This window comes from Gymnoscopelus braueri, assembly GCF_963280865.1.
Source record: "Gymnoscopelus braueri genome assembly, chromosome: 22".
Classification (NCBI taxonomy): Eukaryota; Metazoa; Chordata; class Actinopteri; order Myctophiformes; family Myctophidae; genus Gymnoscopelus; species Gymnoscopelus braueri.
Window position 1 is genome coordinate 23,357,899 of NC_137624.1, and position 69,997 is coordinate 23,427,895.

Genomic DNA, 69,997 nt, shown 5'->3' on the forward strand with positions numbered 1-69,997 from the left:
TGAGGGTTTCTATAAACGTAACATTTTCATCCTCTAAAGCAGTGCTTCTCAACCTGTGGGTCGGGACCCCCAGGGGTCCCCACATGATTGGGGGGGCGGGGGGTCCCAGATGACAGTGAAGTGACAATTTAAGGACTTTTAATACCAAAAAAAAAGCAAATAAAAAGACCACTATGGCATCAAAGGTAATCAATAAACTAACTGGTCAAACATTGGCCAAATTGTCAAATAATATAAGAAAGAGGCAACATTTTTGAAAATAGCCGATCTGCAAGCACAATGCTTATAACGCCCATAAGCTTGTAGATTGGCTATTTTCACAATACTTATCTTTGGAACTGAGTCAAACTAAATTGAATGTCTCAACTCCTACATTCCAAGTGCTTGTCAGGGTCCCCAGTTCATTATGATTCATTTGGGAGGTCGTGGCCTGAAGAGGTTGAGAACCACTGTTCTAAAGCAAGCTTCTTCTTTTTTAACCAGTTCAAAAACGTTCTATTAAGTTAAGCTATAGCTGATGCTGTCTAAATGGATGGAAATCCAATGAGAGTTCATGGCTACCATGGTTTATCTTATTCATTGATAAAGGTGCATATTAGAGCTTTATTGATTCCACGGAATTCAGTTGCGTTTCTTCTTTTAAATATTTACTCATGGTTTCATAGTATAGCAGATCTATAAGCTCAGTTGCATTGCGAGTTGTGGTGTGCAACACGTTATACTACAGAGTATATTATTATCTAGCCTATATGCTTTATACATTTCTTTGTACCAAACTGCCAGTTAGGCTACTATAGATCAGCTATCATGACAAACGGCTGTCTAAATGAATAATATAATAATAATAATACAATTATTATTACCTCCAACTCTGGACTCTTTTAAGGCTGCCTTGAAAAGACACATATTCTCACAGGCTTATGGCAACTAGTTGTTTGTTGTTTTGTTTGGTTGGTTGTTTGTTGTTCATTGTTTTTGATGTAAAGCGTCCTTGGGTTCATGAAAGGCGCTATACAAAATTCAAGCTAATGTTATTTTTTTATTGCAAATGTTGGAGACTGCACCTTGTAAGTCACTCTGGATAAGAGCATATATTCGTTTCTGGGTCCAAAAAGTGAGATATTGTTATTCTTCTGTCAAAACTTGACAGAAAAGTGAAGATGATTTTTATTTTTTTGCAAGGGTGGATATGAATTCATTGTGAGTGGGTCATTCTCTCATATCGGCAATTGAAAGTGTTGTCATTTTAGTCATTTGCTGATGCAAAGAAATAAGTACTAGGGGTGAAGTGGAGTCTGAAGAGATGGTTTTTCAGGCTGTGGCGGAAGATGGGGAGTGAGGGGGGGTCGTCATTCCACAGCTTGGGGGGAGCCAGGAAGGAGAAGAGTCTATAGGACACTTGGAGCAGGGATGGGAGGGACAGTATAGTATGGATTTATGGCAGCATATGATATGTTTTAGCTTGGCTTTCTGTTATAGTTATAGTTTTTAGCTGTACAATTTTGGTTGTGGAAGGCTCAACATACATTTTGAACCTCTCTTTGACTGACAGTTGCTCTACCATAGTGTTGACTATTATCTTTTAATTTCTGTTCATATTTAAAATCAATTATCTCAAATAAGAGGTTGGTTAGGATGAGAATAAGAGGTTGGTTAGGATGAATATTATCTGTGGGTGTGTTGCAGGTGTCTTAATTCATGTCCAATCAAATTATCGCGATTCCGTGAACATTGGACATTGTGCTCAGTGAACAACTCAAGAACAAATTAATGTCCTTGAGGAGTAGAATTGTCAAAAAAACAACTCAAACAGCCATCCTGAGCAGATTATGTAAAAAGATTTTGGTAGGAAATAGCAAATGCATGTAAGATGTCTGACACTGGTCCTATGGGAAGTATTTCTCAGTGTAAAGTGCAGTTCATAAGCCCAATTCATATTTGCCAAATGAACTACATGGATGGATGTCTTCAAAATGACTGCTGCTTGGACCTGTGGACGTCTTCCCAGGTTCAGCACAGTCATACTTGCAGACTGTGAGTAGACATCTGCCTAGGAGGTCCAAGTGGTGGTCATTTATTGTGTCCTTCCTTGCATACCTGTCTGTGTGACCTGTCCATTAGAAATGTCTATAAAATGGGCCTGGTACACTCTGAGTATGCCTTGTATACACAGCACTATGAAAGGCAAAGGTCTGCAAGACAGTCTGCTGAACTCTCCATCCACGTTCATGTCTGCTCCCTGTTTTAAACAATACAGACACTAAGCACCTTTAAGAAATGGTTCAATGATGTCCGACATCAGCCAAACAGAACCTGGCAGAAAGTGTAATAATAATCTATAGTTGACCTGACCAATTAATGAGCCTTTTATGAAGGAGAAACCATTATGTATTTTAAACCTTCAATATTCCCTGTGCACAACAATTTTGATGGATACAAGTGTATAACCATTGTCACACATAGAATGCATTAAAAAAACATGATGAAATATTAGTTCTTCCAGCTTGACCGATTCATACCAATGTGAAACAGACAAGCAGAACATAAAGTGAGCCAAAATAGCAATGGACAAGCACGCGCCTCGCAATACGCCGGTAGACCTGTGTGCCGTTAATTAGCAAACAACACACCCCACTACTGTACCTCTCCTACCACACTGGCACACGGCAAGTTCCCAAAATAACAAGTGCAGGTGGGGAAAAAACATGACACGTCGCCTCCAAAGATGGTCGATTCATCCATTCACTGTGAAATGGGGCCCTTAGTCTTGTTTAATTTGGTCACACAGGTTATGATCTTGACTAGGCTACTTGGCTAGGGGCTACTTCAGTACTTTAAAACTAACTTGTTGGTTGCTACAAATAGTCTTGTTTTGTTACCACTATTTCTTGCTCTTATTGTTTATTAGACTGAGATTAATTTGGCATATACAGTAGCTCTTTCAATGTTTTGGAATAGATTATATACTACATATTGTGTTATACAAATGCTGACACTGAAAGCATCATCATTCACACACAGTTGGCCGCTAAAATGAAATGGCAATCTCACAAATTGATTTCCTGTCTCGTCCGTGTTTCTATCAACTATTCTGAAAACAATATTTATATCAACAAGCTCATGAATACATGACTCACACAGAGATTGATGGGTTGCAATAAAAGTCGGACTCATATGACTGCGGAGACATTCCTATTACAAGCCTTTTGTGGGTCTTTAAGGTGATTTAAAGTGCTGACATTGAAAGCATTTTTGTGTGGGTGGAGTTGAGAGTTCCGCAGCCACCGGGTAGAATCAGAGAGGGCTGTCCCCTCCGGAGAAGACCTGGTTCTGGGGGTCTGCTCTACTTGGCTCGATTTCACATAAACTAAAACTGATTTGTAGACCACTTCCTGTGATTACATCACCCTATCCAGTATCCACACCAGAAGATATCTTACTCACTTGGACTCTTGATGCGCAACTGAACGTTTTTGTTTTGTTTTGTTTGATGGTCACTTTGTTGTTTGCAGCTGGCCCTAAACTGACAGTTGTAATTCATTACATCATTGGTTCTCAAAGTGGGGTCCGGGGACCCCTAGGGGTCCTTGGTGGGGTTCCAGGGGGTCCCCAGCCAAAAAAAATTAATACAGCATCACAATCATTTTAACCATTTTATGTGTATATCCTGCAGGGTTTAAGTTATATTGTTGTGTTTACTCGTATTTCTTTTACCAAAATTGAATCAAATCAAACGCAAATCTTTGCTTCTGGTTGATCCCTGGCACAAAACATTTAAAGATGGGGGTCCGCGGCCAAATGTATATCAATTTGGGGGTCCTTGACTTGAAAAAGTTTGAGAACCATTGCATTACAGTATATGATATTACATTCTGCGAAAGAAAAAAAAGGGAAAAAACTATTCTTGAAGTTCATTATTTACACCAATGAATATTACAAATTTATAATTTGTTTCAAAATAGCCAAATGCTTTTCTCTTATTAAGTGTGCCTGCCATGTAATGGCAGTGGCACACTTGTTGCATTCCGCCATATTTATTAATCCAAGTTTATTTCACGCCGCAAAAGTTCGTCCGTCCGTACAGGCCGCACGGTTTACACTACCGCAACAATAAATACATCAAAACGTGCGTCCAGGTCGGGAATCGTGTGCTCGGAAGTGAATTTCCGATACGCGTTACCATGGCGACGTTATTAGCCAAAAACTGCGAAACTCCGCCCCTTTTGGCCGCACGTACCACGAAAAAAGTTTCTCCTCCCACACGGTTTACTCGTTAGTGCCAATGTATACATCAAAACGTGCGGGACGACCGGCCCACTTACCGCATTACTTTTTTCACCGTTTCGCGTTACCACGGCGACGTTATAGGCAAAACAACGTAGCCACGCCCCCTTTTCAGTCCAAAATTCAGACTTTTTCTACAAACCTACCCTTCATCATCATCATCCTCATCTAGGATGATGATGTAATGAACCTTTTACATTGAAATGGACCACGATCTCTTCTCCTCTCATCGGCCACATGGCCAACTGCTTATCAATGAGTTTGGCTGTTGGGTCCGGGGACCCCCAACCACGTAGCCACGCCCCCACCCACGTAGCCACGCCCCCTTACAGTCCCCCATTCAAACCCATGTTAACGGTTACAGATCCGGTTCAGAGTGCAGGTTGATGGGTGGACATGTTTGGGGGTTGGGGGTCCGGGGACCCCCAACCACGTAGCCACGCCCCCACCCACGTAGCCACGCCCCCTTACAGTCCCCCATTCAAACCCATGTTAACGGTTACAGATCCGGTTAAGAGTGCAGGTTGATGGGTGGACATATTTTTGGGTGGACCATATTTTTTTTTTCAACTTTTTTTTTTCCGAACTTTTTTTTTTTCTTTTCCAAACTTTTTTTTTCCCAAACTTTTTTTTTTTTTTTTTTTGTTTTTACACCAAAACACTCTCTGAGGGGTATGCAGCTCAATGGTCCAACCGGGAATTGGACCTCTTCACTTCCAGTTTGAAAAGTGCCCGAAATGCTCCGAAACTTCGCCTACCCCCCCTAAATAGGGGTCTGCAAACAAATGTATAATGGTCAGTTTTTGTGTCAGACCTTCAGAAGTGGGTGAAACAAGCACTTGAAACCATTTGAGTAATTGTTTATATATTAAAATAAATTATTAGATTTTTTTCAAACATTGTTTTAGATGCCCATTTTTACCTTACATTTTTCGTTTTTTTAATTTTCCTTTATTGAGTTTCGGTTTATTTTTTATTGATTTTATAATCATTATTTTGCTGGTTTTTTCTTGACTTTTTTGGCCGCCCGGGGGGATCAAAATGCTACTCCTCCCACACGGTTGACACGCCCCTGCCAATGTATACATCAAAACGTGCGCAACGACCGGGCCGACCAGGCTATTACTTTTTTCGCTACCACGGCAACAAAGCCCCTCAGCCAACTCCTCAGCCAACGCAGGCACACTTAAATTTTCGTAGGAAATTTGTTTCTAGTTGAAACTTGATTTCTGCTTCATGGACAGCGATAATATTCTTAACGTATGTTATGAACTCAGTATTCCTTGTCATGCTTTGATGTATCGCCTGAACTTGGGGACTGTAAAAATCTGGTTCAGGATGTAAATCTCAATAAATTAAAGCATAGTTAGAAGGCTGCTTCCCTTGATCCCTTCTGGTTAATAGCTACACTGTATGGTATTTGTTAAATCACCACCAGTTCAAAAAGTATGAAAAACACTGATACTGCACATACTGTACGTGGGTGGAAGGGCCGAGCGACATCAATGGGAGCCAAACACCACCCTCTGGGTCCCACAACCAACCAAATGATCAACTGACTGAGCAATCAACATTGCCATCCTTTGAACCATGCCAATAGGGGGGCTAAACTGTGATGTTTGACCTGAGGGAGGCACTAGAGAACATAGTCATAGGGTAACCAAAATAAAAAATTGCTATTTCTCTGCAGCGCATGAATGTGCTCCACAAATTTCACGACAATCTGCCAATTAGATTATGAGATATTATATTGTGTGCAATGTTTACATTTTGGCCTGAGGGTGGAGAAGGGTCATGTGGTGAAGAAAGGTCACGCGGTGACTTAAATGGTTAGGGTTAATCCTCTGGGGAGCATGAATGTGCTCAACAGGTTTCATGGCAATCCAGTCATTCGATTATGAAATGAAATGTGTGTAAGTGGAAATGTTGGCCTACGGTGGTGCTAGAAGAAATGCCATGAAGTCACCAAAATCAGTTTGGTTCATCCTCAGGCGATCATACAGGACATGCACTCGGCATGTTTCATGGTGAGCCAGCCTTTAGATTTTGAGATAATCTTTTGAGCAAGGTGAACATTTTGGCCGGAGGGTGGCTGTAGAGGAAAGGCCATGGGAAGACCAAAAGCCCCCCCGGGGAGCATGAAGGTGCACAGCAAAATCCATGGCAATCCAGTAGTTTTTGAGATATCTTGTTTGGGACCAAAGTGTTGGACCGACCAACCAACTGTCTGGCCAACAGACATCCTTAGAGGCCTGCCTCTAGCAAAGCTAAAAGACAAAACAAAATAATCATCCATTCAAGACATGGCTACTTCTGAGTGACACACTGTTGCGACTCTAAATTCATATTATTCATAAATTCAGAATTAATATCTAACATAAATAAAATATATAGAAATAGAAATATAGAATAAAGGCGCTCCAATTCATGATCAAATACTCAAAATTGTAAATGGTGCATTTAAAAAGCGCCTTTTTCCAAAGCGCTTTAAATAGCAAATAGTACATTTATATAGCGCCTTTATCCAAGGTGCATTACATTCACCCAATCACACACACATTTATACACCGAGGGCAACCATGCAAAGCACCAACCTGCTCATCGGGGGCAATTAGGGCTTCAGCGTCTTGCTCAAGGACACTTTGACACTAACTCTGGAGGAGCCTGGGATCGAACTGGGAACCTGTTGCTCTATCTCCTGAGCCACTGCCGCCCGCTACAATGTGCATTTCATTCACCTATTCACACACAACCTGCTCAGCGGGGGCAGTTTGGGTTAAGTGTCTTGTTCAAGGACAATCCGACACGTAGCCAGGAAGAACCGGGGATTGAAACGAGAACCTTCTGTTTCCCATGTGGCCCCCCTACCTCCTGAGCTACTGCTTAATATTAGTATAATTCAGATATTAGAGTTCAGAAATTAATCCATTCAATCCGGTAATTTTAGTTTTTTAGCTATAACCATTATTTTATACTTTGGCTATTCAAAAATAGCAGATATACAAGCTCACACTATGAGCGCGGAGCCCTGCTTCTAAATTCCGGCGTTTTTTACATATTTATTTTTTTTCACGCCGTTTGGTGCCCCCCCCCCCCCCAAGGTTGGTGCCCTGTGCTTCAGCACCTCAAGCCCGTTGGATAAGCCACCACTGCTTCTAGGGGTCCCTGGAATTAAATATTTTGAGATGGGGGGGGTCTGCGGCCAACTACATATCATTGTTGTTGCTTGGATGCTATATCAGTGGTGCTCCAACTTTTTCCATGTCAAGGACACCCAAAATTATATGGATTTGGCCGCGGACCCCCATCTCAAAATATCTTATTCCAGGTTGTTGCCTTAATGGATTATTATTAGTATAATTCACATATTAGAGTTCGGAAATTAAGTCTTTGCATCTGGTCTCTGAAGCAAGAGGAAGATGGCCTGTTTGGTGCAGAGACAGACAGAGGCAGCATTGTTACGGAGCGTTCCCAGAGTGGTGACACCAAACTGCGCACTCCCCCCCCCATGGATGTCTGATGGGGACAGAGTGGAGGAGGTAGTGGTCACCAAAAATAGAACCCTTTCAGAGGGTTCTTTTATGCGACAACACAGCACAGACTGAGGGATGGATGGGATGGGGGGACATCATGGGGGTCGTACCTCCCCCAGACGGAATACTCAAGTAACTATATGAAATATTAATTTGTTTGGTGCAGTAACATGAGTAAGCTGAATGAATCACCACCACATGGGGTGTGAGGAAGACGCTAGTCACTGAGACAGAAGAGGCCCTTGTTTCATTAGCTGTGTCACGGCTGGGATGAGCACCTTCATTTTTAATGACAGGCATTCTGCAAGAACTGACTGTGTGTAGAGCAGTAGTTCTCAAACGTTTTCATACCAAGGACCCCCAAATTGATATGTATTTGGCCGTGGACCCCCATCTCAAAATATTTTGTTCCAGAGACCCCCCCCCCAGAAGCAAAGATTTGAGTTACAAATGTTCTCAATTTTTTGTTTTTGTTTGTGTCTGTTTGTCTGTTTGTCTGGGGCTAATCTAGAAAACCACCGAACCAATCAGCAACACATTTCTTTTTCACAGTGTCAGTATAAGAAGTACCTCGACACATTTTTTATTTTACACACCTTTTTTTTTCCTTCTTAAATCTTATAATAAAGGAAGTCAACAGGGTTTGGATCAGACTGAAACCTTGCACAAAATTGAGAGACATAATATCATAAATGAGTCATAACTATGACTGACATCATAGACTGGCAACATGAAGTCCGAGAGCCACATGGGAGCCATGCCATTATTAGACCACATACTGTATTGTTATGCAACACATTATCAGACAAAGGTCATATAACAGCCCCTCAATCCAAACATTCAAATTATGTTTACCGGAGTATGTGAAAATATTCAATAATTGTTTATCTCACACATTGTGTTTAATGTCAGAGACACATGGCTCTATTCATGTCTTCTCTCGCTCTCAGTTTCCAATAATCACCCCAGTGATCTGTAGGATTCCAGAAAAGGTCAACATGTTTAGCAGGATTACCCGGCTAACATACGGAATTCACACAATTTCTAAATGCTTCGTTTCAGTATACCTCCGGATTGAACCGTATGTTCTCACGTGATATCTGACATTACACAGACTAGTGTAGTTATTAGTAGTAAGCTAGTTGTTTCCTTCCTAGTAACAATAATGTCTCCATCACTTTTCTCAAGGTCAATATCATCAATTTATTATCATAACCAATCTGGCGGAGTTAGATTAAGTGAACTGTATATCAAAGAATTTTACAGGTTTACTGTGGTACAGTATGTACAGAAATCAGAAATGCCCATTCATATTCCTATCCTGCATCTGTCATGAATGCAGCCATTGCAATTTCCCTCAAATACAGTGTAGTAGGCATTATATGATGCTTAAATCAAATCTCCTAATCTGCGGGATAACAGGTAGTTCTTTGCATATATCGTTGGGAATCCTTAGCTGGCATTGAATGCATTTTATTTGCTTGAACAGGGATTTTGAAGATGATTTCCAACAAGGTTTAATATCTAAAGCCCAGTTCACACCAATGTTTCCCAATGCAACGAGTTGCTACTTGAACCACTTGAAACAGAATCCCAAACCAGACCTGCAAAGGGGCACTTCAGACCGTTGCAATTTCTCTCTGCAATGCATTGCAACACCTTTGTTGCATCAGGAATCATTGGTATACTGTGGACTGGGCTTAAGATTTTAATAAGCCCAGTTAAACGTAGACATGTCCATTTAGTGTACTTTAGGTAAACAGTGATGTAATCAGACCTCTATCTTTAAGTTTAGGCAGGCAAAGGAGGTTTGCAATCTACAACTCTTGGACTGTATCTAAGTGAAGGTTATATTTCTTTGTTCTCAGAAGGAATTATTAATAACATCAATAAGACATTAATTGGGGGTTTCAAATAAAAAAGGATATATTATGCCTTATAGGTTTATTTATTTTATTCAGTTATTTAACTTTTTTTATTTGACTTGTTGAACTCAGTCAGTTACATTCTCTCAAAGTTAGATTATCAAAATAATTCATTGATGACATTTGAAGATGTTTTTATGTTAGTCTGTGATTTCTTCACTCTATTGCTCTTACTGCTAATAAGTAATTGTCCAAGAATAAATTCTATTCTATTAGTTGACTGAAACATACAGCATTAGAAACTGCACATATTTTTTATTTACATTTTTCAGAGTACGTTCAACAAGTCACTATAATTGTCACTTCAGCAGTTTGCATACACGGACATCAACAGCTGACCACTCTTGAGAGCTGCACTTTTGAAACCTTAAGCCCACGGCGAGGCATGACGGACAGCCTGTGAGTGAACTACACGGCCAATCTAACGCTGCCCAGATTCCGGCCTGTCATTGTCTGTTTGATGTGGCTGCAAGGAAGTCAGATGCCACACCGTAGTCCTGTTGGCTCGTAAGCTGACCACTCAGGACATGGGGCCTAGTGTCCTGTCTCCTGTATGTGGTGGAGTGCTGATACCACAGAGGGCAGGTTCTGTGCCACGCTAATGCTCAGCTGCCAGCAGGCATAGTTCTGGATCACCCTTGGCACAGACGGGAAAGACAGGGAGCAGGTAGTCGGTACAAACATTGGAGTATTCACATAGCTTTCATCTGATCCATTAGGACGCATTGAAATTCAAGATTTGGCCCGTGGCCAGGTGCTCCGGCATTGTGGCATTCAGTGTAGCATTTCTATCTGATCCTGTCACTGCTCAAAACGCTCACGAGTATTTTGGTAGGATTTGTTTGCACATAGATCTTGCAGGAATATCAAGGCTTTAAACACTACGAGTACAGGTGCGTGTGTGTGTGTGTGCGTGCCTACAGGCTTGCTTGCGCGCGTGTGAGTGTCGGTGTGTGTGTAAATGAGCTCACATAGTATCAAAGTGCAGGCAAGACTATGACACCGTTATTAATAGAAGCAAGGAAGTGAGGAAGGTTAAATCTCTCAAACATAGAGGTAAAATGTACAGAAGAGACTCAAGTCAAGGCCCAGTGACCTATTTTTTACAGTATATCTTCATAGTCTGGCGTAGTCATAGACTACACTTTTTCAATGCTATTTCTCTGTATTCCGTTAAAGAGGTGTAACTGCTGGCTCTTCCTTCTACATAGTCTGATATGCAGCACTTATGGGCTCTTATGATTATAAAGTGAAGATAACTCTGCTTCCTTCTCAGGGTCAGTGCAACAGGTCGGCTTGGCCGTTTATTACAGTTAGCACAGCATGGTGTGGCGGCATGATGTCTGAGGAGCTCATTATTGGTCAAGGGCAAATTATCACCTCATGAACTAAAAGGGAATAGGTTAATCTCTCTACCAATGACGTCTCTTGGCAGGTGGCAATGATGAATTCAAGGTTCTAAGGCCTAATTATTGTTTCATCGTACACTTGCTGTAAATCAACTGATCAACACATACATGTGACAAGTATATATGAGGCTTTAATTCAACTTCCCTTTTCTGGACATGTCATAATAGGCAAAACATTCGGCGCGAATACGTTGTGAGCTTAGATCGACTATTTTTGGTGAAGATATATGGTGTATCGGAAAAAAGGAAAGGGCCAAGTACAGACCCCTGGGGTGCTCCAGTCAATTACGTATAGGGTTTAAGGGGCTGTGGGTGGGACAAAGTTGTGAATATGTATAATCACTGACAATTTTTCTATTTACATCAGTAAGTCTAATTCTGTAAATTGACTGAAGTTTGAAGATACGTTTAGTCATTCACAAAATAGTTTTGAATGACTATATAGTGTGAACGAGTGGACAGGTGGGTTATGTAGATGCAGCTCTATATGAGATGCACTGGAGATAGCTTGGCTACTGCCCAAAACCCTGAATACTTCCAGGAGCCTCTGTGCCCAGCTGTCTGCATGACCAAACTAGGAACGAAAGCAAGAATTCCATGCCCGATTGATTCCCGCAGGGTGTGTATACTAGTGTGTGTGTGTGTGTGTGTAGAGTCTATGACATGTTCAGTGGGCCATGTTCCATATCCCAAAGCCTTCATCAGAGCCCCGCCCCCCCTCTCTCTCCCTCTCCCTCTCTCTCTCTCTATCTCTCTCCATGACACACACACATACACACATACTCGCTCGCAACATTGTGCCTGTGTACGTAGCCCGGCGTCTGTGGTTAGGCTGATAGAGTCCCCGGGCCCTTTTAGTTTAGCCCTCTGTCAGCCTTCACTCCTCCCACTGGACAGCCTGCATGCCTGTTCTGCTGATAGCCTACCTGGGATGACTTTGACCCTTGACCTTCAGCAGCTGTCAGTGACGCCCCCCCCTCATCGACGAGGAGACATGTGGGATATCGTTGCTCCTCCCCGAGGTGGCACCGTGTCAGAGCCCACGCTGGCTTTACGGTTTGGATCATTCAAAGAGCCTCCGCCGGGCCCGTCCCGACTGCTGTTACTAAACAAATAGGGGGTGGCTTGAGTGCTGAGCGCGCTCGCTGAGCAGAGATGAAACGCTCCCCGGGGAAGGGAAATGATTACGTTGCTTGTTGTCCATTTGCTTTATGCACTATCAATTTACAGAGCAGTGCAGTGCTATTTTGATGATAACCTCTAGCCTTAAGGCTTGCTGGCTTGCTGGCCTGCTTGCTAAAAGTGTGGTGCGAGGAGCCGGTGTCTTCACTTTCACAACGTTTCGCTGTCCCCAACGTAACAAGGTCACACTAATTGGAGGAGGAAGTGCCGAGGATGTCTTTGAGGAGGGGTTGGAGGTTGTAGGGAGGGACAGGAGGAGGCTCAGATCCTGTTTCTGCTCCGGTTCTAATCCAGCCCGGTATGTGCGGAGATCAGAGCATCTGGTAGAGGCTCTGCAGTGAGACTTGTTAACTCCATACTTCCTCTGCTAACACTTAACGGCAAAATGCACTTCCAGACCTATACACACACAACCAGGTTAATTGAAAGAAACAAACACTTCTATCATGTAGCGACTTTTATCACTGCAGCGGTGTTCCACCTGATGTGTCCACAAACATATCAACCACATGTGCACACGCGCGCACACACGCGCGCGCACACACACACACACACACACACACACACACACACACACACACACACACACACACACACACACACACACACACACACACACACACACACACACACACACACACACACACACACACACACACACACACACACGTCATGCTCCCTGTCAGTAATGAACAAAGGCTTTGATGTCTCTGTCAGCAGAGTGAGCAGCATGGTCATCAACATTGTGGTCAGGCTGGAACCTTGTATCTCCGTATTTTATCTTTTTTATCTTATTTCATAAATTAATGCCTCATTTTATGCTTCATTGAATGACAGTTTCACTCAAAATCACAACGCAAGCTTGCGAGCTTGTAGATCTGCTGTTTTTACTGCTTTTGAAAAATTCTCAAAGGTTTAGAATCTTTTTGCCTATGACATGCCCAAAATAGGGACACCAGGTTGAAAATGGTTATTAATGATTTTGGACATACAACACTTCCGCCTGACAGCAATGATCTATAATGTAAATGTCAAAATACAGGACAAGGTTCTGATTATTCTCAGATTAATCTCTCCCCTCTCCATACATTTTATGAATTCAATAATGTGTGTGTGTGTGTGTGTGTGTGTGTGTGTGTGTGTGTGTGTGTGTGTGTGTGTGTGTGTGTGTGTGTGTGTGTGTGTGTGTGTGTGTGTGTGTGTGTGTGTGTGTGTGTGTGTGTGTGTGTGTGTGTGTGTGTGTGTGTGTGTGTGTGTGTGTGTGTCTTTATCAGCTTTCATCTCTAAAAGCAGATTAATGTAAAGGATCTAAATTTGGCTCAGCCACATGATGGGGTGAATGGGTGAAATGACACAAACTAAAAGGGCTTAACCCTAACCCAGTGCCTCATAAAACACACTGAACAGAGAAGCCTCTAAAATAGACACACCAAACAATCTAGTCATTCCTGTTTCTACTTGGGAGGCTAAATGGGGAAGCTAGTTCCACTTTGATCCCAGCCATGGATGCATTATCCTTGCGGTGCCGGTATTGTTACAGCTGGTTGTTCTTTTCTATTTGATATACAGTACAGTACCCTGGCAGCAAATATATTTACACATTTAGGTTAGCAATTGCATGATTACATAATTCGTAATAGCAGTCAAGCGACTCAAGCTACACTTTTGGAAAAGAAAAGTTTCTCAAAGTGCTGGCAGGTACACTGTTACAGATGCTAGATGATAGTGTAGGAAACATTAAAAACAACTGAGGTAATGAAATGGACAGAACAGGTGACTGCAATAAAAGCTGGCACACACACCCACACACACACCCACACACACACCCATGCACACACGCATGCACATTAAATGCAACCGTCATTAACCACTTGAACCTTAGCATCCATATTCTGTGGTGAACGTTTGAAGAAAATAGCTGAGCTTGTAGATGGTCTATTTTCGGTGAAGGGATTTGGTGTAGAGGGAAAAGAAAGCAGACCAGGAACAGAGCTGACCCCGGTCAACTAAGAGTTGACCTAGTTAACTAATAGTAAACTATTAGTTTATTAATTATAGAAGGTTTAAGGGGACATATCTATACATATGTATATTTAAAGGGATATATGTGGTAAAAGAAAAAAGAAACAATTGACATTGGGCAAAAGGGGTTGCAACGTCAGTACCAGAAGTTCAGTGTTTTTACCACAGTAGAAGTGTGTTTAGTGTGTTTTCTTTGCCACAATACTGGGTTTGTTTACTCCTTGTAGTAGTATACAAACACCAGTGTTCACACAGTGAAAGGAAGGCTCGTTCAGGTGAATCTGCAACCTTGGACTTTGTTTTATGAGGAGTGGGAATATAGCAACAATTACCAACATACAATTGAAAGTAACACCATGATAATCTAATCAGTTACCTTGGAATGAGAGGTCGTGGGAAAGTAGATTGCAATGTTAATTCTCTGCCAAGGTCAGAGCATTAGTGATACCCAGTTTGGAATGATGGGTGGATCCTCAGCATAAACGTGAAGATTGTAGTATTGGCCAGACACAACCTAATTAGATAGTAATTAGATATGAGAACCAGCATAGCAACCTGCACGTACTGTATGGTTTGTTATTGAGAAGAGAGTAAGAACACTGCACCCTGGCATCTCTATTTTGGGCAAATTCATTTAAAAATAAACAAATAAATACATACAAATAAAAGATTTTTCTTTTTTTTAATTAAATTTGTCGATTTTTAATTTCACAACGCATCACATGGAGACATTTTCTGAGCTTGATCATGTTCATAATGATTCCTGTTGAACATTCTTTAACATCCTGACAAAGGCCACGTTATGTAGATGAGATTATATTATATCAGTTCAATAAATATAAGTCAGTAAGTTCAGTCTTAATTTTCATACTACATTTTCATATCAAAATGTTAATGAATTCCTAAAATTAGAATTCAAGGTTAATTACCTGTATTTTAGCTTTTAGCGGTATGTAGGGGTCAAGCCGCTCTCGTTGTCACCGAGGTGTTAGCTACAAGGACAGTGACCGGTTGTAACATAAGAGTAGTGAGTGATAAAGAACAATCAGCAGTAATTCCACACTCACCTATAGTGTCAGTTGTTTTGAGTCTGACTAACTGCTGCGCTATCTGGAGAATGAAGCTCGAGTTCATAGGTCAAAGTTCAGCTATCAGATGTTCATCTGCTCTAGGCATAACTGTTATTACAAGTGATATATCAGAACCTTGAGCGGCACTCATATAACATGTTGCATGTTGTGGTAAATCTGTTTGCAAAAATGTCTTTCAAGTCGCGATCCATATTTTGTGTTAATTAATACAATTTTATTTTAACCAGTCTGTATGGTAGAGTATGTCACTAACACAACTGCGGTGGATGGAGGTGGTCTCTCCGCTATTGTATTGAGACATTTAGATCCTGTGGTTCAGGTATGGACCACTACTGGTTGATGAGAGGTGATCCATGAAACTCAAATGGGTTTTGAGTTTCATGGGTGATGCATGAAACTCAAATGGGTCAAATGAAACTCAAATGGGTTTTCAGATGGTTTGGTGCCTTGTCCTAATCAACTCAACAATAATAATAAAACAAGGAGGGTCACACTCGGAACATAATCTGTATTTAATCATCTATTTATGTTATCCTACAGCCACAAATGTTTTGGCTGAAATGTTTGTGGCTGTAAAATGACATAAATGGACTATGAAAGTCGAATGGAAATATCTTGTAACTTGTACAGGACAGTCAACAGTACATGTGCATAATGATCTTCATTATGACTTTTATTAGGCTGTGTCCACCGAAGCGTTTCCTCTTAGATGAAAATGCAAGGCGCTTGCCTGAAAACGCTTCCAAACACCCAACTTGAAAATATTTCAACTCTCTCCAAGCAGATAAAAAACGCCACACGTGATCGTGCAGCGCAGAATAGATGCTCAGCACCTCGTCATGCTGGTGGTGTGTAAATACGCTGCGCTCCCATTGAAAACAATTAAAAACATACGCTGCGCTCAGGAAAAAAACCTCTTGGTGGACACGGCCCCTTCTTAAGAGATAAGCTGGACGCAGACCTCTCAGCGCTGTTCTTCTAAGATACTTCATTAATGTAGGCCCATGTCTGAGAACACTACAGCTGTCCTTTTGACCTGTGGTGCGGGATCTCACTAAGGGTAGGGATGCTGTGGAGGTTCATGTTACTAACAATTTGTGTGTGTGTGTGTGTGTGTGTGTGTGTGTGTGTGTGTGTGTGTGTGTGTGTGTGTGTGTGTGTGTGTGTGTGTGTGTGTGTGTGTGTGTGTGTGTGTGTGTGTGTGTGTGTGTGTGTGTGTGTGTGTGTGTGTGTGTGTGTGTGTGTGTGTGTGTGTGTGTGTGTGTGTGTGTGTGTGTGTGTGTGTGTGTGTGTTCGTTCATGACATGTAATGTATGGGTGCGTGTTCGTGAGTGTGCTTGTATGGACGCATGTAACCTCTCCTTCCCAAGGGTTGGCACATAGAAACAGCTGAAACCACTTTGGATGAGGAAGAGTTGCATACATATAGATAGATACATATAGATAGATAGATACCATATAGATAGATAGATAGATAAATACTATAGATAGATACTATAGATAGATAGATAACATTCACTTTGTGTGGAATGGTAAACAATGGTTTATTTGGTGGTGGATCATAGGTCAGACTTGGGGTCAATTATCCAACTAGTGAGGATCAACACAGTGTTTTCATGCATTCCTCCAGGCCATCCTTCGCTTGCTGAAAAAGCAGTGTTTTCACCAAGGGGATTGGTGTCACCGGTGCCCAGCGGCAAAGACTTTGGAAAGAAACCACTATGGTATTTTTCTACACATTTCTTTCTTTTTTACAACTGAAGAACTATAGCTACCTGTTGCATGTGTAAGAAAAAAAAAAAGAGGTGTCAAAAGGGAAACGTGATCTGCATGCTTAAACAAAGGGAATCTGCTATTTCAAGACAGAGAAAGGCCTCGGTCCCCAGAGCAGATGGGGGCTTTATCGTTATGGCCGTAGGGCAAGACACAAAAAAGGGGGACGGGAGACCACAAGAAAGGTTGGAGAGGTACTGAACTGTGACACATGTCCCGATGCGGAGGGGGATTTTACTCACCTGGCCTTTGGTGTGTCATCATGTTACCAGACTGCAGAGGATTCCCCCTCCTCTGCACTGTATTGTACCGTATGTGGAGCAGGGGGGGTATAATGACAAAGAGAATGGGCTAGACAGTGGGAGTGAGCCTCATTCTCGGCCTATTGTTGTTGATGTATCTTTTTTTAACCTTACTAAAGTGAGAGATAAAGCCGATCAAAGGGATGCACGCCCTTGCGCTGGTGAGCGCCGAGGCTCCCTCAAATTGTCAGCGGGCGGTGGATGAGGGGGGCGTCAGCTCTGAGGGTCCATGGAGGAGGAATAATTGATAGAGGAGTTTATTTGTTACAGTGTCTTAACTGAGTTAAGACACTGTAACCAATTAACTCCTCTTATCAATTATTCCTCCTGCGTGGACCCTCAATCAGTGATTCTCAACTTCTTATTTATTTATTTATAATTTTTTTGGGGGGGACTTTTATGTCTTTATTGGTAGGAAAGTAGTCTGACGGGAAATGGGTAGAGAGATGGCGAGTGACATGCAGCAAAGGCCGTCGGGATTGGGCCTCGAACCCGCGACACGCTGTCAGGCTACTTTTAGAGCGCTATGCCATCGGTCCAGGCCAACCTTTTTAACTTCAATTCAACACCAGTTTGATATGCATTAGGTCACGGACCTCCATTTGGTGTGATCTTTTAATCTCTGGGACCCAAATCGATGCTGTAAAATCCTCAATTAGAACTTTGAAAGTGTTCTAAACTTCTAATGTATCATTTGTACACTCTCAGAGCTACAGATCTGTAAGGGCCAATTGGTCAGAAATGTAGCTGGGGACCCACTGGGGCACTCCATCCCGACCAAGGACCCCTTAGGGGGGCCCCCACGTTAAGAACAAGTGCCTTACTCCACCTTGCAGGCCATATAGCTTTGGATGTACAGACTGAGTGATAAGCTACTGCACCTGGACTATTTTTTTATGTTTGAAAATCCCTTTCAACATCTGTCACTATCTCCCTTATTCAGAGTAACTGAACACTGCATCATCCCACTTGTAAGTGGGATATCAAGTAGACTTGTAGTCTTAATGATACCTTTTGTTAAGCGCTTGCATAACCAAAAAAAAAAAGAAAGAAAGAGGGAAGGAGACGGAGAGAAGAGAGAGATACTGTAGAAAGGGAGAGACACTCTGAGAGATAGAATTTGTGTGTTGATTTGGGGGTAAGAGATTGACTTAGTCATAACACACACCAGATGTGGCTAAGCCCAAAATAAGCAGCAGCGAGAGCCAGTTGTACTGATTGTTTAGTCGCATAGACAGTGAGGTGAAGACATGACTCCACTTGCAGCGTGTTGAAAATGGCTCATCCTTATTCAGACACAGAAAGCCGACCACAGAGAGGCCCCGATGGAACCCCAACACAGCACATCAGATAGAAGCTAAGGGATTAACCCATTACAACCGGTAAAGCATCTGTGTCATTTTAGATTTTAGCTATATTGGCTATTAAAGAAGAGCAGATATACAAGCTCATAATGCGTCACCTCGAGCCGCGCTATGAGCTTGTAGATCTGCTATTTTAAATCATGAACATTTTGGACAAATCTTTGAATATACAGTATATATAAATCTTTGCTTCTGGGGGGCCCCTGGTCCAAAATATTTTGAGATGGGGGACCACGGCCAAATGCATATAATTTTGGAGGTCCTTGACATGAAAAAGTTTTGAAACCACTGATATATACTATATATACTGATATAGCAACTTATGTTTTTTAGAAAACATTTTTTTGTAGAATCGGCCTCACGTCTTAATGGGTTAAAAAGACTAGAACATTGATGTTCACGTGGAATGTGGAACGAGGTGCAGAATCCTTCTCTCTCTCTCTCTCTTTTTTTCCAAATTGGAAGAAATATTCCAACTTTTTCCAAATTTTTCCTCCTTTTTTTTTTCTTTGTACAGCAATTTAAAATATAAACAAACTGTGAAACAAATTAGAACATAGAAGTAAGACAGATGAAACACTTAGAAACCTGATCCGCTTGGAGATCAGAAATGAATTACAGTCGGCAAGACCTCCACTGAAGATACCTTTGTAATGGAGCTGTTTTTCTAAAAGGCTCCGTGCATGTCTCTTTTCTTCTTCTGTGTATGTATGTGCGTGCGTGCGTCCGCACACGTGTGCGTGTGTGTGTGTGTGTGTGTGTGCGCACGTGTCACTACACACACAAACATATCGTTGCTGTTGGGTGGAAACCTTGTATGTCCAAAACTGTTCCTTTTTTGTTATTATTTTAAAAACATAATAAAATAGTGAAAATAGCAGATCTACAAGCTCTCAACGCGTTACATCACTACGTGTGAGGTTGTAGATCGGCTACTTTCTTTTTGTGTGACACTCTTGTATGATGAAGTAGGGCATTCATTTACCAAAAAGTTGAATTATGGAGATACAAGGTTTCTGCCAGACAGCAACGATATGCAAACTTTGTATGTGTACATGCGCATACTATATACGTACATGTAAAATAGATATTTATACACACATACTGCACAATTCGATATACATATTTAGAAGTAGGAACCATGCACACCTTCAAGCACCTAATAGTGTGCTATGACTAATGCACATACTTTATATTCCGTACTATTGCCGCTGTTCTTTATTATTTCTGTTATTTATATTATTTATCTGTTATGAACTCGTATATAAGATGCAACTAAACAAATCTTGAAGTGTGTGTGTGTGTGTGTGTGTGCGTGCGTGCGTGCGTGTAGATAGAGAGATAGACCTTTATTGACCCCGTGGGGGAAATTCAGTTGTCGTGTGCGCATGTGTGTGTGGAACGCGCACGCACGTGTGAGTGTGTATGTGCACTTGCCACTATATCCACACACGTGTGCGCGTTAAAAGTGGAGCTTGCAGTTGTTTCCAGGGAGTCTGAATGGAGTGATCTGTGTGGCAGTTTGAGGAAGGTGCTGTGAGATCAAGAGCAGTCCTCCGCCAACCAGGTGGTAAAGCTAAGCTTTCAGGGGTTGAGGGGTCGCAGACACTGGAGTGGTCACACACGTGTCAGAACACTATTTACAGCTGGAGAGGCCCACCTACCAGACCACCTACAAATGCTCCTCCAGTACAGTACCTCTGCCTGAAGCGCTGTACCTCATGCTCCACCAGGTGGGACTAAACATCATGAGAATGCATTACTCAATAAATGTGATCTAACTCATTAGCCCATTCGCATCTGTGTCATTTTAGATTTTAGCTAAAACCATTATTTCATACTTTGCCCATTCAAAAATAGCAGATCTACAAGCATTTGTGCAAATCTTTGAATACCTATACTTTTTTAAACAACATTTTAAAAAAAAATCTTTGCTCCCTGGAACAAAATATTTGACAAATGTTCGCTTAAAAAAATATATGTTCAAAGATTTGCACACGTTTTCACAATTTTGCTAAAATAGCAGATATACAAGCTCACTATGAGCTTGTATATCTGCTATTTTTGAATAGCCAAAGACATCTAAAATGACAGAGATGCGTTCCCGGATTGAATGGGTTAAGCCCTTGTCAAAATTTCCCCCCTAAATAGCCTGTGTAGAAGCTCACAACCCGTCGCATCACGATGCATTGTGAGCTTGCAGATCACCTATTTTTGAAAATAAAAATTATAATAATAATAATTTGCCTATAACGACATGCCCAAAATATGGATGGATGCCAAGATGAATGTGGTTCAGGCTTAGTTAGCCAGTGGGCTGAGTGGGTAGAGAGGGCGCCTGGAAATTAGAAGGTCGCCGATTCGCCCCCCCGCTCCGCCCAGTCTATGTGTTGAAGTGTCCCTGAGCAAGACACGTAACACCTAACGACTCCCCGGGCGCTGTATTAATAGCGCCCACTGCACCTAATAGTTAGGATGGGTTAAATGCAGAAGACTAATTTCACTTATGTGAAAAATGTACAGTGACAAATACTGCAGCAAGAGCTAAAGAGGGGGGGCTAAATCATTATTATTTGAAAATGCATAATCTTTGTTGCACTGCACGGTCATGCAACAAAGTATAAATCAGCAATAGCACTAAAATAGTAGTAGTGTCAATAGCAATAGTGCTTATGAATGCTGATGTTTTACAGCAATACTCTGCACACTGCATTGCTGCTGTTTTAGAAAGGATTGATGATGAAAGAGGATGCGTGGTTCATCAGAATGTCACCGTCATGTTCATTCATTGCTGCCAAGTGATGTTTCATCTGGGAATGAATGCATGGGGAACAAGGGTTGGAAACAGTTTCCAATGTGTATGTTTGGCCATGCATGTGTGTGCATAACTCTGATCTTTATTTGAAAACAGTCCACAACCTTTGGGTTCTTGTTCAAAGTTGCCGGGGAGTTAAGGCCAGGGTCACAGTGTAGTTAACACAACTGGAATGTGTATGAGTTGCCTAGAGCTGTGAGTTGTGAGTTCCACACAAGTGTATCATTCAAAACCTATGTGCAATATGAGAACGTCATATCTGATTCCAACACGAGGAATATCTTTGGATGCTTAATATGTGACCACTGATCATACACAATTACGCACCTCAAGTCTTTCTAACTTTAGGGAAAATACATCTTAATCACTTTCAAACCTTTACTTCACTATTTTGGCCATTTCATTAGTGGCAAAAGATATACTGTATTCATATATACACAGACACAACTTTCAAAAATGTTGAACAATTGTTCAAATGGCAGCTATTTTCTCTATCGCTCATACAACATAGGTACATGACTTAACCACTATAGACATATTCAGTTACATATTCTATAACAGTGATTGTTTGTAATCATTTAATTCAAATGGAAGGTATTATTAGTATGGTATGATTAATGCTGATGTCCAGGACTCCCCGATTGCATTGATTTGCCAATCCTCCACTGACAGCGAGAAATAATACTGTATATCTCTGGGACTGTATTCTGGTACAGTAATTGTTTGTGTGCTGTCAGTACAGCTTTAACGTATTAGCTTGTTCTGATCTGTAGAATTTGAAGATGTTGGAGCTGATCTTTTATTTACATCTGTCACAGCCAAACGCACAAGACACTAATATTTAATTTATAGTTTGGCGCCAGTGTTGTGCGCTGAAAATAGCAGATCTACAACTTCACTATGATGCGATCAGCTATGTTTCTTGTTGTTTACTCCCACCTGGTGGAGCATGGAGAACAGCGTTTGGTATAGGCATACTGTTCTTGCACTTGTGGCGGAAAGTAACTAAGTACATTTACTCAGGTACTCTACTTAAGTAAAACATTTCTTTATTTTTCTTTACTTGAGTATGCCCATTTTTCAATACTTTATACTTCTACTCCACTACATCTCAGAAATATTGGTTCTTCAGCAATTCTTCAGTGGTCCATATCATGCTTTACTGCCATACAAAGAACCCGTTCAGGCCGTATGGTTCTTCAGACATTCTCTAATGGCTTTTCGTTTACACACCTCTAATGGTTCTATAACACTATTTGACAAAGGTGCTATCACCTTTGTAAGATGTGCTACGCAGCAGTGGTTCTCAAACCTTTCACACTGCGACCCCCCAAAATAATAATATTTGAACTGGGGACCCCCACCCTGACAAGCGCTCCAACAGAATTGTTGGAGTTGAGGCATTACATTTAGTAATAACCATTTAATTCATTCATTTTTTTTAATGATTGCTGTTCATTACTAGACTTCAATAGTAGATTGTAGAGCTCACAACGTGTCACAGCGCAACGTGTTGTGAGATTGTACATCGGCTATTTTCAAACAATTACAGCAAAACTGAAAATCAAGTTTAATACAAGTGAAAAACAAGCTATGGTTTTCTTTTCTTTTTTTTTTACCCCCTTTTCTCCCAATGTAGTCGTTATGTCAATTCATCCTCCCAACACAATTTCTGTGTCACCGGCCTCCACCAGGAGGACATAGTGCCTCTGTCCTACTCCTGCTGTCATTCCTGCTGACAGGTTGCCCCAGCCCATAGTAGACGCTATAACGCAGCAACAGAGATCATCCTGCCCACCCAGCTTCCAAACCACAAACACAGGCAATTGTGTTCGTATAGATGCTCGGCCAAGCCGGATGCACCACAGTTGATTCAAACGCCTAGTCTCTGCGGTGGTGGACAGGTATTTTACCCCCCACCAAGCCTTGTTTTTCTGATCATAACCTGATAGTTTAGAGTGGCTTCACACTTACCAGCCTAAATGTAACACAGATCAGGACTTTTCACTTCCAATATTATTTTGCAGATACCGATGATATGGAGCTTACATGCACGAATGTATATTTGACTATTCAGAATAAAATTTGTTGGGCACAACATGTATTTGACATTTTAAAACACCATTATGCAGCAACCTAGTGTTATCAACATTAACAACCAATATTTATGTTGCTTAAACTGAAGCAGTTCATTACACACAATTGTGTTTGGCCTACACTTCAGAATGATTATTCATGATTTACCTCAACACTGCTATACAATATACACTTGCAGCTGTTTCAGTCAAAACGTCATTCTAATCACTGATGACTTTAACAGATATTGGCTTGGCACATGTGAAATTTCACAGGAAAATCACAGAACATTTGCAGCCAGAAAGGTGTAACCATCAATAAGTTATAGACAAGCATCACATTAAGCACTGTATTTTGCTACATGGTAAAATAATGTTTTAACGGAGGTGAGATGAGATAAACAAAGATGAGAGGAGGTGGAGAGAGACGGAAGGAGGTAATGACAACTTTTATAGTGTTTTATGAAACAAGACTGTGCCAGATGTGTCTCGCCCCGTGCTGCAACCAAGGGGTGAGACAGAGACTGGGGAGGGGGGTGAGAGAGGTAAGTTAGAAGGAGAGTAGAGAGAGACAGAAGCAGAGAGAGAGAGAAGAGAGGACGCGGGAGAGAAGTACAGAGAGAGAGATAGGGGGGAGACAGAAATAGGGTAACAGGGGAGTTGGTAGAGCACCACATTTCTTGTGCAAAATCCAGTAGTCTAACATAGTACCTCCACAAAATACATTTACATTATGTTTTATACTTTGAACTTGTGTAATGGAAGGCAATGGCGTTTCCTATACTGTACATTCACGGTTGTCTTCCATTTGGAAGGAACATCATGTTGCCCTCTGGTGGCTTCATTCAAATGTCAGTGGGAAAAGCCTTGACTTCTCCTGCAGACAAAATTACATTATTGAATGTAAAGGACATTGAATAAAATATCAACTCGCATGTAAAAACAAATTATTGATTCAAATTGCATACTGGGTAGGAAAAACAAAATTGACATTTACAATGCGTTCTCATTTGACCTTTAGTATAGGTTAGCTAATAACCTTATCTATCCAAACAACTGCTCTGGTAAAGGCCATCCCATCCAAATATCTATTAGTTATATCTAGTTATTGATCTTTTGTGTAAATATGGTGATATATAATTATCGTAAGACATTTCTGGAAGCATGAATCATTTCAACATAAAATTGCTTACGTCTATCATTGAGCGATGTATTCTTATGTCTTCATGATATTGCTCCACAATAATCGGCTACAGTAGTAGTGGGTAAAGTATTCACGCATAAAGCAACAAATTCGAGTCCAGGTGGAATTATAGGGGGGATGCCCAGATTGGGTTGGCAACTCAAAGGGGTGTGTTTGGAGCTGAGTAGTCCTGCCTGAAGACCAGAAGCCTAATACCTCCCTTGACCGAGTAGAAGTACCTTCCTTTTATAACTATAAATTTGCCAGTGTCACTGAAGTCAGATGTATACTTTGTTGCACACCCAAAGTAGCAAAGCTCTCCTCAAATATGACACATTTTTTAATGTCTTGTATTTTTGTACATACAGTCTTGAACTGAACTGGACAAGACAAGACAAGACAAAATGCCTTTTATTAAAGCATTCAGTAGGCCTACCAGCCTATTATTTCAGCACCTTGGACAGCGCAAGCATGCCTAAATTGCATCACTTTAGGTGCTTGTTGAACATGCCAGTGGGAGCTTGAACCGTTATGGCACTTACAGTATTGCCTTGTCTAGGATGCTTCAGCAGATAAATGATATCCTAAACATCTGACCACTCTAAACTTGTAATCAATTTCCTGTATTGTGTGCTACAACAAGTGGAAATTCCCTGTGGGCTGTGAATTAAAATTTGATTCATTCATTTGGTATGTAGACCTAGACCTAGACTCCTCTTTAATGTATTATGTATTTGCTAGTATACTGTATATGATCAGTGTCTGCTTACTGTCACCCTCCAGCAATATAATTTCATAGCGTATCTCATTTCTGTGGTCTGTAAATGAGAAACTCTTCACTAGAAGCTGGCAACTGTTATAAACAATGGACATGTTGTGATGCGACACGTTGTGACATTTTAAATAGTTAATGACAAGGAAATCACCCATCAGCAGCATCTGTCTCGCAGTGATGAATACTGTATACAGGCTTTGAGACTGAGGTGAACTGATGGATGCAGTGAACTTAATCTCTTCCAGTATCACAAAGTCAGGACCAGTTGGCCTGGTCTTCAGTTTCAAATGTCCCCTGGACAATGAACTGGTGACCATGAACTGCACTGACTGCTGTTAGGAACAGCTGGACAGTCCCACAGAGACGTGATGCCGGTACAGTCACTAGTGGGCACAAGATAAGACTTTCATTTGTCAGTGTTGGTATAGCTGTAGTACCCATTTATTCTCATATCCCACAAGTTACAAATAAGCCCCGTCGACCCTTTTGCCAAGCCTCAAAATTTGTTTTCCATTTAATGTAGCCCAAAATCAAATTTCTGCTGCTCTTACCTGCTAGACAAAACAGCATTGTGACTGAAAGGATGAGTGGGCTAGAGAGGTCCACAGACCACATAACAAACACCCTGCAATCTGTAACATAATCCATAAGTGCTTAATAATCTTTCCGGGAGAAGAAAAGGACAAAATCAATGATCTCTATTAAACTTGGTCCAAATTGTCTTGAACCCAGATTGTCTTGTCTCAGAAGCAACTTGAAAGTCATTTTACATAGTTTTGTGTATTTCTAAAAGTAAAATGATAACACATCTTGTATTGATTTTCACCTGCTCTGAGACTTACAAAGCAGGTTGAAATGAAACCATTGTTGTTGAAATGTACACATGTGCTTCAGATTGTCAAGGCGGAGGCTCAGAGTGTTTCTTTGAAAGTAAAAAAGACAACTATAAAGAGTTCAGTCCTATCAGATACAAGAGACTCTTTATGCTCATACATTTTGAATGACATACATTTTGAATACTGGAGTGACAATAGGCCTGGTAAAGAGTGAACAACAAAATAGGATACAGAGGTACTATAGTTGAGTTTAAAGGACAACATCTGTGGTCTGGTATGTATAATCCATATGACTCATGGTATACTATTTCTGCCGACTATAATATTACAAAGCTTACCGTGGTGTGTTTGATTTTTGTTTTATTTACTTCCAGTGGTGGAAGAAGTACTCAGATTATTTATTTAAGTAAAAGTAGTAATGCCACAATGTAGAAATCTGTTATAAGTTAAGGTCCTGTATGCAATATTTTACTTGACTAAAAGAACAAACATAAAATATACTTAAATTACCTAAAAAAGGTTAAAAAAAAAGGTAAAAGTAATCACTATGCTGAATAGGGCATTTCACAAATATAAAATGATATAGTAATTAGTGATGCATTAATGTGTTTATCACTTTAATGTTATAGTTGGTAAAGGTGGGGATAGTAGTAGAGTGGAAAGTTATCAAAATAATCAAAAATAATTTAAATGCTCAAGTAAAGTAAAAGTTCCTCAAAGTTGTACTGAAGTACAGTACGTAAGTAAATGCATTTAGTTTCCCAAGTCACAACAGACCACAGACATCTGTGATATGCTTCAGTAGACATTTGAGCTGGTTCACATGGCTCTGTGTTGTGGTTGTTTTTTATACACCACAGCATGTGTCCTCTGTTGTCTCTTCTGCCGCAGGCTGTGATAACTACATTTAGAGCTACACATGATGATTCAATATACTGTTGACAACCTTGGTCACTTTAGCTTTCTGTAAAAAGAAATACCATCAAAATTGAGAATTAAGTGTCCCATTTTCTTTTTGTACATCTCTCTCTCAGCCTGTTTTTTTTCTCTCCTGGGTTTTGTAGAGAGAGATGTGCAACGAACGGTCGTCCAATTTTCTCAGGTAAAACAAAACATTTGTGGTTTCTGTATTTCCCTGTAAATAATATTGTTTGGAAATTGGCAATTTGAAACGCAGCTGAGCTTGTGTTCCGTATTCCAGCATATGGACGGGCAAGAAAGGGCTGCACCCGTGTGCCACGGAAACTCATTTCATATCCTCCAGGTGAGCAATCTTTCAAATTGATGTTTCAGTATGTCATACTTTGTCGTATGATGGTGTTGTGGAAAATAATGAAAATGGCTTTGTGAGCTGTAGACCTGCAATCTTTTTGCTATTTTTGAAAAGTTTGAAGATTTTTTTTTGTTGTTTTCATGATTTTACTTACTTGCTTTGCTTATAATGACATGCTCAAAGTGGGGACACCGTGGTGAAAGTGGTTAAAAGAAGCTAAAGAGGTTGTCATGCTTCACAAGACCTTTGCTCCACTGGCCTCTGTTTGCACCCATCCACACAAAGGCCACGCATAGCGACAGGATTTCACAACTTGATTTGTTTTTGGATGTCCAACCATAACACCATCCCACCTCCACCCCCACCCTCGGTAGAGATGTGCACACCACACTTGGGCCCCCTCACGTCCAGGGGTGTGGGCTGTGACAAACATTTAAGCTACCTTGTCTTGGGGAAAAAGAAAAGGAAAGTGGTCCACTCCTTCATTTCACAGTGTCAATAATACATGAGGTAACTTTAGTTTGTTTGCCTGGCAGCAGACTCACTGTCACTGCTTCCAAAAATACTTCCAAAAAGTTTGTTGGAAGACCCCGTTGAGATTTTAAGTGGAAACATTTATCAGGGAAGCCAGCCCCATAACCAAACAGCAGAAAAGATAAGGTATACTGATTAGCAGAAGTGGATGAGGGAACTGTTTTTAGTTTATAACTTTTGAGAAACCTTGGTTTTATTTAGAAACTTTTGACTGTATTTTCCAGTTTGTTTAAACTCATAGTACCTAAACATGCAATTGTTGGTATGCTGTGACTCATAAAAAAAATCAATGACATCACTATTGGAAAAAAACATGTGGGTGGTCTCAGCACAGCAACACACACACACACACAACAGTGTGTGTGTGTGTGTGTGTGTGTGTGTGTGTGTGTGTGTGTGTGTGTGTGTGTGTGTGTGTGTGTGTGTGTGTGTGTGTGTGTGTGTGTGTGTGTGTGTGTGTGTGTGTGTGTGTGTGTGTGTGTGTGTGTGTGTGTGATACACACACACATATATATATATATATATATATATATATATATATATATATATATATATATATATATATATATATATATATATATATATATATATATATATATATATATATATACACAAATTACACACACACACACACCGGCTATACCTATTGTACTTCTTTGCCCTGTGTCTGTACCTTTTACTGTTGTGCTGTCTCTGGTGCCTGAATTCACCCCCCCCCACCCCACCCCAGCTCCCCCTGGGTTAGTTTCGAAGTGTCCTTGAACAAGACACTGGACTAACTGCTCCTGATGAGCAGGTTGGTGCCTTGCATGGCTTACTCCACCACCGGCGTGCACCACCGGTCATATCCTTATATTTCTAACCCCTATCACATCACACAGACACACATTATCCCCTCCCACTTCTACAAACATCAAACAATGGCGGAGTCAAATGAGAGGGCTCTGTGACCTGCTTTGTGAGGCCACCGTCTGTCCCCCCAACAGTGTTGGTGATAATGACTACCATAATGGGGGCTCACACCGCTACAGTACAGTGGCCTTGTACGAGGAGAGGACATCTGCTCTCAGTGTGAGACATGTTATCACAGCTCCATTATATCTAGTCAAACTAATTGCTTGACAAATTGTTTTGGCTTACCCGTCTGTGTCTGTGCCTTATGGCATGGCCACACATGCACAAATTGAATATTTGCCCATTCTATGTGAGCGAAGGAAGAAGTGTGTGTGACGTTGACCCCACAGATTGTTGTATGCATCATATCGTACACTGTCCACATTCAGCAGGACAAGATACAAATGTTCACCTCGGCAGGCGATGGTCAATCACCTGTCATTCACCTTCGCACATCTGTGACCATGCCATTAATCTCCAGTTATGGCTGCACATTATCCAGAGTTTCAAGGCCACTGGCATATTGCATTTGAGCCACTCTTAAGTCTTATCAATCATGCTTGAGTTTAAGGTAAGGGAGTTGAACCCTAGTAGCCAAGCCATTCAACGTTCAACAGAATGTCACTTCAAGAAATACAGGTAGATTGTAGTCTTTGTTGAGCAGTCGTGCAGGCTCAGACATTGGTTTTCAGTTTTTCTGTGGGGAGAGTGAGCATAATAGTGCTGTGATCTGTGGAAAACGTTTACTTCAGGTATTTGCATTTGTTCATTCTACTGTAGTTGGATATTCACTCAGTCACGTCTGCCAGACCGCTAGACACTAACGCTCTTACTGACACACTATTCATTTACTTGCTTGCTTGCAGACTTACTCACTCACTGGTTAATTCGCTCATTCAAACACTGCTTGTGTACCTGACAGTGAATCTCACACCTTTTTAATTTCAAGGTCCCCCAGCTTGATATGCATTAGGCTATGGATGCCCATTTCATAAATGTTGTATCTCTTGGACCTTATCTACTCTGTCAAATCCTCAGTGATAATTTAACTCTTGAGAGTGTACAACTGTAACCCAGGGTGCATTTGGTTCACAACTGTCAATCTTTTAGCTGGGCACCCCCTGGAACGCCCTCAAGAACACCTGGGGGGTCCCCAGACCCCATGTTGAGAACCGCTCTACTGTACTGCACCAGACTACACTTATGCATCCACCCACCTTCATCAATTCATTTTTTTCTGTGCAGGTTTAGGTATGCCACCATTCGTGCCTAGATTGTGAGTGGCAGTCAGGTGGTATTGGGACATTGGCATGGTGTGGCCATTTCAAGAGATAGTGTTAATGATGGATGAGGCTGGATAATGATGTGCCCATCAGAGGACACACACAGGTGGGCAACAATTCAGGCCATTGAAGACATTACAAAAGACCACCTGCAGACTTCAACACATGGTTGAAGCTGTAATTCTATAGGACTATATGAAGAATGATTTATTGCTTTCTTTTTTTTCCTCTCTCGTTCTCTTTCCTGACTTTCACAGGGAGACTACACAAAGATCACATTTCGCATGTCTCTATTTAATGCCTGTTGGCTGGCCAGGACTTCAGAGACTAATTGAGGATTTTAGGGGTGTGTGGAAAAGCTCGAGATCAATAATGAACTGATTGACATGAGACCTTGATCTAGTGGAGGTGGGAAAGTCTGATCTGTAGGCTATACAGTAGACTGCAAGAGTTGACCTCACTGAGAGCTGGGAAAGGCTGTAATGAGTGCACAGTATATTGCCAGAGACAAGGGGAATTAGTGAAATGGGGGTAAATCCTCTGGAAGTCAGCACAGAAGTCTGGTCTGTACACTTTGATTAATGCCAGACACGCATTGTTGTCAGACTAGATTAGATTGAATTATGTTGTATCCTTTCAACATCATTTCATCAGATTTTCCCTCATTTTCATGCTTCCAGAAGTATTTTTACACAGCCTTCCGTACAGTAGTAGTAAGAATTCACATTGTATTCTGTGTGTATGTGAATTATTTTTGTATTTTAGTTTGTGCAGATGCTTTGTGCCAATGGAGGGACATACATTGCCATCTGTATAATTGGTCACCTATGTCTCTGCCCAATGGGCTATAGAGGCCATCTGTGCCAGAAGATTGAGTGACACATCATAGATGGACGGACAGACAGACAGACAGACAGACAGACAGACAAGAGAGAGAGAAATAGACAGACAGACAGACGATCGATCGACTAGCAAAAGGTAAACAGTATGTGTACTTCCTCCATCAACCCCCTCTCTATTACTCAATGTGATTTGCAGGTTTCCAGCTGGTGGTTCCGTTCTTCACTGCATCTCATCATTCGTTTTCACCTGTCTTTGTGTGTCACTGCTCTCTCTCTTCCAAGCTGGTACGCCTGTCTCCACTACTCCTTGCTTATCTAAACCCTCTGAGAGAAGAGCGGTTCAAATGAAGTGGCCCAACACGGGCCAATCAGATGACCTCTCCCACCTTCATTCACTCCTCTCTGCTTTCTCCCTCTCATGTTCCACTGCTAAAAGTCCACTTCCTATTGCATTACGATCCAGTCCTCTGCTTATACACCTCCCCCCCAACTAATGGTTCTTCCCCCACACCTCTCAGCTGAAGCTTTCATCACCTACTTTGATAAGAAGGTTGATCATATCAGCAGCTCTTTCTACCAACTTCCCACTAATCAGTCCATTAACTCAACACTTCAAACAAACATATTGTCGCTGTCGGGTGGAAACCTTGTATGTCTAAAACTGCTACTTTTCAGGAAATGGGGGGGGGAAAAGAATGTGTTCCAGTGAATCCAATGTAATTATTATTTAGTCAAAAGCTCTTGTTAATACTTTTCAGTGGTTCAATATTTATAAAACCCACAGACACACTTAACCACTTTCACTTTTAAAATGATTCAAAAATAGTGAAAATAGCAGATCTACAAGCTCACAACGTGTCACGATGCGACATGTGTTTGAGCTTGCAATACTTTTGCATGACACTCTTGTACGAGGAAGTAGCATTAATCTGTGAATAAACTAAATGTTGAAATATGGAGATACGAGGCAATGATATCAGGCTTGTCTTCCTTCACTCTTCTATCTCCAGATGAGGTACTGATACTCGTGTCATTCAACCGGTCCAACCGTCTGTAATCCTTCACTTCAGATGAGGTACTGAAACTTGTGTCATCCACCCTTGACCCCTCTGATGTCAAGAACTATGGACCACTGTCTGTCCTTTCCTTCCTTTCCAAAACTCTTGAATGAGTTGTTTCAACAAGCTCTCCCTCCATGTCTGTCTCACAGGAAAACCTTTTGGATCCCAACCAGTCAGAATTGAAACTTGCGCATTCCACAACATTTTTATGTTGTTTTTATATTTCTTGCACTCTCGTATCCTTTCATGGTCTTTTATTATGTTTCTCACGCAATTTTTATGTTGTTTTTATAGTTAATGCTGTGTGAAGCGCTTTGTAACTCTAATAAAAAGTGCTATACAAATAAAGTTTATCATTGTTTTGATTATTCCAGCATTTCTCACTGTCACAGAGGCACTCCACACTGCCCAGGCTGCCTCACACTCCTCAGTCATCATCCTTCTTGACCTATTGGCAGACATTTGCAGAAAATTGCAGAACCTTTAGCTTCTCCTGGACACCATTTTTTTTTTTTTTTTTTTAAAGATATGTTTTTGGGCATTTCTGCCTTTATTGATAGTACACACAGTGGAGATTGACAGGAAACAGGCAGAGAGAGACGGGGAGTGACACACTGCAAAGGCCGTCGTGATCGGGATTCGAACCCGCTGTCTGGCTGCATTAGAACCTATACTGTTGTGGTATGAGCCTGGACTGCTAGGCCAGCGGTCGCCCCCTGGACACCGTTTATGACCTTGAAAGTACAGTCTACAGTACCTGTTTCCCCCCCTAAACATCCACTGATGCTTCTGAAGTGCCTACTTTAGGTTTGTTTACTGGGAGATGTTGGCTCACCTATTATAACAAAGGTACTGTATTGCTTTATTTTCATTACTTGAATTTATTTTTATGCCAACACTTTCATCTAAATGTCTAAATTGTAATTGCATCCACACACTTAGACTTCATGGCCCCCGATCCCCCCCACCCCTTCCACACGCTACCTGTCTTTCATAGAGTTCAAGGTCATCTTTAAACCAGTAGCTCCAGATGGCACCCTGTTCTACTGTCAGGATTGTGATGGTGAATATTTAATTTCAATCATTCTTTCAAGTTCTCAAACTTTTTCATTTAAAGATCCCCCATTTTGGTATACATTACGTCATGGACCCCCATAACTCAGAGTGTGTACAACCCCCTGGGGGTCCCCGGACCCCACTGTTCTCTCACTGAAGGAGTCAGAATGATTCAAGCATCCTACTCTGTAACCTTTAACATCTACTGTATAAAATATTATTTTAACTTTTATCTACAGTAAATACAGCATGTTTACTATGCCTCAGTGTCACATCCAAATGACCATAGTTGGAAAAAACAGTGGTTTTTTTATTTCACTGTACAGAACTGAGACAACAATGACTCATTGTTGAAACCATACTGTAACTCAATTCTTATACGTAAACTTCTATTCTGTTTCTGTCGTTCATGACCCCTCAGTAAAGAGCTACATGATGCAATCTATGTTTATACATTAGGAGGGAGGAGCCAGTCACTATGCATGAGTGGCATGAATTGCAAGCCTCCAGAACAAACATATACTGTAGGGCATCATTCACATGGATAAGCAGATGCCTAAACATAGAATGAATATTCTAATCTGACCAGTACATCATTTTAAAAGGTGAGCTATAAGAGCTTGCATTGCTGCAAATACAGCCAGCTGGTATTTGGGACAAACTCTTTGCTGTTGAACGAAAAGGAACTCTCACTTAATCTGAGCATTCACTCAGATTAGGTGTACAATCCACTGTACTTCGACAGAGTCCCAGAATAGCTACTGTCTCTATATCCTTTGTTAAAGTCTTTCGTTGGCAGCATACTGTACAAGCTCACAATGTATCGTGTTGTGACGTGTTGTGAGCTTGTAGATCTGCTATTTTTGCTGAATGTTCGACCTAGAATATGCTTTGTGTGGTTCCCAACCTGTTTTGTCATATACAGTAAATGGGGTTGACTTAGTAATTGTCATTTGATCATTCATTGATGGACTGTGACACTGGGTCAAAGCTTTCACGTGAATATTATTATTTCTTATTTTTAACTTTATCTTTTAGAGAAAGTCTTCTGTGGTAGACAATGAGTTTTCATTATTGCAGTGTCTAATGCTGTTAAAGAGTGCCCTCTTGTGGTGTGCTATGATAAAATAATGCTTCTCCAACAGAGGGATTATTTGGATAGCTGAAGGTGGAATACTGTGCTCAGCAGCACAGGACAGCTGGCATCATGACACTGCTCAACACCAAACCACTGCTTGTTGTGAGGGTAAGTGACTTCAGTCAGTCAATTATTGTCCTTATTGTGGAGATAGTGAGATAATGAAGGTAATAGTAATGGCACACTGTTATGTTCTAATAACATGGGTCACACTCAGTGGTGGAAAAAGTACTCAAATGTTTTACTTAAGTAAAAGTATCAATACTGCAATGTACTAAAGTATTGGTATCAAAATGTACTTAAAGTACCAAAAGTAAAAGTACAAAAGTGTTTGAAAATAGCAGATCTACAAGCTCACAGCGCTTTGCGATGCGAGGCGTTGTGAGCTTGTAGATCGGCTATTTTCAAATAGCCTAGGTATAAAATAGGGCTAAAGTGGTTAATGTATGGTTTTATAATGTAATAATTTATACCTGCAATGTAACTAGTAACTAAAAATTTCAAATAATTGTAGTAAAAGAACAATATTTGCCTCAGAAAGTACCTCAACATTTTAAGTACAGTACTTGAAATGTAAATGTACTTAGTTACTTTCCACCACTGGTCACACTGTGATACATGGGGTTTTGCGGTGTTTTGCTATATAGTGGTTAAGAGTAAGTAAGTAAAGTAAAGGCAGTGTATAGTGTGACATTGGAACATGTGCTGGGGCGGCGTTTTTTGTGCGCGGCCATGGGGGCTGAACTTGAGAACTACCATTCATTCAGTAGTGCGAGCAGTGTTTTTAACCCCGGTCTCAGTAGCCCCGCCCTGTAGGCGTTGCTTCTTTCGCTCTTTAGAAGAGTTGGGAACGTTGGGGGTTGTCACATTCTAGTCCAGCCCAAATACCCAATATCAGCACCGGCCTCAGTGGCGCACCTCGCTAATCATTAGACTCCCAATCCACTAGCATTGTGAGTCTGAGTTCGAATGTTGATTGTTAATTACCTCTATATTCTAATAGTAATCATTGCTATAGACAGAGTGTGTGTTCAATAACAGTGTCTCCCTGTCTCTCCAGCTCTAAACAGAAAATGCATTTTCAGTTCCGAATACCAATTTCATCCAATCAGGACAGAGAACTCATTCAGGATAAACAAGTGACATTGGAAGTGATGAAACAATAAGATGAGCAGACAAAATTTGACCTCAAACACTAAAATGCAACCTGTTCTGTCTCCTGACTGGATGAAATTGGTGACCCATCTGAAAATGTATTTTCTGTTTACTAAAGAGCTATAGAGAGACGGGGTGACCCCTGTTACTGAACAAAAGCAATGATCAGAATAGAGCTTTAACTTTTTTATCCAAAACTTTTGTTTTAATCAAACTTACAGCACCTTTAAACTTTTTAAATTACAACAAATAAACAAGATACACAAGATACTGTTTATTTGTTTGTTTATTTATATTTTATTGTCACAACCGAAACTATAACATTGATTTTTTTTGTTGCACCTATTTGAAATACCTACACAATTCAACACACCAATTACAAAAATAGTTACAGATAGAAATACAATATTAAAATGTATTTAAAAAGAAAATGGCAAATAATAGATTTATAGAAGTATTATAGTGGCAGTAGCAAGTGATTAATACCCTAGCCTACATGTCACTTAATAATGTAAATGACCCTCTAATATCTGAATGACATTTATAACTAAGCACTTCCTATACAGTGTCAATGTCATACATGAGTTACATAATTATCACATCTTAGAAAATAAGAAAGTTCACTTTATGATCTTAAACAAAAAATCTTTCAAATTATACTTCAATTTGCGGTTTCCTCAATTTATAGAGTTAAAGGTCTGTAGATGAGCTTATTGCTTTCAAGGTTGTTCCATCTCATTTACAGTACAATCTCCTCTGCTCCTGTCATAATCTCTGCCTGACTGTGAATATCCCCCCCATGGCTGCTTTTTTTACACAACGGCAAACCCTTCTTCCATCTGACAGTCAGCACCACACCTGCAATTATGAAGCTGATTAAAGCTATTACCCCAAGCCCTATACCTGCCTTCACCCCAGATTCATCAGCAGAATCTGTGGCATACTTCCTGACCACATCCTGAACATCGCTTGCTGTAGCCCTTGTCCAAGTTTTTGATGGACCAACTTTGATCCAGGTCTGGTTCTCTTCTGCCATCACCTTAATTCTGTTGTTGGACATCGAGCCTATGTTAGGAGGATTGCTGAAAGGTGGCCGACGGAGAGGCAGTGACTCACTACCTCGGAAGACATCTGACTGGACACAGAAGAGAATCTCACAGCCGTCACTGATTGCGGCTTGATGCTGGCTGTATGTGGGAGGACAGCGCTGTTGACCTCCTGCCATGGGGTTAGGGGACTCACAACTGAAAAAACCTCCAAATGTCACTTTATGTATGTCATCAGTCTTACTCACACAGATCATCACATCATTAACCAGTAATTTAAATGCAGTGAAGTGTTCAGGACAGCTCTTAGTTTTGGTGATAGGATTGTCAAAGTCGTTGCCATAGAGACCTCCAAACAAATACCCTTTGATGTCTGTAGGACCATTGAAGTAGCACCAGTATATATTGACTTTAGCCAATCGGACATGGTAAACATTCCAACATTCGTCCCTTCTGCATGAGAAAAACCCCAAAAATCCACAGGAGTAGAATACTACTTCACAATGCTTTACATAATAGCCTTCCTCTTTCACCTCAGTGCGTAATAACTGTGCCTGGTAGGGTTCGCGGCAAGAGTAGTTACCTGTATCTGGGTTTGTCTGAGCCAGGTCCTGGCAGAGTTGACTTGCATTTGTCTCACACGTTATGTAGCCCACACCAAAATTGAATTCTGTTTCTGTCCCATCACAAGAGTTGTCATCAACATTAGCCTGAAAGTTAAAGTTTGACGAGTTAATATGGACACAGCCTGGGTGGGTGTTAACTTTATAGTAGCGCTCTATGGCCTGTTGCAGGGAGAGAGCCACCTTGTTAACGATTGGCTCTGGCAGATTAGGCAAGTTGTTGGTATTTATTGCATATTGTAGTGGCAGACCGGACCGGTCAATGCCAACAAGGTTATTTCTGGTGCTTTCTTGCCAATCTTTAATGCTCATGCCAGGGTAGAAGGGTAAACCTCCATAGCCCTCAATATAGGAGGTAGTGATTTTCTCGTCATAACCTTTTGCGGTTTCTTTATCTACAGTGTACTCAAAAGATGCACCAACTGAAAGCATTGTTAAAAACTTATAACCAAATGATGCTTTGATCTGGGTCTTGGTAGAGTCACTGCTTGTGATGGCAGAAGAGTATAAGTAGTCATCTTTTGTTAAGCTAGCCCCAGCATCAACACTAGTTATCACATGGGTTCCATAGTCAGCCACCATCTTCTCTGACAGATAAGTGGCAAGTCTGCTTTGGCTATTTGCAATGGCATCTGCAATGTCCTCTATTTGTCGAACAAAACTGGAGTCCAGGTTGAAATCAGGATACGTCTTTACTGTGTAAAGTTTGTTCCGTATCTAGGAAGGTGAAAGCATGGGAGAAAAGGAAAATGTGAATTAGTAAGTCCACAATTTTTCACATTTGCAAGATCATATAAAAAGACATAGTACTGTAGATGAACTCACTTGTACTCTGACCGTCTCAGATTTGGTATTGATTTGGTTGGTTTTCACCCTCTCATAGTCAGCAGAGAATCTTCCATTCACTGAATGAAATCCACTGCTGTAAGATCCTTCTATGTTGATGGAGGCAGATGTAGAACTTCTTTGCTTCAGATAGGAACTGATGATCTCTGCGTAGGTGTCAACATTTGTCGCTTTCTGGGGAATGACAAACACCGTGTCTGGAATGAAGTAGTAGCCGTCCTCGGTGGTCTGGCACTTGGTGTAGCTGACATCCAGCACCCGACCCATGTCTAGGTTCCTCAGGTTGTCCCAGCCTCCTCCAGGAAGGACTGACATGGCGATGGAAGGTAGGTTTGCTGAGGCACGGCATTGTTGAAAGGTGGGATGAGGGAGAGGAGCAGTGAAGCAGACATGGAGGAAAGAAAGAACTAGGAATGTTCCAGCTCTTGAGACCATGGCTGAGTGAGACTTGTAAATGAAGATGAGGGTATAAGCTATCCAACCTGTATTTATACCTCTAACAAATCTGGATGGCATGCAAAGGTACATGTTCCACTTTTGATAAAGGAAAAGACTTCCTCATGTTTCTATGTGCGGAGATTGGTAATAAATACTACAGTTGTCACTTGTCATCATTCATCAGATGAATCTGTCCACCCATTTTTGGCAGAAACCGCATGTCACTGGCAGCTCTCTTGGTTGCTATATCAAATTCCATACTGATTGGCTAAGATTGACATCTAAAGTTTGCAGGAGTGGCCCGTTTTGCACCAAATGTTGAGGAACAAATGCCACCCTTTCAACATTGCCCTATTATAGCACCACCGGGAGGCCGATTTCTGCCAAAAAAAATAATTTAATATTACTCCTACAAATGTTCCCAAACATCACGCAAATCGGTACATATTATCTCTTTAGTCACGTGATCAAGAGACGGATCCACTAACCTACCTGACCTGGCGGAGACCTGTGCTCCAAGGAGCACTTTTTCTAGTTGAAATCTGCATCTACTCGGATACTACTTACTACTGTTATCGTTGTTTCTTGTGTTTTTTATGTTTTTTTATAGTTTGTTATAGTTTTTTATAGTTTTTTAAATTATTATTAAGGGGCCAAGGCCAAAGGGCCTTTGGACCCATATGGTAGAGGGTCATGGAAAACGGTGAAGACACGAAACTCACAACCATTGGCCAAGGGTGCCAGGGTGGCGCTATAGCAATCAATTAAAAAATGCCAACTTTGAACAGGTACAACTCATGCCCTGTTTGACCTACAGCCATGAAACTTCGATACACACATGCGTCTCCTCATGCCTAACAACTTTCGTGGTCTGACTTTTGACCTCTGACCCACCATTTTGAATGATATGAAAAGCAGTTAAAATCAAACTCCTCCTGGGATTTTTGAGAAATCTGCATGAAACTAGAGGTTACGTATGTAACCCCGGTTCTTTTAGTTCAGGAGTGAGGCACTCACTATGGGAAACAGCGCCATCTGGCGATGCAACAGAGCTAAAAAATACGCTCCCGGGGCCCATTCATTGGGCAAGAGGGTATGTCACGTCACCGGCCGTCCCTTCCCCTTCCGGAAGGACATAAAAGGCCCGGTCGTGACGTAGTACTTCCTCTTAACACATGTCCTCTGTTCGCAGTGGTGAAACAAAGGGTTGTTTGGTGAGTGCCTCACTCCTGAACTAAAAGAACCGGGGCTACATACGTAACCTCTAGTTGTTTGTCGTTCTGAGTCGTGAGGCACTCACTATGGGATCTATAAACCCCCCGGAAGCGTAAAAAACTTTCAATCCCTGAAAAACCGCACATGCCCCCTCCGGCCCTGAGGCCCGCACACGGCAGGGCCCCGACCTCCGGGGCGCCCGAACGCGACATAAGGGATAAGAAAAGAAGGCCCTGACAGACCGCTGTCTGCCCTATTCAGCTAATAGACATACAAGGTCTGCATTCTACTAACCCTGGAACCAAGGGAACAGGGCCCCCTGCTCCTGAGACAAACTGATCGTTGGTCCCAAGGATCATTTCAGGAGGAGAAAACCTCAAGTAGATGAGGCCCTTACACCCAGGACTGCGTGCGCCACCAAGGACGCCGCCACGTCTAGGCTATAAGAGGCCGCAAAGGTCGAAGGTGACGACCAATCAGCGGCCGTGCAAAACTCCTGAATCGAAGCCCCCTTAGAGAGGGCCCAGGATGCAGCCACTCCTCTAGTAGAGTGAGCCCTCAGTCCATTAGGTACTGGGGCTCCACCACTAGTATAGGCGAGCCTCATAGCCTCAACGATCCACCTGGAGAGCGTCGCTCTGGCGATCGCTTTCCTCTGGTTACCGCGGCCCTAGGAGACAAAGAGCTGCGTAGACGACCTGCTGGCCGCCGTCTTCTGACAATAGAGATTCAACGCCCTCACTGGGCAGAGACAACGCAACCGCTTAACTTCCGCCGATGCGAAAGGAGGTAGACGGAAAGCCACCAACTCAACCGGAGCCGGTGCCACCACCCCGGTCTTGGTAACAAACGCCAGGTTCGGTTTCAGAAGAACCCTCCTGTCGTTATTAGAGAATCTCAAGCACTCCGAACTCACCGAGAGTGCGTGTAGGTCACTAACTCTTTTAGCCGTAGACAGGGCCACCAAGAGGACCGTCTTAAGACTAACCAATTTCAGGTTCGCAGCCTCGAAAGGTTCAAAGGGAGAGTGGCAGAGTCCATCCAGCACCACTGCCAGATCCCCCGCTGGGAACAGAGGCCTGTTAGGCGGCCTAGCCCGTCTGGCGCCGCCCCTCCCTGAATGGTATCCACCACATCAGGAGGCAAGCCACACGAGTCTAAGGTAGCCCTCGCACGGGCCAGACACACCGGTCTGGGTCACGGGGGCGGGGGTGGTCGATCTCGTTCCCTGCCAACCGCAGCCGGTCCATGATCGGAGGGAGAGAGGCTATGGCTTGGCGTAGAGGAGAGGAGTCACCTCTGAACTCCACACGACCCAAGCCGGTGCCACCAACAGCGCAGACAAATCGACCTGTGGTCGGCCAAACCTGGCCCAACAGCAGATCCGTTCCGCTGTTCAGGAGGCCCGGAACATGAGTCGCACAAATCGATGCGAGGCGTGAGTCGCACAACGTCGTCAGCTCGCATGCTAGTCTGTCCAACACTCGGAGGCCCAAGCCTCCCTGTTTGTTGACATAACACATGGTTGTAGTGTTGTCTGTCCTGATCAGGACAAGTCAACCGCTGATACGAGCCTCAAGGTGTCTGAGTGTGAGAAACACTGCCATCAGCTCCAGGTAGTTGGTGTGGGCCGACTGTAAACTGAGGTCCGACATGGGGGGTTTAAGGTGAAATGTATCTTGTAACCCTTCCGTATGGTGCGGAGACGGGTTGTTGTTATATGACTGACTGGAAAATTCGAGGAAGTCACGTGACCCCGCACGCGATGCCTCCTTGATGTCAACATCCGGTCTGAACAGGTTGTCGCCATCTTGCCTACCTTCCGTGCGGCTATTTTGTGAAACCCCTTACTACAGTGGCGTTTTGGCGCCCTCCGTCGGATGGGAGATAAAACCGGCATGACCCCTGTGCCAAGGTGCAAAGGCGCCCTCTGGCGGACAGAGGTGATACTGGTTTCATTACCTGCACTGGTGTTATTAAATTCAGTGTAGCAAACACATTGGCATAATGGCGAACATTATATAACAATATATTGATACAATGATAGGCATTATATTTGGTATCCCAGCAGTGTTTGGAAAGCCGAGAAACCGGCTCTTTCCCAAGCACTGTGGGCTTATTTCAGACAGGGTTTGAATAATGCAAGGTGTGGTAAAAGTAACAAACATAATGGCACAATGACAAGCAATATATAACAATATATTGACACAGTGATAGGCATTATATGTTGTATCCCAACAGTGTTTGGAAAGCCGAGCACCGGCCCTTTTCCAAGTACTTTTGGGCTTATTTCCACAGGGTTTGAATAACGCAAGGTGTGGCAAGTGTAACAAACACATTGGCACAATGACAAGCATTATATAACAATATATTGACACAGTGATAGGCATTATATGTTGTATCCAGCAGTGTTTGGAAAGCCGAGCACCGGCCCTTTTCCTAGCATTGTGGACTTATTTCGACAGGGTTTTGAATAATGCAAGGTTTGGTTCTTTGTAACAAATTTATTGGCACAAAAAACAGACATTATATTTTGTACCGACCTCACAGAAATGTGCAAAAATACCCTCTTTTTCTTGGTTGCAGAGGAGTGGTCCCTGACCCTGTCCTCTGAGTCCAGTGAGGGTCCCTGTCTTTTCCCCAACGCCAGCGGGGGGATCCGCTCCCACCCACTCTGACCTAGCAGACCTGGGTGGGACGGCCGGCAATGCTGTGTCTCCTTCTAGGTCTGTCAGACACTGGGAGGAACAGGGTGGTCAGTGTCGCGTACTCCCCCCACGAGGGGGTCGGGTGGCGTCGCGACGTTGTGACCTGGCAGCATTGGGGGGAGGAGGGGGCTCAAAGACGCCCGACGCCGTCTTGCGTTTGAGGTCCTGCAGCATCAAGCTCAGGGAACTTACGGGGATCGGCGTGGCCCTTACAGGCGGTCTGGAAGTTCTCTTTAGATCCAGTGGCCACTGGCAGCTTCCTCACACGGGGCTGATGAGGTTCTGGGGCGACCATGCCTGGGAACGAAGGTGTAGCTGCAGAGGAGGAGGCCTGTGGTTCCTCCACTTGAAGCTGCTGGCCGCATCTAATCACCGCCCGCTCGAAAGCAGTGGAGACAGAGAGCTTGGGGACGCTCGGGGCCTCGTCCGCAGGGGCCTGGAGAGAGAGTTGACCAGGGAGAGAGGAGGGGAGGAGGGGGGTGCTGGTGGATGCTAGGGGTGTCACGATACGCCTAATCCACTATTCGATTCGACTTTCGATTTTAAGGTCACGATTTGATTTGATTTTCGATACGATACATATTTTTAAAACTTCCTTTTTTTCAGCTTTGAGGGCTATATGATTATTAATTTAGGCTATTGTCTTGATTTGTAAAGAAAAACACATGCTTCTCAATAAGTCCCTTTTATTTGAATAATATCAAATGAGAATAACAAAAAGGGTTTTATGCCCTTACAACAACTGTCATTTTCAGATTCTTCTTTAAGATGAGTTCTTGTGAAGCTCTATAACTAAATCAAATCTAAATACAAAGTTGAACATGTAAGAAAAAAGGATCCAAAGACAACTATTATTTGGCTACGTGTTCTTAAAGGGATTGTTGGCAACATTAAGCCTAAATTTGAAAAATATCTCTATATATATATTTTGCATTTTTCCCCCTCTATCAGCCACTATATAATGATGCTGGGGTGTTTTCCTGCATTGAAACACAGTCCTCTTTCTGAAATCCGTATTTCCCTACTGTTTATGTTTGTGTCAGGCCGTAAATTAACGCACGCATGTGCGCATCCGTGCGCGTCCGTGTCCGTGTGAACTTTTTACTTTCGGTTTTAAAATGCTCTCAAACTTCGTTTTTGAGGCACATAATTTACTTTTCAGAAAGCGTTTGGATAGAATTTAGTTGTTTAACTTCATATATGTGGTCAATTTGTCATGAAAGAGCCTATTTAAAAATAAAATTTCAGAGAACCGGCAGGGGCGGGCAGTTCCGCGAATTGTATCCGAATAAAGTAACCTATATTCGGCATGGCCCGTTTAGAAGCCCCCTTAACTCTATGGAAGTCCTCCCTGCGTCACCCCCTGGTGGTCGGGGAAACGAACTGCTGGAGTTTTTTTCTTTGTTTATCTCTGAATCGCCTACAATCCCTTTAAACATCTTAAAGTATGTTCACATTGTTTGAACAGGTAAGAGCGAAAGTGAAAAAATAATGTATTTTTTTTGTGCTAAAGAATACTTTAGCACAATAAGTATGTTAATTGTTAGCCATGGTTCACATGACGCTTGTATACAAGCGTCATGGTGCCGAGTCCCCCTGGTCTAAAGTTGTGTTCTATTTTTTCACATTGCCATCTCTCACATAAACATAAACGTTCAGATTTCAAATATAAAGTGCTTACCACCGAGCCACGGATGTTACAAGGCGATGCGGACCGCGATGAGTACCCGTATCTCCCGTATTGTTCAATAAAAAGCATTTTAATCCCATCGCCGGCCATTTTCTCCAAATTGTCTCCGATACTTTCAACCATGCGACACTAATGGTTGGGAGGTGTATTGCACTCTGATACATTACAAAAGAAAAAAAAAAGAAAAAAGAAAATGGCCGGCGATGGGATTAAAATTATTTTTATTGAACAATACGGGAGATACGGGTACTCATCGCGGTCCGCATCGCCTTGTAACATCCGTGGCTCGGTGGTAAGCACTTTATATTTGAAATCTGAACGTTTATGTTTATGTGAGAGATGGCAATGTGAAAAAATCGAACACAACTTTAGACCAGGGGGACTCGGCACCATGACTGTCATGGTATGACAGTCATGTTTCAGGGCTAGTTAATTGTCAATTTGAACTTTTGTCAAAGCATACTAACAGTGCATTTTTTGCCAAAATATATTTAGCAAATATAATCATTCAATATCAAAAATATATTTCTACAATGCACTTAAATGTCAACATGAATTAATTTGTCATTTAGCACATTTGTTAAAAGTGTACTAAACAAAAAATATATATTTAATTAAATAAAAATGTACTTTTCAAAAGTCTATTCATATAATGTTTGATTTTTGTTTAACTTAGTACATTTAATGTTAAATATATTTTAAATTATTATATTTTAAGTGCTTTTATAGTATATTCATAGCAAATTATCCTCAATATGCACTTAATTTAAGATATACTATAATATGCTTATTAAAAGTATACTTTTCACAAAAACTATTTAAAATATGTTCAAGTATATATTTTTGTAAGTATGTTAATGCCTATTTTATTGAAGTTTCACTTAAGTACTACTTCGTAAAAGTACAATTTTCATCAGTGTATTTATAGTATAAGGCTGAAAAAATATACTGAAAAAGGCATTATACTTAAAGTTTGCTTTAGTATACTTTATAAGTATACTATTTATGAATATGTTCCCGGATGCTATTAGTAATGTACTTCTTAACATTATACCTGTAATATACTTGTTTTAAAGTGCATTCAATATATATTTATACAAAGCACATTAAATACTAACATAAATTAATTTGTAATTTAGCATTTTTTAAAAAAAAGTTTACTAATGTGCTTTGTAAAAAATACATTTTGAATGCACTTTAAAAAAAAAGTATATTACAAGTATAATTTTAAGAAGTATATTACTAATAGCATCCGGGAACATATTCAAAATAGTATACTTAAAAAGTATACTAAAGCAAACTTTAAGTATAATGCTTTTTCGGTATATTTTTTCAGCCTTATACTATAAATGCACTGAAGAAAAGTGTACTTTTAGGAAGTAGTACTTAAGTGAAACTTCAATAAAATAGACATTAACATACTTACAAATAGATATACTTGAACATATTTTAAATAGTTTTTGTGAAAAGTATACTTTTAATAAGCATATTATAGTATATCTTAAAATAAATGCATATTGAGGATAATCTACTATAAATATACTGTAAAAGCACATACACTATAATCATTTAAAATATATTTAACATTAAATGTACTTAAGTTAAACAAAAATTAAACATTATATGAATACACTTTTGAAAAGCACATTTTTATTTAATCAAATATACATATATATATACTTTAATTACAATACTTACAGTATCTGAAGTACACTTTTGCTGATGTCATTAAAGTATACTATCATTACATTTATGGTGGCTAGAGGAAGTCCATTTCCCAGCATGCGCCCCAGTGCATGCTGGGAAATGTGTGTTATTATTTGAATATGGGAATGCGTAGTGGGGTTATGCTATGGGTCATTGATTTTAGTGTTTTGTTGTGGTGCTATTTGGTGATTTATGGTATTTTATGTAATTTGTTAGTAAAACCATGAGTGTAAATGTCTGTTTGTTTAGTCAGTCTCTCTCCCCTTTTCCCATCCTTGCATATAACGTGAGTGTGTTGTTGATGGTTGCACCAACCGAGAGTTGTCATGGCTCTTACAGACAACTAAACCACAAGCCTCCACGTTACATTGCTCTTCCATTCGTGTAGGTTAATTTTGAACAAATATTAAATTTCATTCCTCAGAAGTATATTGAATATACTCATTTGTACTTTTTATAAAATTCAATTTAAATGATGTTGTTTGGAAACATTTAAGTTGTACTTAATATACTAAAAGTTGCACTAAAGATATGCTAAAACATATCATTAATATACTTTTATGTACTTTTGCCCCCCAAAAAATACAATTTAATTACAAATATACTTATAGTATCTGAAGTACAGTTTTGCTGATGTCATTAAAGTGTACTATCATTCAATTTATAGTGTATTACCAATACATATCAAGTACTAAATGAATAAATATAGAGTACATAGCAATTATGCTTAAAATATACTTTCAATGTAATAATAGTATATTCTTAATTAACTAACTGTGTACATTTAGTTAAATTAAGTTGTAGTTGAAATACATTATTATTACATTGAAAGTATATTTTAGCACATTTGGATTGTAGTTTAATTACTTTATTATTACATTGATAGTATACTTGAAACTATTAAAAGTATTCTTCACATTCATTTATTTTATACTCCAAGTATATTTGTAATACATTGATTGTATATTTTAAAGGGTCTACACCATGAAAATCACTTTTTTCTTGTTTTTTTGTATTTTTTGGGGTCCCCAGTTTTTTATTTTTTATTCAGTCATTCCTTCTCATTTCATGGATTTCCAGAATGGGCGTGTCTGAACAGGCGATCTCAGAATGGAAATGTTTATGATGTCACAAACATTAATGATGGCAAACCCAATGTTAAATGAAAAGTGCCCGAATCGCTCCGAAACTTTTTCTACCCCCCCTAAGTGGGGGTCTACGAACAAATAATTCGGGCTCGGATTTTGGCTCCGCCCCCCGGAAGTGGGTGAAACAGGCACCTCAAACACTTGGTGGAATTGTTCAAAAATGTTCAAAGTGTTTTTTTTTCCGATTTTGTATTTTATTTTTTATTTTTTATGCAGAATTTTTAATATTTTTTTTTTTTTTTAATATTTTTTTTAAATATTTGTTTTTATTAACAGACAGAATTGCTCAGTAGCCCCCCCCTGCACAAGTTTTGGTACGTTGCAAGTTTTGGTATTGCAGCTGAAAGTGCTGTATAAGCCAGAGACAATTGACTTGGGATGAGTATATCTGAGTGATGATTTAGGCTCAAACCTTTTGAAAAAGGTTTGAGGGACATACACCATATGATATTAAATATCAAATTTTTTTTTTTAATTCATGGTGTAGCTCCTTTAAGCATAATTGCTATATACTCTATATATATTTATTTAGTACTTGATATGTATTTGTAATGCACTATAAATGTAATGATAGTATACTTCAGCAATTGTACTTCAGATAAGTAAATTTGTAATTAAATTGTGTTTTTTTGGGGGGGGAAAGTACATAAAAGTATATTAAAGATATGTTTTAGCATATCTTTAGTTCAACTTTTAATATACTAAGTACTACTTAAGTCTTTCCAAAATAAGACAATTTAAATGTAATTTATAAAAAGTACAAAAATAGTATATTAAGTATACTCTGAGTATACTCTGAAAAATATATTTAGTATATTTCTTTTTCACTTGGGTTAACAAACAAGAAATGTGAATAATAAGCTAAGCCATGGGTCTTCAACAGGTTTTTTTTTTCTTTTTTTTTTACCTTAACCCCATCCCTTTTCTGAGGTGAACTTTAGCCAAAATAGCAGATCTACAAGCTCACAACGCCTCACGCTGCGAGGCGTTGTGAGCTTGTAGATCGGCTATTTTTGGCCGAGAGGTATAGGTGTAGAGCAGAGGGGAAAAAGAGAAGACGGAGGAACTATCAATGTGGAGCATAATCGACAAGCGGTAGCCGTTTTGTCAACAACGCGTCGGGTGCCCTCATAATTCACTGGGAAGCCAAAATATTGTCAGACTTTTGACTTAAAGGAAGCGGGAGGGTTTTCCAATTCTTCCGTTTGTGTATTATCATTACCTTCAGCAGTGGCCATGGTGAAATGTAAAGTAGTAGTACAAACGCTACAGCGGTCTGTCTCTCCTCCAAACTCCTCTGCGGTGTGTGTGAGTTTGTCCTGTCGTCTTTTTTTTTCTCCCCCGTCGTAAGCACACATGCGCGATGCACGAAAAAAAAACAGCTCCTCGAGCATGGCTTCACCCGGACGTGCAATCGGATGTGCGCATGCGCGGGATAATTTTTTTTTATTAACCCTTGAATCGCGATACGGCTTTTGATTTCGATACACTGTATTCTACGTCATTTTCTCCTCATCGTCGTCCTCCATAGAGTAGTGGTCCTCCTGCCGGTAGCTGCCGCTGGAGAGGAACGACTGGGGCGGGGGGGAGGAGGGGGAGAGGGCCTGGCTACCCTGGTGCTGTGGGGGCTGAGGGCCGGCACCCATAGCGGCGGTGGCTGGCCGTTGTTTACCGCGGACCTGTGGGAGGCTAGCTCCGCTCTCCACAGGGCCCAAGGCGGGAGGTGGTGGTAGTAGGGTTCCAGCGTGGTGCAGCGAGCGTTGAGGGCCACCGCTCGTGGCAGCTGGGGTTGGGGTGGGGAGGCGGGAGTGTCGCTGCGGCGCCAGACGAGCTCCGCTAGCGCCGCTAGCATTACCTGCGCAGGCCTTGGCCTGGCCGTATCGTGCCCGCAGGAATCTCTCTGAGTAGCGCGAACAGGCTCCACAGAAGGAGACGGGGTCAGAGAGCGCGTTGAACGCGTGGGCTACACCGAGGCAGGCGATACCAGATGTTATGTGGGTCATCTCCGGCGATGGTGGCCAAGCAGTCGGGGAGACTGCACTGTCTCGGTGGCAGAGGGCCCTCTAGAAAGGGACGCCTTTGGAGGAGGCCATCGTGTGGTGAAGGCGTTAAGCTAAGGGCTCTATGCGGGGAGTTAGCTTAGGGAGGGGTGCTAAGAGCTGTGGCTGTAGCCAAACAGCTAAGCTAGTTAGCAGCTAAGCGGCTAGTCAAGCTGGGTAGCAGCTAAAGTGGCTTGTAGCCAACTCGCCACGAGGCAGAAAATAAGTTGTAAAGTTGATTTTCGAAGCGAGAAAAAACGTGTGGGCGATTGATCCTAATCTCCGCTTTTAGGGTTAGAGCTTGTTTTTCTCGTGAAGGCTGGAAATTGAAGATTTGAGTAGTTTTGAAGTTGTTTTCAGTTTTTATAAGCGTGTAGCCTAGTGCATCTGCGAACAGAGGAACTGAAGAGGAAGTACTACGTCACGACCGGGCCTTTTATGTCCTTCCGGAAGGGGAAGGGACGGCCGGTGACGTGACATACCCTCTTGCCCAATGAATGGGCCCCGGGAGCGTATTGTGTAGCTCTGTTGCATCGCCAGATGGCGCTGTTTCCCATAGTGAGTGCCTCACAACTCAGAACGACAAAGAACCTTTTACACGTGTACTTTGGACCTATGCCGACAGATTTATGGATTTATTTCTAAGTGAAGATTATTCATTATTCATCTGCCCCCAACACATACATGCAGACTCACATTTCTTTGAAACTTTGCAGTAATGTAGAGGGTCATTCCAAATATCACTGAAACCAATCTTACTCCAATTGGCCAAAGGGGGGCTAAAGCAATTTTTTGAAAATGCAAACAGGCATAAGTCATGCCTCATTTGACCGACAGCCATGAAACTTGCTTACACATATGCCTTGACTCATGAGGAACACATCTATCACTTTGACCAGTAAGCTCCGCCCTTAGATTTTCTGCCATATTGAGCACTTTGAAAAACACGAGGATTTCTGAGCAATTTGCGTGAAACTGTGTCATCTGTGTAAGCTCCTTTTTCACAATTTAAGGTCTGTTGGTCCAATGGCTTCTCACTACAGCATCAGCCTCGTAATCACACGGTCACCAGTTTAAGCCTCACCTCATGCAGAATTAATTTAAATTGCATTGCACACAACATGATTGTATCAATTAATGCATGTGCAATTGTTAAAGATGACATGAAATGCTTATTTGAGAGTATGTTTTTTCAATGTATGACATACTTCATTGTGAAAATAGCCGATCTATAATCTCACAACTTTTCAGATAGCAACGCTTTGTGAGCTTGTAGATCGGCTACTTTCACTGGTTTTGGTACCGAGGAGATATCACATTTCTCTATTGGTAAATGGTTTGTGAACAACTGATCTTAGTGTTAGTGAAACAGGGGCTCGGTTCATGGTAGAAGGCAAGAGTCTATGATCTTCAACAGACACCATCATGCTGGATGAAGCCTTAGCTCAATCACTACTGTGACAGCCTGTGAGTCCGAAGGTTGAGGGTTCGATTTCTGTCTATGGCCATTGGTTGAGGTGTCTATGAGTAAGGTTCTTAACCCTGGATTGCTAGCCACAATCCCTCAGCACTCTGCTCAGCTGTTGCGAATGCTCATTTGTTAATGACATGGGCTGCTTTGTCTCAAGTTCAATCTATTCTGTTTCTACGTCTTATTGTGCTACTGTTGCATATTGCTTTTTGCCTTTCATGCCCTGGCCCCCCTTATCGCTGCTTGCAGCTTTAATTTATTTTGTTCTTGCATACAGAGACCGTGTGTGTGTGTGTGGGGGGGGGGGGGGATACTATTGTAGATGAACACATGCACCTGTATACCTGTTGTATACCATTGTATTTGGTGTTCCCTAAAAATATATATAATATTAGTACTTTAATATCAGTGGCTGACATGCTGAATAGAATCCCACTGCTGTATTAATATTACTGTAATAAGAAGCTACCTGAAAAGCTGTAGCTCTTTTCATTTTGTTCTGGTTGTCATGCCGAATGGCTAATCTTAGCCAATCAGGATGGAATATGAAAAATCTGACAGACCGGTTTGGTTTAATGACTATAGAGATACAGTGGTCCTCATTTATCAAAGTTGCGCAGACTGAAAAACGTGCGTACGCCTAGATCACTGTCACTATCGGGATTTATCAATCTATCGTGACCTTGACTTGAGCACGGCACGCTCAAATCTCACGCCTGGTCTGAGGACGAGTAGGCTTTGGCTGGACCAGTTTGTTCCATCTTAGACATGCGGAGCAGCATTGTCTGACCATCTGACAGGCATCTATACATATGTATTCACTCCAAAAATGTATAGCTATAAAAACTAATAAAATATACTTCGTAAAGTCATACTTCGACGATATTGGATATTTCCAAGTGTACAAGCAATTAAAAACAATATAACATATTTACAATGTTACACGTTAGATTACACTCAGCCATTTAAACAAGTGCTTTAATGGGTCTGTGTTAAGACATATGAGACATACATGCGAGAGGATTTTGGGGACCGCTGTGCTGGAATATTTTTATGACATGGAGAGTGAAGTCTCCCAACTTGGGTAGCTTACAGTAGGCTACGTCTTTCTGGAGTTATGTGCAACCTCGTTTAAGGATAAACCCGACACTCGAATGCCAGCTGTGCCAAGCGCAAGTGATCTTCATTGTGGGTTTTGGCCACGGGCCTGCAGCGGGAGATCGGAGATAGGTAACCAGCCCACCACACAACAGCCTTCATCCATTTTTTGTTTTACGCATTCATCAATCACTCCATAAACTTTAAAATTATGATGCATGCTATCTCTCACGTCACGGCCACAGGCCACGTGAGGACGCAGGACTATTATTTTGCATAGTAGCAGAGTGTGCGCGTCTCGTGCGCACTACTCAGGGGTTACATTTAAACCCAAACTTATTCCAATCACGACGATGTGATTGGTGTCATGTAGGCCTACAGCAAACAGACAACGCGTAGGCTAATTATTATTTAATTAATGATTCAGGTTTTCGTTTAGGATATATCTTTACTTATGGCTAGAATTAATAAAGAAATGCTATCTTGTTCTTTTTTTTCTTCCCCAGACTGCATTCTTCTAACATATCGTGAGTGACACTTTATAGTTGACTGGACGCTGTTATGAATGGTCGTATTTTGGTTTTATTTGTGTTATATTTTCTTATTGGATGTGTCTGTGTGTCAGGTATCGGGTCGTGCCTTGTGTATGCAAATAGCGTGTACCATGCCACGCATATGGTAGGTGTGTGTGCTGTGTAGCTGTGTGTGAATCTGCCTTCGCATTAAACTATTGTGACACTGCATTCAAATGAAATCCTGGCATGCCCTTCATTAATCACTCATCATGTACAGTACATATCTTTTTTGCCTCTCAAGTTTCCTTGTTCCAGTGTTACATTGGCATTTTATCCTTGACGTTTCCGTGAGAAGCATTGAACATGTAATTATTACGTCTAATACATCATTCAAATCAAGTGTAGCTTGACGTGTGTCTTTTTTCTATTGTTAAATTTGCATGCCTTTGACTTTCTCATCAACAGAGAATACTTTAATGGAAACCACAACTATTGAAGCTACCTTGCCAAACCAAACACATGGTTTAGCTGGTAGAACTTGATCTCCTTCTGTCCTCAAGTAACACTGTCCTTTGAAAAGCCAGCAATCTATATAATAGCCATAGGATGTATAATACGCATCCACTGACCTTTTCAGCTAAGTGGCCCTTTTGCGATAGATGCACTGTCTGTAGTCCTACTGATGAGAATTATTATTATCCAAAATAATTAGGATCTTTTTTGGGTGGTTCAGTGGCTCAGTAGTTAATGCCGACATACTATTGTTTTAAATAGTATTTATTGTTTTATTTATTTATCTAAATGCAGCACATTGGAATATACCCTATGACACACTAGGAGAATAGGAGTCCATTAGTATACATTTAGGGCTAGGCCAACGTGTTTTTGTTAAAATTATCATTTTGCATGTCCGTTGCAAAAAGGAAATATTGATGAAAATGTCCATCACGAGCTGCCATGGTGATGACCCCTGATTGGCTTCCAAAGTTTGCAGGAGTGCTCCGTTTTGAACAAAATGCCTCTGATCATGAACACAGCATGCGATTTCCGTGAAATTTTACACACACGTTCCCACTATGCCGAAAAAGAAATGCCACTTGAACATTTTCAAATCAGCCTCATGGTGGTGCTATAACAGGCCGATTTGTGTTTTTACATATAACTGCACCGATCTGTGTAAAACTTTGTATGTGCACTCCCTAGAGGCCAAGGAAAAACCTTTGCCCTGCATTTTTCACATCTGACTTTTATAGCGCCACCAGGAGGCCGACTTATGTAAAACAAATGTTTTGATATTACTCCTTCAGACTTTATCCAATAATCATTAGACTCCCAATCCACTAGCACTGGCAGTCTAGGCTCGACTCCCGCTTGAGACATTACTTTTTCAAACAACCGCAGACTACTTTTTTTCGCCGATAAAGTATAGTTTTGGACCGAACCGCGATGGAGGGGCGCAGTCTCAAGCGAACTTGAGCCACGAGAGGCACCACCGAGTTGCCGTGCCGAACGGTGCGAAGTTTGCTTGTGCCTACTCTGCCCCGTCCGAGTTATGTACCGATAGGCACAGAATAGTAAATGATGTTGTGGGGACTGCGTTTGCCCCAACTGCTACTCAAAGTGACTACTGGCCAATCACAGCGCGTCTTTCCCGGGACTTCCCCAACTCTCTACTTCCGGTCCCCAACTACCGTGCACTTACATAGCTCGCAAGATTTACATCTAAAGTTTGCAATGATGAACACAGTGTCCGATTGCGATGAAACTTTACACGCACATTCGCACTACGTTGAGGAACAAATGTCACCCTTTTAACATTCCCCTATTATAGCACCAGGAGGTAGATTTCTGCAAAACTGTTTTTTTACTCAATTTTTGTCCAAACATCATGCAAATCGGTACACATTATCTCTATAGTCAAGTGATCAAGACGGATCTGTCCGATTTTTCATATTCCATCCTGATTGGTGAATTCCGAACATTGCTGGCCCACAATAACCTAGAGAGTGAAGTCTATCTTACTACTTTGTGAAGCATGTCTCCGCCAGGCCGAAGGCGTGGCCGAGACTGTTTTGCACCCTGTCCGTCCGTCTGTGTGTCCGTCCGTCTGTGAACAGCTAATCTCCAGCACTGTTGGCCTGATTTTTTTTCTTTTTTTTTTTTAAAGATATTTTTGGGGGCTTTTATGCCTTTATTTGGACAGGACAGTAGGCTGACAGGAAATTGGGAGAGAGATGGGGGGGAGACATACAGCAAAGGTCGTCGGGATCGGGAGTCGAACCCGCGACACGCTGTCATGCTGGATTACCAGCTTATGTGGTATGCGCCTGGACCGCTAGGCCAGCGGACGCCCACTGTTGGCCTGATTTACATGAAACTGTGCAAACACACTCCCTGGATGCCAGAGCGGAACCTCTGCCCCAAATTCTTCACATGGGCCTGTTATAGATTTTTGCAAAACACATTTTGTGATATTACTCCTACATATTTTGTCCAGACATCATGCAACTCAGTACAAAGTATCTCTATAGTCCTTAAACCAAACTGGTCTGTCGCAGCGTCCGATTGCTGTGAAACTTTGCACGCACATTAACAAATGCCACCCTTTTCACATTGCCCTATTATAGCACCAAACATCACGCAAATTGGTACACGTTATCTCTGGTCATGTGATCAAGATGGATCTGTCTAATATTTCTCCTATTCCATCCTGATTGGCGAATTCCGAACATTGCTGGCCCACAATAACCTACCTGACCTGGCGGACACCTGTGCTCCGAGGAGCACTTCTTCTAGTTATTTTTGTTTCTACCGTAAAAGGTTTTTGGGTGTGCATGATTTTTGGACACATTCCACTGTATTTTGTTGTAATGAATTTGAACTTTGAACTTGTGATTTAAAGTTCATGAGGAAGTTGTGTTCGGATATTTGTCATGTATTTTCCCCCTGTTCTAAAGCCGATGAGAACACTTCCTTAAAGTGGTGCCAAGTTGCCAACTCTCACACATTGAGAGTGAGGCTCACGCAAGTTACATTCTTCACACGCGTTCATGTTTCTTCTTTGCATTTTTGACATTTAGAATGGTGACAGGTCCCATTAATCGCCCTCTGTATCAATGCATGAGGAAGTGAACAACAGAGGATGGTTGCAAAGATAGAAAAGAAGCTGAACATATCAGCTTTAAGAGATACAAAGAGCGTGAGCAACGTGATTATGTGGTACCTGTAGCGATCAGCAGAAACTGAGATATGTGGACTGGTGGTGGTGGTTCAGGAATTCTGTGGTTATATTGGTTGTTAAGAGAGCAACATCAGTGAATGACACAGTAGCATTATCAAGGGCATAGTAACAGTTCAATACAGGCCTTCAAAAACATTAATACAATTAAATAGGCTACTTTAACCAATACCACATTAACATTGTGTTCATCAGTCATTAATGACTCTTTAATTAATTAATTAATTTTAACCAGGTTTTATCCCCTGACGACAATCAAAATGTTGTAATTAATGTCTTACTGTATGTCTATATGGACTGTAGTAAAACCTGACTTCTTTTTTTTCTTTGGCCTCTAGGAGTGCACATACAAAGTTTTACACAGATCGGTGCAGTTGTAGGTAAAAGCACAAGTGGAATTTCTTCCTCTGCCTAGTGAGAATGTGCGTGCAAAATTTCACGGAAATTGCATGCTGTGTTCATGAGGTACTCCTGCAAACTTTGGAAGCCATTTTTAGCCAATCAGGATGGAATATGAAAAATCTGAAAAACGTGTTTCGTTTAAAGGGATTCTTGGCAACATTAAGCCAAAATTTAAAAAATATTTATATATATATATTTTGCATTTTTTCCCCTCTATAAGCCACTATATAATGATGCTGGGGTGTTTTCCTGCATTGAAACACAGTCCTCTTTCTGAAATCCGTATTTTCCCTACAGTTTGTTTGTCCGGGACGTAAATTAACGCATTTTGAGGCACGGAATTTACTTTTAAAGGAGAATTCCGGACATTTTAAGTGTTGTCTTTGATGTGTCGTTACTCACCTACCGACGTAAAAAGTGGCATTGTTTTTTTCCAGAGATTCCCCTGTCGTCATTTTTTCAACCCCCTCCGTTGTCATAATGGGAGCGCGTGGCTTAGGGAAATTCGTCTATTATAACCGATGCAAAGTTATTTTTTTCTCTACTACTACTCATTGTAGAGTCTCATGATAGTCAAACATGCGCTGAAAGTTCCTGAGAGGCTAGCGCTACTGCCGAACGATTTAACACTGGTTGCTTGTTTCTCTACCTGGCAACACCAAGTTGCCAGGTTCTGGCGTACCGGGCGGGCAGTGACACGCATTGTATCCGAATAAAGCAACCTATTTTCGGCATGACCCGTTTAGAAGTCCCCCCTGCGTCACCCCCTGGTGGTCGGGGAAACAAACTGCTGATGAGGAGTGGGGGGGGGGAGTGGAGGGGCGGTGTTTGACAACAGTTTTTTTTATTTATTTTTATCTCTGAACTTGCCTACAATCCCTTGAATGACTATAGAGATACTGTGTACCGATTCGCGTGACGTCGTTTGGATAAAATATGTACAGTAGGAGTACTTTCAAATTATTTTTTTGCAAAAAGCGGCCTCCTGGTGGCGCTATAACAGGCCCATGTGAAAAATGTGGGGCAGAGAATTGGCATCCAGGGAGTGTGTGTGCACAGTTTCGCTGCGATCAAGCCGGTGCCAGAGATAAGCTGTCCACAGACAGACGGACGGACGGACAGGGTGCAAAACATACTCTCTCGCCATGCCTTACGGCCTGGCGGAGACAATGAAACTAAATGGTTAATACATATTCCATAGCTGTACAGCAGTTAACAAACACGCGTTAAATTTTTGTTTGTATTCTTCATTCACCTTTAAATCTGGAAAATCATGGGAATATTCACAGAAAAAGGGAATCATTACACAGCATAATTTTTACTGTATTTAATTCAGTTAAGATTATTACATTTTGTTGTAATGGATAACCTGTGATTTAAAGTTCATGAGGAAGTTGTGTTCGAATATTTGTCATGTATTTTCCCCCTGCTCTAGAGCCGATGAGAACACTTCCTTAAAGTGGTGCCAACTCTCACACATTGAGAGTGAGGCTCACGCTACTTACATTCTTCACACGCTCTCATGTTTTTTCTTTGCATTTTTGACATTTAGAATGGTGGCATACGCTTTTATGATCAAATCTCACTAAAAGGTTTTCTGAAAAGTTGACAGCAATATAAATATGTAAATCCTTTTCGATTGTGCTCAAAACAACAAATAAACACACGTTATTACCACCCAAAACTGCAAACGTGCATGTGGATGATCCACCGTTTTCTAATGAAATTCATAAGCTGTGTTTATGAGAACTGCAAACATACTTTATCAACTTTACTTCCTTAATTTACAGTTACTGTATGGTGTCACAAGAAGGTTTGTTTTGAGAGTGTCCTGTTAGTTACAACTCCTAATTACATCAGGAGAGCCTAAACAGGTACTAGGCTACACAGAACCCCTAAAACCTTATAGAAAAAGGATCGAGATAACATGCTACATGTATGTCAAATATAATGTAGAACTGACAATCACATTGTATGATTTGAAAAAGCCTCAGTAACACACCACTCACACAGTTCAGAAGCATGACGTTGGCCCTTGTGTCTAAAATGGCACTGGAGTAGAATGGAGTAGAACTTCAGAGAATGGAAATACCAACATAATTGGAGACATAATTTTTTGGAAAGACAAATTCTCAACATTTAGAAATCAGACCGTTTTCTGAATTAGTGGATGTTTTTTCCTTTCAGTGGATTACAATAAAACAGTATAGATCCAAATTGATTGATCTTAATATAGACTTCTCTATGCTAATCAATATTTGCTTCATACTTTGGAGTCTTTGGCCACAGCAGGTATTGGATGTCACATTGATGTATTAGTCCAGTGTTTCTCTGTGTTGATACTTTACATGGTTTACATGGTAAATTCTGTACAGTCACACAGTGCCAGTCAAAATAAAATCAGACAGACAGAAGGTGATCTGCAAAACTCATCTCGTTTAGGCTGCAAGGGGAGAGCCAAGGTGTGATGCTTGGTGCAGCAGGCTTGGGTGGAATGTATGGAATGCGTCTCACCTGTTTCCTATTGGCTTGATTGGCTAGGAGTCTGACTTGGGGCTTTCATTGGTTGAGGCATTGTGGGTGTTGAAACTAATTATGGTTGAGTCTAAACTGGCAAACTTTTGACTTAGGAATTTTGGAATCTCCCTCTGTATCAATGCATGAGGAAGTGAACAACAAAGAAAGAAAACAAGCTAAAGATGTCAGCTAAGAGATGCAAAGAGAGAGAGCAACGTGATTATTTGTTACCTGCAGCGATCAGCAGAAACTGAGAGCTGTGGACTGGTTGTGGTGGTTCAGGAATTCTGTGGTTATATTGGTTGTTAAGAGAGCAACAACATCAGTGAATAACACAGTTGCATTCTCAAGGACATAGCAACAGATTAATACAGGCCTTCAAAAACAATACAATTAAATAGGCTACTTTAACCACTGGGTGCTATGTTAGCAAATCTGTATTTTGTTGTATTTAAAGTATAGCTAAAGTCATTTGGCAAAACGGTTTTCATAAAATTAAAATTAAAATTACATTATTATTATTATTTAAACAAGTAATGAAAGGAACAGGTGAATATACAGCTCTAAATGTTATGTACATCTTCATCATTAATATTGTGTTCATCATGCATTAATTACTATATTATTATTATATATTTAACCAGGTTTTATCCCCACAACAATCACTTGGCATAACAACTAATGGGGTGAAAAATAATTGGCTACTCTAAATAAATAAAAAACGATTATTCAATTTTGTTGTGATGAATAACCTGTGCTTTGAAGTTCATGAGGAAGTTGTGTTTGGATATTTGTCATGTATTTTCCCCCTGCTCTAAAGCCGATGAGAACACTTCCTTAAAGTGGTGCCAACTCTTACACATTGAGAGTGAGGCTCACGCAAATTACAGTCTTCACACGCTCTCATGTTTTTTCTTTGTGTTTGTTTGATATTTAGAATGGTGACATACGATATATGGTCAAATCTCACTAAATGGTTTTCTGAAAAGTTGACTGTCCTATAGATATGTATGGATGCGTCCTGATAGTTACAACTGCTAACTAGAAAAAGTGCTCCTCGGAGCACAGGTCTCCGCCAGGTCAGGTAGGTTATTGTGGCCTCCTGGTGGCGCTATAATAGGCCAATGTTTAAAGGGTACCATTTGTTCAACATAGTGTGAATGTGCGTGCAAAGTTTGACCGCAATCGGACGGTGCGTTCATGATTTGCGGAATTTTGTTCAAAACAAGCCACTACTGCAAACTTTAGATGTCAATCTTAGCCAATGAGGATGGAATATGAAAAATCAAACACATCCGTCTTGATCACATGACTATGGAGATCATGTGTACCGATTTGCGTGAAATTTGGATAAAATCGGAAGGAGTAATATAAAGAAATGTGTTTTACATAAGTCGGCCTCCTAGTGGCGCTATAAAAGGCAGATGGGAAAAATGCAGGGCAAAGGTTTTTCCTTGACCTCTAGGGAGTGCGCATACAAAGTTTTACACAGATCGGTGCAGTTATAGGTAAAAACATGAATCGGCCTGTTATAGCGCCACCATGAGGCTGATTTGAACATTTTCAAGTGGCATTTCTTCCTCGGCATAGTGGAAATATGCGTGCAAAATTTCACCAAAATTGCATGCTGTGTTGTATAGTAGTATAGACCCCTTTGGGGGCCCAGTCAACGGAAGTGTATAGGGTTTAAGTGGTTACATTTCCAGAGAAAAGGTCAGGTCAAGTTATATTTTCAGTTACCATCACCATCCTTCCCCTGTCGGTCTCTGTAAGGTCATCATAAAATGGTCACAGTATCCGGCTGCCTCAGGACCTCTCTGGTGGGGTCAATGTAGACAATGCTCTGCATCCCTGTAAAAACAATCCCCTATGCCAAGTGCCAACAGAGGCACATGCCATCCCAAATACACTCTATATGAGCATGACAACTGGGGTATGCCGGAGTAAATCGACAGAGAGGATTGTTTGTTTTTAAAGCACTCTGAGGCGCTGACTTGCAGATAGTATGTCTATTGTCTAAATCTGTTAAAAAGAAAAAGAAAATTGGATGCAGTAATGACATCCACAAGTTGGACACCACCACAATGGTCTGGTCTTTAATTATCACCAGAGCCATTCTGGCACCTGTTTCAGTAGATCACATGCCACCATCATTGGGACAAAGATGTTTGTATTTTGGGGCCAAGACGACTCCGGGAACTACTACAATATCGATGTGTTTGACACAGAGACCAACTGCTGGCTGAGCATGGCTTCTGCACAGCTTCTTCCAGAAAGACGCACATGTCATTCAGCCTTTGCCTGCAATGGAGCGCTGTACTGGACATATTTGGTGGTCACAACTTTTGTCTTCTCCAGGTCTTCAATGACCTGTGGAAATTCAATCCAGAGACCTCCTGGAAGAAGGTTGCGCCGGTTGGGACTCCTCAGGTGGGAACTGGCAGCCATGAGAACATCAACAGAAAAAAGGGGGGAAAAGCCCATCAAAATAGATACCCCACAGGAACCAAGCATCATGTTCAGGAGAATAGAGAACTCTACTACCATCTGAACTGTGCCAGGGAAGACCTGGCTGCAAAGGAGAAGATCTCTGAGAACACAAACTTCTACGCCCAGTTGATGTCCATCAGTAATGAATGCAGAAGCAAAGAGATTCTTTGGGCAAAGGAATGGCCAGTTTAGAAGTGGACTTCAGGAAACAGATGTTTGTGAAGACTTGGAATGGGAGAGGAAAATGACTGCAAACGTTGAGACCTTTGTGTTTTGTTTAACTTGCTACTGGTTCGTCATGTTTGTTTAGATGTATTTTGGGCATTTAATGCTTTAATTCAGATAGATACAGTGAACAGAGAGACATGAAAAGTGGGAGAAGAGGTAAAGCACCTTGTGTCAGACTCAGACTCATTTTAGAACACGGTCATCTGCAACTCAACGGGATTTATTATTCTAATAATAATTCTACTTATTTATTCAAGGTTCACAATAGTCTCCTCTAAGCTTGTGACAGGTGTTAGCTCGTTGCACCCCAGAATCCTTTGCCGTCAGAATGATAAGATAAGACCTTTGTTCTTCCTGTGAGGGAAATTCAGTACCAAAGACAGCAGTTAAGATACATGTTATTGGGCAAGTAAAACGTACCGTAGATACTATGCAGCATGATAGAAAGACTTCCCATTCAATGCAAAACCATCAATAATTGGCCAAAAAAATGCTATATACAACATAAATTATACAATGGTTAAGGTGAATGTTGTAAATCACCTGTTATGATATGGTAACACTTCCTATTAATCCTATATCTATAATGCGTTTTAAACATACTTATAATGCATTATCATCTGCTTATAACACAGTATAGTTATAGTTATAAGAACTCATATATACTCATCATGCTATTTAATAATAATGTATGATGTGTATGTAATCTGCTTATAACACTGTACAATTACTGTTAGAAGCACTCATAATACTCATAATGCAATTGTTACACAATATAAAGCCTTTTATAATGATTTATAAGGTCAATTATCATAATGCTTAATAATTACTGGTCACTCTCTGACTCTTTCTTTTGGCCAGGTCAATTATCATAATGCTTAATAATTACTGGTCACTCTCTGACTCTTTCTTTTGGCCAGGATCATAGTATATTAGGATTCTCATCAATTGATCATTCAGCGATGGACAGTGGCACTGGGTCAAAGAAAGCTTTAAAGTGAGTATTATATCTAGAGAAAGTCTGCTGTCATAGACAAGTCTCCATTATTGCATGTGTCTAATGCTGTTAAAGAGTGCCCCCTTGTGGTCTGCTATGATAAAAGCTCAATACCAAAGCACTGCTTGTTGTGGGTGAGTGAGATCAGCCAGTGAGCGATAGTCCTTATTATCACGGTATGTTTATTTATTTCATCATAGCCTTTATTTCAACTCTGAGTACAGTGTAGGGACAGGCCCTCATTTTCAATGTAGCCGAGATAAAGAACACAATACTCAACAGGTAGAGTCATTCATATATATTTGACATGGACACATTGGACAGACCAGATGCATTGCTGTGTTCTGGCACAAGTGCAAATTTTACACACCTGTTCACAGAAGGCTTTTCTAAACAAAATTAAAAGATGTATGTACTGTGTAATCTATAAACAAATCAGAATACAGGGATTTAAATCACTATAATCAGAATTAAACACATAATCTAATATAGTTATGATTTTAGCCATAATTTGAGTCTTCTTTTAAAAAGATTGCCATCACTCTCACCTTAATTAGGATCATAGTGAGACTAATGAAGATAATGGCATTAATAATAATTGTAATGGTTGGTATGATGATGATCCACCTAATTCATACCTGCCAACACCCCTCATTTTAGCAGGAGACTCCTGAATTTTTACCCCGTCTCCTTCTTGAATCCTGAATTGAAATGTATCCTGAATTTATCCAGATTTTTGGGCAATCAACCTCCCTGTAATTGCACCAGAATACAGGAAATTACATCTGCTGTGTTAAAAGCTTTCTGGGGGAAGGCCAAATCCCCTGCCTGTCCCACCCACATTAATTTAACCTTACAACATTCATGTCTGTGTATCAGTACCTTGTCTTTGCTAATTTAAATCTCCCTTGAAAGTAGTTTTGTTTGTTTTGTTTTGTAAAGCTTGTAAGGCTTGTAAGGCTACTTCTTGGCCTCAATCACAGAACCCATCTAACCCCTGCTCATTTTGCTAGGATTGGATGGCTTAGGGTTGAGGACAGAGTACAGCAACTTGCTATGGGCCTGGTCTTCAAGATACACCACAACATTGGGATCCCCTTGTATTTGTCAAAATACTTCCAAAATGTTAATGCAGTCCATGATCATAACACCAGAGGCAGCTCCACAAATCATGTTCAACCCAGATTTGGCTCAACTAAGGGTATGAACTCGTTCTCATGCTATTCATCAAAAATGTGGAATGCCCTACCAAAAGGAGTAAAGGAGTGTAAAACCCTACTCACTTTCAAAACTGCCCTAAAGATACACCTTCAGGAGGCTGCAATTCGAAAATGGCCCCTGTCTAAGTCTTAACCTACCCCCCCTACCCCCCCCCCCTCCTTCATTTTCCTCTTTTGTATATATATATATATATTTTTCTCTCGTCATACCAGTAACCTGAAAGCTGATTGTATGACATTCTGTATAGTAGTGTGTATATCTGCCTGCCTCTTATATTTCATCATGATTTGTGTGCATGGGGTTCTCATCTTAAACAAGCTTAGTGCTTAATGAGGGTTTCCAGTTTAGTAGACCTTGTATTGTGAATTTGTACTTCCATGTACTGTTATGTACTGTCATGTACTATTCTCATGTCTTTCTAAATAAACTACATCAATCAATCAATCAATCAAGCGACTTTGGATATCTAGAAAACCTCTATAGAAATTGCATTATATTATTACTGTTATTATTATCATTATTTTACTGTATCTGTGTTAAAAGGGTTGTGAATGTGTGTGCATAAATTATAATGGGTCATTATATATTTTTAAATAGTTAAAAAAAAAAGAAAAAAGGAAGCAATAGCCAAGAGTACTTCTTGGCTATTTTTGCAGCGCAACACATCATTCAGGTACGCCGATGTATAAAACAGGGTTTAAATGTAATATTGTTAATTTATTAGGAGGCTTTATTAGGATGTTTGAAATTAAACTTGGATGTTGTTGTTTTTTTATATTGATGTGCAGTCTAGTCTTATGGTGTTTAATAGTTTGTAATAAAGGTGTAATTATGTAGGTATGTGTTAGTGTGCTACACTATAAAATCCCATACCCTCAGAACAATTACATTTTATGCAAATAATTCACACTTTATGGCAAGAACAGTAATCCGCTTTTTGACAGACCAGCACAAGCCAGGCGCGTATGGTGGGTTCTAACGTGGACCGGGCAAGATTCTTAATGACTCCCCCCTTCCCCCCGGCCCCCCACCCACTGCGTTGCGGACATGTACGATGTGCGATTTTTTTGCTTAATTAATTCATTAAATGACCATAAAACAACATTAACAACACTCTACCCATCCCTCAGTGTGTTCCATCCTCAAATGTTTTACTTAAGTAAAAGTATCAAGGGTTAGAAAACTTTTGAAAACTTCAAATGGGACCTTCTGCATAATGAGTAGCCTACTTTTACTTTTGGTACTTTAAATACATTTTGATACCAATACTTTTCTACTTTTACTCAAGTACATTTTGAATACCTTACTTTTACATGTAACAGAGTATTTTTACATCGCAGAATTTATACTTTTGTTTAAGTAAAAAATTTGAGTACTTTTTCCACCACTGGTATTCAGTGCATGTAGTGACTGTTAGTGCACACAGGACGAGGGAGTACAGGGACACAGCATAGCGACCCTTCATTTCAATAAGGGCAGACGGCAGAGCCAAAACCTGCAGAACATGTTTAGCACAGCCACAGCTGAGATCACGACTTGTTTATTAGAGGCAATTAGCATGTCTGGCTGGGGCCGCTTGACAATGGGAACGGTGGGGTGGGCGGAGGCTGCGGAGCTACTGCGCTGGTAGAGGAGAATGTGCGTGTTTTTTTTTTTTTATATAAAAAAATAGGGGAGCAGAGTTTTCCAGACCGGGCCATGGCCACATTGGCCTCTATGACGGTACGCCCTTGGCACAAGCTCACTATTAATCCACAATTATAATAATTCAAACAGCCTATTCCCTATTTAGAATGAACACACTAATCACTGTGTTTTGCAATGTACTTCAGTAATCAATGCTATGAGTGCTGGTATGGGAATGGAATCAGATGGGAACTGAATACTTTAATCCAGTATATTATATTTTTGCTTCCTTTTTTAAATATAGTATGCTACTGTGAATTGTTGGAAGATACAATGCTATCACTATAATGCCCCATACAGTCTATCAATTAATGTACCAACTAAAAGTATGTGGTTTAAAGTTTACGAACACAGAACACACACACCTTAAGAACACGGCTTTACAATTTATCCTACCCGAATACATGTATGACAGTGCGTGTGTGCGTGCGCGTTTGTTTGTGTGTGCATGCACGCGAACTAAATAACTTAAAGATGGCTGTACAGTATTTTCATGGGTGGGTGGGAATTCAAACTGGGTGGGAATGATCAATAGGCTGCCCCGAAGATATCATAAACTTTTGGGTCAAAAAGGTCAAAGACCCTGGTCATAATCAATGGCTATATCTATCTCAGTTGCGACCAGCGTTCTACCAGCGGGGGGGGGGAGCCTGACACCCGCAGGAGGACAGTACTCCCATCTGTTTGCAAGTCAGCCAGAGTTACTCCGCTCCTCATGAAACTGACTCTAGAGTCTTCCGACATCTACTACTACAGACCAGTATCACTCCTTTCCTTTCTTTTCAAAACTCTTGAATGAGTTGTTTTTAACCGTCTCTCCATCTCTCATTGAACAACCATTTGGATCCCAATGGTGATGACTCCTGTTCAAATCGCCAAGAACCTGGGTGTGGTCCTGGACAGTCAGCTATCCTTCAAGGCAATATTGCAGCAATCTCTTGATCCTGTGGCTTTGCACTGTACAATATCTGGAGGATCATCAGACGCTTCCTCACAAAGGAGTCTTCCCAGGTCCTTATGCACGCCTCAGTCTTCTCCAGAATTAACTACTGCAGCTGCCTCCTAGCTGGTCTGCTGGCAATCAGAGATCTCTGCTTACTGACACATCCGCTGACATCTAAATTCAATGAATGGACTAAAACTGGGTGGAAACAATTGAAAGAAATAATAAAAAACTAGAAAAAGTGCTCCTCGGAGCACAGGTCTCCGCCAGGTCAGGTAGGTTATTGTGGCCTCCTGGTGGCGCTATAATAGGCCAATGTGAAAAGGGTGGCATTTCTTCCTCGGCCTAGTGGGAATGTCATTCATGATTTGAGGCGTTTTGTTGCAAAAATGTGTTTTGCTAAAGTAGACCTGCTGGTGGCACTATAACAGGGCAATGTGAAAAGGGTGCCATTTCTTCCGCGGCCTAGTGGGAATGTGCGTGCAAATTTTCACGGAAATCGCAAGCTGCGTTCATGATTTGAGACATTTTGTTCAAAACTGACCAATCCTGCAAATTTTGGAAGCCAACCTTAGCCAATCAGGATGGAATATGAAATATCGGACAGATGCGTCTTGATCACATGACTATAGAGATACTGTGTACCAATTTGCGTGATGTTTGGATAAAATCTGAAGGATTAATATCCAAAAATGTTATTGACATAAGTCGGCCTCCTGGTGGCGCTGTAAAAAGCAGATGTGAAAAATGCAGTGCAAATGTTTTCCCTTGGCCTCTAGGGAGTATGCGTGCAAAGTTTCACGCAGATCGGTGCAGTTATAGTTAAAAATGCAAATTGGCCTGTTATAGCGCCACCATGAGGCTGATTTGAAAAGTTTTAAGTGGCATTTCTTCCTCGGCCTAGTGGGAATGTGCGTGTGCAATTTTATGGAAATGGCAATCTGCGTTCATGATTTGAGGCAGTTTGTTCAAAACTAACCAATCCTGCAAACTTTGGAAGCCAACCTTAGCCAATGAGGATGGAATATGGGAAATTGAACAGATCCGGGTTGATCACATGACTATAGAGATACTGTGTACCGATTTGCATGACGTTTAATTAAAAGCTGTAGGAGTAATGGGAAAAAATGTGTTTTGCACACATCGGCCTCCAGGTGGCGCTATAACAGGCCCATGTGAAAAATGTGGGGCAGAGGTTCTAAATTGGCATCCAGGGAGTGTGTGTGCACAGTTTTGCAGCGACCGGGCCAACGGTGCCGGAGATTAGCTGCTAACACACAGACAGGACAGACACACACACACACGGACACACACACACACACGGACGGACGGACAGGGGGCAAAACATACTCTCTCGCCATGCCTTTCGGCCTGGCGGAGACAATAACAGCATTGCAGAATCAATGCAAAGACTTTAGGGCAGTCCTTCATATTGGGACGGTGATATTATTAAAACTTTTTAAAAGAGTATAGGTGTTTTTCAGCAGCTGCTTTCATCACTGTTCTAGCCCATTCAGTATATTAGATTTCCCCATGCAGACATGTCAGAGATCACCAATCGTCTGACTACACAACACTAGGATTCATCCTACTTTGTATTTGATTGCAAAGTTTTATAAAATAAAGCTCTATATGCTTTTGTACATGACACACGTCTCTGACATCTTGTACATTGAACCGAATGGGGAGTTACATTGTGAAAACGGACGCTCTTTGTGGTTTAATCTATCTGTATAAACTATTTCCTAGAGTGCAATTTCATGACATACTGTAGTTGGCTACTTACAGTACCACCCTGTTACTTTATATTTGTCTATTGTTTGTCCAGTAAAAGCTTTGCACATCTGTATTCATGCCACCTACAGTAGGTTAGGTGTCAACTAACTATGGTGCTGCATCAACATTGTCCATTTGCTTGTTGCAGTTTCTATTGATTCCCTAAAGACAAAGGAATTAATGACGTGTTATTTCGGCAAAGATTATCAGCTTAGTTTTAAAGTGTTTCTTATATTGTAAGTGTGTGGATATTTTTTTTAAATATATATACAGTATAATTATTATTATTATTTATGTGAAACATGATTTGGTGAACAGAGGGCCACACCCCCTCAATTCACTGAGTATGAACTGAATTAAATTAACCACTTAAGCCCTACAGTATGTACTTTGTTGTACAAAGAATAGAGAAAATAGTCACAACTCATGTGAGCTTGTAGATCTGTTTTTTTTGTGACTGGGCTAATATGGTTAAAAATCATTAGGACTGGATTTTTTGTCTCAACGTGTTCTATTGCAATCCTTGTAAAGAGACTGTATGTTATTTTGTAGTGATACATGATTATGGGCTATCTTACACTGTGGCTACATCTTCCATAAACAAAAGGTAATTTGAAATATATGTTTTAATGCTTACATTTTTACTAGTTTTAATCCTGCTGTTGACACAGTTCCCTCTGACTGCATGGTGTTTGCTGTATTGATAATCTCTCATTTCATTGTGCTACATTGCCACTGGCTATAGCTAAATCCATGGTACCTAATCCATACAGACAGGGAAGCCTTAATATAAATGGGTAGCTGATCCTCTGTGCTATTAGATAACACGTTTCTCCTAATGACAATCCTGGATTCAGAAGGTACTACCTCTAACCTACACAAATGCCTCGTGGTAATTGAAATCGCTTAATTATGAAATATACAATAAAACAATGTACATAAACACATGAGAATGACTTATTTTTAAAAGCTATAAAAGCAGTGCACACAGACCTCCAGTGGAGGCACAAATGGATAACGATGTTGATGTTCTGAGTTTACAATGTTTATGTAACATAGCATACATTGAAGTGGTATAATAGGAGAGGGCTGTCCTCACCACATTGCCTGATAAGGACACTTAGGGTGAAAGAGTACAGGGATGAGACAACTCGTACACTGTAATATATCCTGAGGAGTGTACGAATGGTCCATTAGGTCCTATTCGTACACTAAATTAACTCTCAGGACTTTAATGTGTAAGATCAGAAAGGGAGGAGAAGGGGTAGTAGTTAATTCAGAAATGTGATTAGCAGTGATGTTTTAAACAATCCAGAATAAAGTTTAGTGAGTATTTTAACAATTATATTATTATTCGACTGATGTTTCGACCTGAACAAATGGATTTGGATTCATTTGTCGCTTTAAGTTCACAGTATCTGAGACACCCAATCACTAGAGAAGAAACATTGCTGTTATACGTTTCTGCAAACCACTGATACATTGCATCTCAAAGTTTAAAGGCAGGCGTGCCATCAACACTGGGTATTGAGCCCTGAGGGGTGTGCCACGCGCACTAGCGAGGCACACTGGCCTCCCTTTAGGCAAGCTGCTGATTCAGTGCTGTTCTTTTTACCGAATAAAAAATGATACGTTCTCTGTACTCCAAAATGAAAAAGTCTAGGATTGAAAAGAAATGTACAGTGCCACACTTAACCAACAAGTCTGACTTGTTGGTTAAGTGTGCATAGACCAGTCGTTCTCAAAGGGCACGTCACCATCTCTTTACCTTATACTGAAGGCCAATCAGCATCATTCAATGAAAGCCAGCACTGGGATAATTAAAAACAATGTGTCCATTACAGATCAGATCAATGGCTTGCATTCCCTTTAGCTTGGCCGATTGGCTTGGACTGGCTTGAACTAGCTGTGATCTATACACAGAGAGAGGTGGCAGAGACACACTGAACTGGTGGAAATAGCTGCTGAAGAGAGCCTTTTCATGATATAATGTAGACCTTTATTAATCCCATAGGAAATCCAGTTTCAACTTCACCCTTGCAACTAATGGCTGCTCAGAGACACTCGGGTGGGGAGCTGTTAGGGGTTAAGTGTCTTACCCAGGGGCGGCCTTTCCTATGTTTCACCCGTTTCAATTGAAACGGGCCCCC

General features: G+C 41.1%; 1 protein-coding gene across 1 annotated transcript; it reads right to left on the reverse strand.

Annotated features, from left to right (window-relative positions):
* Window positions 1-36,076: 36,076 nt before the first annotated feature.
* LOC308078086 (macrophage-expressed gene 1 protein-like) lies at window positions 36,077-38,877 on the reverse strand. Its single transcript, XM_080419150.1, has 2 exons — window positions 38,300-38,877; window positions 36,077-38,191 (listed from the first exon to the last, which is right to left on the reverse strand). The coding sequence occupies exons 1-2, from the start codon at window positions 38,846-38,848 to the stop codon at window positions 36,545-36,547; spliced, it is 2,196 nt and encodes a 731-aa protein (XP_080275276.1). The 5' UTR covers window positions 38,849-38,877; the 3' UTR covers window positions 36,077-36,544.
* Between the last annotated feature and the right edge of the window lie 31,120 nt (window positions 38,878-69,997).

What these genes read in the sequence shown, in the direction of transcription:
- LOC308078086 (XM_080419150.1), bottom strand. Translation starts at nt 38,848, where the DNA reads ATGTACCTTTGCATGCCATCCAGATTTGTTAGAGGTATAAATACAGGT. An exon ending in CTGAGACGGTCAGAGTACAA is followed by an intron (nt 38,192 to 38,299) that starts GTGAGTTCATCT and finishes TCACCTTCCTAG; the next exon opens with ATACGGAACAAACTTTACAC.